Genomic DNA, 72089 nt, shown 5'->3' with positions numbered 1-72089 from the left:
TTGAACTCCAAAGGTATCCCTTTGGAGTTCAACGCATTCCAAATTAAAAACAAAGGTAAACTTGGGTAGGATAGTCATTTTTATTATATTGACTCTTCCTATAAAGGATAGGGCTAGACAAGACCATGATTTCAATAATTTTCTCATTTCCTTAGTTGTTAATAGCAAATTAGCCTGAGCAATTTCATCAATGTTATTTCGAATTTTGAATTCCTAGATATCGGATTTCCCTCTTGGAATCGTGATCAGAGGGAGGTAAATTACAAAACATAGTCTCTGTTTTTTGTTGGTTTATTTGGTACCCAGAAATCTGCCCAAAATTTGTCAACAATTCATTCATAATGATAGTTGACTCTACTATATTGTTAGAATAAACCATCAAATCGTCGGCAAATAGTGCCACTTTTATCTCCCAATTTTTGAAACTAAAGGGGATAAGCTCCTTGGAGATTCGAATCATATTTGCCAGGGGCTCTATGTATAAGTTGAAAAGTAATGGGGAAAGAGGACACCCCTGTCTTGTGCCCCTCTTAATTTGAACACTATTAGTTGTGGCACCATTTATCATTATTTTCCCAGTCGGGCAGAATAGATATTTCCTATCGCCTTAGAAAAATGTTGACCTAGATTATTATATGTAATGACTTGATGTAAATATGCCCAATTAACCCGGTCAAAGGCTTTGGCTGCATTGTAGGTAAATATTGCTAAAGGTACCTTTCATGCGTTGCTATATCTATAGCTCCTATCACTTGGTGTGTTAAGTCATGCAACTGTCTCCCTCTGATAAAACCCTTTTGGTCTTCATGTATTAATTTACTAGAGAGAGAACCAAGTCTTTAAGCCAATATCTGACTGTACACTTTGTAATCGGAGTTGAGAAGCGAGATTGGTCTATATGACTCGCAGTGGGTGGGATCTTTCCCTGGTTTTAAAATCAGGCTAATTGTGGCTTCGTTCCAAGATTGAGGAATTGGTAATTCCTCAAGGAAGATGGTATTAAATACATTTGTCAGTATAGGAGCTAGTAAGTCTTTCAATACAATATAGATTTCATTTGGTAGGGCGTCTCGGCCTGCCACTTTATTTCTTTTAAGATTATTCATTATATCTAGCTCCTCCTTTTGGGTAATCCGAACATTCAGGGTATTGCAGGAAACATTGTCAAGTTTAGGGGTTAATGACTTGTTCAGATAAGTTTCAATTAATGTTTGCCGAGGGACCAACTCCTCCCCATATAATGTCTGAAAAAAGGACTCAAAAGCCTCTTCTATGCCTAATTTATCCTCGGTCGGCTGCATGCTGTTTTCTTTATAAATAGCAGTTATCTTGCTCCTATTGGAATCAGTCTTAAGCTTCCACGCTAAGAGCCTCCCACAGTTCTCCCTCCATTCATAATTAGCTAAGGAACTAGCTTGCCATCTTTCTCTTATCCTTTCCTCTAGGAAAAGTGATAGTTCTTGTTTCTTTACTAGACTCTTATTTATTAACTTTTTTTGATCCTCCTCTGACATAGAGCAGTCTATTTTTATTTGCAGTTTTAGTAAGTCTTATTCCAGCCTCAAAATTTTAGAATTCTTGATTTTGTCCCTTGATTAGAGGCCCCTCTAATAACAGCTTTAAATGCTTCCCACACTATTATGTCTGAAACTTCTCCTCCACTATTTTCCTTAAAATAGTTTTTAGTTGTTGTTTCCAAACTACCGATAACTTTTTCATCTAATAGAAGAGATCGATCTAAAGTCCACCTCCTATCACTCCTAACTGGCCCACAGTTTATGCTTAACTGAACTGAGGAGTGATCAGATAAGTGTGCAGAGTTATGTCTCACTAAATTAACTCTGTTACTTATTGCTTTGTCAACCAAAAAGAAATCTATTCTGGAGGAATGTCCGTACTTATAGTTCTTGTAAGTGTATTTGTTAAGTTGATTACCTTTAGTTCTCCATATATCGACTAAATTCAAATCCTCCATAAGCGTGGACAAACATTGTCGCATCTTAGGCAGGTTCAGAATTTTGCTAGGGGGATATCTATCCGACTTGGGGTCTAATAAAATATTAAAGTCTCCTCCCAAAATAATAGGTAGGTGCAACATTATCATTTGGGCGTACAAGGAGGACAGGGGTTCGGGGTCATCCTTATTGGCGCCATAATAACCCACTATGGACAATGCATAATCTCGATGTTTAATATTGGCTATGGCCCATCTCCTTTTTGTATCTACACTTTGTGAAACCAAAGTGCAATATGGAGATTTTCTAATGATGATTGAGACACCCTTAATATTGCATGACTGGGTTGTGCAGACTATTTCCCCAATCCAGCTCTCGTTTTTTATAAACTCAAGCCATTCTTCCCTAAGAAGATGAGTTTCATGTAGTATAATTATATCTAGAGAAACATGTTTAAGATACTCAAAAATCTTTTGCCTCCGCCCCTTTGTTCTTAGGCCATTCACATTCCAAGTTAATATTTTTAAATCAGACATTGGACTACCATTCTACTGGATCAATTTTGGACCTGATTGCAATACAATTTACATATCGGACAATTATTTTTTTCCCCAATGCTCCCCACCAAAGAATAATTTAAATAAAGAAAAGAAAAAAAACCTGAAAAAGTGCCCACCCTGGAGAGGTGAATAAATTGAAGTATGATTGATTCTTGCATGACTGACGAGGTGTGTGAGTAACTCTGGATATGTGGCAGTGTGTGAATGTCTGTATAGGTGTATGAGTGCATATGAAAGTGTTGTATTGATGAGTGCATGTATGAGTGACGATTTGAGTGAATGAGTGGATGTGTGTGTAGACCTAGGAATAACTCAGTGTGTATTTAGTAACTGGTAGTGATGTGCCTATTGTTTCGAAAATGGTAGTCTGTATTTTAGAGTGGGTGTATCAAACGTTATATTCAGGTGTGAAGAGGTGCATCAGATTTTCATGTGGATGATGTCATCAGTGATGTCATAAGTGATGCCATTTGAGATGTCATCAGTGATGTCATCAGTGATGTCACTGACCATGTCATAAATGATGTAATATGTGACGTCATTAGCAGTGCATTGCGGGGGCGCGGGTTATAGTTACCCGAACTAACTATAACGCCGGAATTTCTATTGTTTTGTACGAGTGAAATGTCCAACTAACTATAACGTCAATGAAACCTATGTTTCTTTCTGTGAATTTCTAAGGTTTTTTAAATGCTAATTTATAACTATAACTTGCCTGAAACCTATGGTTTTTTCAGTGAATATATATATATATTTATATATATATCTTTTTGGTCATAAACCAAGTAATCACGCTCTCTCAGGATATTCCATAGATTTAGATTTTATTCCAGTTACGGGTTTCGGGGAATGCAGTACCCTTGCTCACACACTAGATACTGGTTAACACCACCATATTAGTAGTACAATAACACAGACAAAGGACCACCTGCATGGTCACATGTTAGGAATGCTGAGGTGGCATCCATTTTTGGAGTGGAGTAAATCACAGTGTTTGTATACAAAAATGCTTTAAAAAGTTCATATTATTAAGCGCATAGTATTAGAATGCATATCCATACAGTGAGTTCAGAATTTAGAAATACTTGATATACGAAACTTGAAATAATTAGATAATTGTCATTATTCAAGAACTCGAACACGTGTCAGAATGAATGTCTTATTGTACTATACTGAAATTACATATGTACATAGGGGGAGGAGTGATAACTATGCTCTAGTGGCATTTTGACAATGTGGTATCTTAGTTACTCCACAGTATGCAATGGATAACAGCAGCGCTATTTAGGAGAAAAACTGTATACAGTACATTGTTGTCATACTAGCTCACAGAGGAAACTTATATGTTAGCTAGGTCTACATTGACCATACATATAAAATTGAAATAGGCTGTAGGTTTGCATAAAATTGTTGTTTGCGGAAAGAGGTGTCTATATCCTATTAAAAAACATTTTAATGGCACCTTGCCTTTGCTCTACATACAAGGGTTATTCGTGGTAAAAACCGAATATACAGCTCTTTATAAACATTCCTCATGCCATAGTGGCTTTAACCTCAGTCTCTTACATGGTTTCCTACCTATGGAGAACCTTGAAATGTCCTCTGGCTACACTATGATGAAACACCCATCTAGGATTTGCTGCTAAAGATCCAGTGGATATTTGTCACAAATGTCCATGAAGAGACTATTAAGGGTGGTGTTGACAGTCCCCAACTTTGGAATCCCAGATTCCCCCTCACTTCTACATGTGCTATGTGCAAGATAGGAGTAAATCGGACTGTGCAAATACTGGTGGTCAATAAAAAAGTGAGAACTTATTCTTATCTTTCAATGTGCAGTGTGCCGTTTCCTCTTGGTGGTGAAGACAAGGGTAGGTTACCTCTACAGATTCATACAGGTGTCAGTAGGTCCCTTCCTTTCCTCCTGTGAAAAAGATAGAACAATTCAAAGGATTAAAATGAATACAAGTACAGACTAAATCACTACACACTAGGCAGAGATTAATGTAGTCTATTCCCATGATAGTCTACATATCTACTGTGCCTATGAAGAAATAATACTCTTCCTGTAAATGTATAATCAGTTCCTCATCTTGATTATGGCCCCATGGATTCCTTGTCTGTAAGTCAATTATATGCCATGATTCATGCTTTCTAAGGAGGAGGGTTCTGTTTCCTCCTCTCTTGTACGATTGAACTTGTTCAATGATGAAATATCTAAGTAGGGAACTATTTGAGAGATGGTATTCCTCAAAGTGGTGTGCTACCAGGTAGTTTTTGTCCTTGTTGTTTATGGCCCAGATGTGTTTGAGTATTCCTTTTTTTCACTGCAAAGGTCGTGATCCCTACATATCTCATCCTACAAGGACATCCCAGCACATAGATGACATGAGTGGTCCTACATGTAAAAAATTGGTAAATGCTTTTGGTTGTACTGGGTGTATTGTAGGTGTTTACCATATTACTGAATCTGCAGGCCTTACAGTGCCCACAAGCGAAAAATCCACGTAGGCTATGTTGAGGTCCTCTGTGTCTTGTGGTAATGTCCCTTTTGACTAGAACAGCCCTCAGACGCCTCCCTTTTCTGTAGGTTATCATGGGACGGTTGGGCAAGTCCTGTTGGACCACTGGATCACTTTTCAAGATGTTCCAATTGTCGTTCAGGATTTTGGCTATTTGTTTGGATTCCTTGTGATATGTAAGGATCACTCTTGTGCCATTTTCTGTCTCACTGGCTTTTGTTTTTTCCTGGAGAGTTTGATCTCTAGCGGTTTGTTTTACTTTTTTCACTGCTCTTTTAATAACCCAGTTGGGATAGCCCCGCTCCTTAAATCTCGTCCTCATGGTCTTTGTCTCTGACACAAATGCCTCAATGGTGCTACAGTTTTTTATGCTCTCAGCAGCTCCCCAAATGGGATACTCCATTAGAGTGCATCTGGGTGGCTTCTGAGAGAATGAAGAAGGCTGTTGCCAGCTGTACTTTTCGTGTTAAGTTTGTCTCCATCTGCCATTACTACTATATCTAGAAACTCAATTGTTTCCTTACTCATGTTGTATGTAAGTTTGATGTTACAGTCGTTCATATTCAGTTGTTCAATAAATTTAATGGCACTGAAGAGCTCATCTATGTAGCGGAGCCAGATAATTACTTGGCTCCACATAGGGAACAAGGTTTGTTCCCCACAGATCTCCTCTTCCCTTGCCTCCAGAAACAGATTGGCAAAGCTGGGGGCAAAGCAAGTACCCATTGCTGTACCAAGTATTTGTTTATATATTTCATCATTGAACATAAAAATATTGTTAGTGAGGCAGAATCTTATCAACTCAACTAACATATTTGTATGTTCAAGGTACTTGATTGGTCTTTGTTCAAGGAAGTGTTGGCAATATCTCACACCTATATTATCATAAATTATTGTATACAACGAATTTACATCCATGGTGATCATAATGAAATCTTTTTCCCACTCTATATTTTGTATTTTCCCTAGGAAGCCCTTAGTGTCCTTCACATGTGAAGGTAAGGTTGTAACAACATTTCTGAGAAAGTAGTCAACATATTTTCAAATGTTTTCAGTTATACTCCCAATGGAGGAAACAACAATAGGTATTTCGGGTGGTGCAGTTGTGTTGTTGTGAATTTTGGGAAGTAAATAAAAGATGGGTAATCTATGATAGTCACGTTTTAGGTAGCAAAATTCTTCCCAGTATAATATGCCATTCTCCTTCCAACCATCTAGTTTTTCCCACATAGCAGTGATAATTTGGTTGTATTCTTTGATGTCACTCTTGGAGAAGAAATGTCTGTCTTCAAGTTGTCTCAAGGCTTCCTGTATATAAAGGTCTTTATCCCATATCACTATGTTTTATCCCTTGTTGGAGGGACGGATCACAATAATCTCATCTTCGGATAGGGATTTGATTATTTCGTTTGTGACCTGAGATATATTTCAATGTGTAGATCTTTTGTTTTTCTGATGTTGGGTATCGATCAGGTCATGCATCATGGTGTCGTGGAATGTGTCGATGTTGTCATGGGAAAGGTTAGGGTAGAATTTAGATTTTGGTTTAAATCCTGTTGAGGTAGGTTGTTCAGTGACAATGGCTATACCTTCCAATGTTTCAGTCTCTTCCAGGCCTGTTTCTACCAACAATCTCTGTGAGGGAAGCCGAATCTCAGCATATCTAATGTTAAGTATGTCGTTCCCCTCTATGTTGGTCTCTGGGGTATAGTTCATGATACCAGGGTAGTTCCCCATGTTTTCTTGTTGGGGTTTGTGTAGCTTATGCCATTTTTTTAATTTCAATTTTCTGATACATTTAAATATATCAATTCTTGTCTCTGGGTAGTTAAAGTGATTGGTCGGACAAAAGGATAGAGCTAAGCAGAGCGTTCTTTTCTTGAGTTCTGTAAGAGGTCTACTAGACAAATTAACAATTGTTCTGCTTACCATGTCATTGTCCATCATTGTTTCTTGGAGGTGGTTCCCTTGTTTCCCAGTGGCATTTTTCCCCATCCGCTTTCGTCTTCGCTTGTTTTGTCCGCACCTCTTCCCCGGCCTCTACCCTTCTGTCCTTTGCCTCTTCCTCGTGTTCTCAGGGTTGGTGTTGTTCTTGGAGTTTGCCTCCCTGTTCTCAGCAGGCGATACTTGTCTAAAAACTTTGGGGAGGAAGAAGCAATACGTTAAACAAAAAATAATAATAAATAAATATATATATATATCTATATCTATATCTATATATATATATATATATATATATATATATATATATATATATATATATATATATATAAATATCATACATTAAATATCTTAAAAATTAATATACATTTTAATAAAATAAATTACATTTAATATACATTTTAACAAAATATAACAAATACACTTAATTAAAAAAAGATAAAATCAAATACATTATATATATATATATATATATTAAAGCTCCAAGTTGCCCGAAGGGTTGGGGGCACTCCAGGACCAACAATGCCCCATAGGCTCGGCAGCTCGCAAGTCGCAGCCTGACGCGTTTCACTATGCAGCTTTCTCAAAGGCTGTGTCAATCTGTCACTCAGCAATGCGCGCCTCATTAGAAATAGAAGATGCCGCCTTCTGATAGGCCACAGGTTCCCACAGGATTGTGGTATTCGTAGTGAAGCACTAATTAACCCATGATGGGTGCCAAGTTATGAAAGTCACTGATGCCTACCCTGAATGGGCCTTGAGAGCTGGAGAGTCATTATTCCGGCGTTGTTCCTTCCGACATGAGCTGGGAATATATACAACTCGTCGGCCCGCTTGGATTACAGCAGTGGTGCCTCCCACGCGGCAGGGCCTGCCGCGGTGTAAATTAAAGCTCCAAGCTGCCCGAAGGGTTGGGGGCACTCCAGGACCAACAATGCCCCATAGGCTCGGCAGCTCGCAAGTCGCAGCCTGACGCGTTTCGCTATGCAGCTTTCTCAAAGGCTGTGTCAATCTGTCACTCAGCAATGCGCGCCTCAATAGAAATAGAAGATGCCGCCTTCTGATAGGCCACAGGTTCCCACAGGATTGTGGTATTCGTAGTGAAGCACTAATTAACCCATGATGGGTGCCAAGTTATGAAAGTCACTGATGCCTACCCTGAATGGTCCTTGAGAGCTGGAGAGTCATTATTCCGGCGTTGTTCCTTCCGACATGAGCTGGGAATATATACAACTCGTCGGCCCGCTTGGATTACAGCAGTGGTGCCTCCCACGCGGCAGGGCCTGCCGCGGTGTAAATTAAAGCTCCAAGTTGCCCAAAGGGTTGGGGGCACTCCAGGACCAACAATGCCCCATAGGCTCGGCAGCTCGCAAGTCGCAGCCTGACGCGTTTCGCTATGCAGCTTTCTCAAAGGCTGTGTCAATCTGTCACTTAGCAATGCGCGCCTCATTAGAAATAGAAGATGCCGCCTTCTGATAGGCCACAGGTTCCCACAGGATTGTGGTATTCGTAGTGAAGCACGTTAGCTGCTCCCCATGTGGAAAAGCAATGCCGGCTGACGCAGGAGGTGGGGAGCCGGCTGGGACCGTAGGGGGATTGGGGACCCCCCCATGGTCCCCAACAAGGTGGCCAGGCCCCGGGGGATGGGGTCCCCGGGTCCAGTAGTGGACCGGGAGGGGGGCCACGCGGCCCCCCTCCTAAAAGTTTAAAAAATAATAAAATTAAAAACGGCCCTGGGGCCAAAAGGGGCCACAGGAGGGGATCAAGGCAGCCCCCCTCCAAAATACAAAAAAAAACAGGGCCATGCCCCGGGGGATGGGGTCCCCGGGGCAAATTATAGCCTCGGGAGGGGGTCCACGCGGCCCCCTTCCTGATTTTTGTTTTTTTTATAAAAAATAATTGGGGGCAGGCCCTGGGGGATGGGGTCCCCAGGGCCAATAAATTAGAAAAAGAAGGGGGGCTACACAGCCCTCCTTCTAAAAAAAACTGAAAAAACAAAAAGATCGGGATTGGGCCGAGGCCACGCCCCCTCCTTACACCACTTTGCAGAGTGGGATTGCAGAGGGGGAACTAGTTCCCCTTGAATACTGGGGGTCCCTGGGGGCCTACTAGCCCACCAGGTACCTCCAGTAAGCGCCACGGAGCTGCGTTGCAGAGTGTTGTAAAAAAGGGGCATAGCCTCTGAACACCTCTCTGCAACGCAGCTTCCTGGCGCATACTGGAGGTACCTGGTGGACAATTTGGCCACCAGGGGACCTCAGGATTCAAGGGGACTTAATCCCCCAACTTAAAACATGCCACGGGGTGCGTTTGCACAGTGGTGAAGGTAGGGGGCGGGGCCTGAGGTGATATGTGTGCAAACACGCCCTCTGGCGCGTTTTAAGTTGGTGAATTAATTCCTCTTCAATCCAGAGGTCCCCTAGGGGCCAACTAGCCCACCAGGTACCTCCTGGAAGCACCACCTAGCTGCATTGCAGAGTGTTGTAAAAAGGGGCGTGGCCTCTGAACACCGCTCTGCAACGCAGCTTCCTGACGCATACTGGAGGTACCTGGTGGGCTAGTTGGCCCCCTGGGGACCGCAGGATTGAAGAGGAATTAATTCCCCAACTTCGGGTGCCGGGCTTGGTAACGCCCCCTGACCACGCACGGAAGCGCGCCAGGAGGCGCTTAAAGACGGTGTCGGACCCTTCACTGGTGGGTCACTCGTGTCTGTTGGCGGCGTGTGGCTGGTGCTGACGCTGCCTCTCCCAGCTGCATTTCTCTTCGGGTGCCGGGCTTGGTAACGCCCCCTGACCACGCACGGAAGCGCGCCAGGAGGCGCTTAAAGACGGTGTCGGATCCTCCTCCCGCGAGGACGCGCGCGGGACTCGCCGGGCTGAGCCCGGGCAGAGGGCGGGCCGTCTGTGGCCGTCAGAGGCCAGAGGAGGCTGGGCTGGGCCACCCCCCTAAGGTGCTGCGACTCTGATACCGGGACTCAGTGTGAAGGTATTGTAACCTATACTAGCGGCAGGTCTGTGGCATCCTGTTGTATGTGGAGGACGGGAGGGGCTCCATCCTCCCTGTGTTATTGAGTGGCACCAACTGGTTTAGGCCACTGTGAACTGAGGGGAAAGTGAACGAAGTGGCAGGGGAAATAACTGTCTACCCTTATTAATCTGTAACAGTGTGGAATTAGAGAACCCCATGTCAAAAACCAAACCCTCCTCAACTAAATCAACCATGGACAATTATTTGGTAAAGATGGTTGATAAAATAAATAAAGAGCGGAGAAAATCATTGGGGCGGGGGGAGGTAATCGACCCTATTCTTGTAGATACCAACCCTATTTCCCACTTAACTGATATAGGCAATGTTAATGCCAACCATGAGCTTAGTGATCATGATCGGATTTATGATGCGGCAGATCTTAGTGTGCCTGCCTCTGCTGATGACACTAACATAGTTGACCCATCTCCTGAGGATTTAACATGTATTGGGGACTCTTTAACTGCTGTCCCAGCGGCTACCACATCACAAAGAACACTACGTTCTAGTCGGTCACATAACAAGGCATACAACAAGACCGTGCATTCTAGGAGGGGGGGGGGGAGAACATTAACATCTACTAAAAGAACTGATCCCTTGGCCGTAAACCCTACCCAAACCCCTCCCGCTGTGATGGATAGTAACCCGGTCGTTATTGAAAGTAGTCAGTTGGATCTTTTAATTAGCATGATCGATGCCAAGTTTGATTTACTAATCAAACCTTTAATGAATAAATTAGATATGGCAATTATCGAGATGGCTAGGCTGGGAGGTTTGTTAGAATCTCATCTCAAAGCAAGTACTGGAGCTGAAGCAATCACCAAAAGCCCAGTAAACAGCCGTGCTTCTCGACAGACCTCTGAGCCAGCTGACCTAGTGGCCAATCCCCCTAAGACGTCACAAAGCATGCAAGTTAATGAAAGTAGAGATTCCACTAATTTTCTGCCGATTCCGGATCAACTAGTATCGTCAAATCTCCCCGAACTTGGTGTAAAAAACTTAGGTACTTCAAGGCCTGATCTGCCCCCAGCCTGCGCCCCGTTTGTGGCGGTCCTTACTAATGTGCCACAAGTCAAAGAAACTGGCCGTAATTTTAGCGAAACACACGTTTCTTTGAAAAATAAAACTGTGGACTGGCTGCGTCGAGAATGCGGCTTTCCAGTAGCCTTGGCCAAGGATATCATAAGTACTAGAAGAGTTGATTGGATCGGGAGCTCGCGTAAGACCTGTGGGGGTGATTGTATTATAGTTAATTTTCGTAACCCGCACCTTGCTTCCACAGCTCTGTTAAGAGCGCAATCCTCTCTCTCATTGGAAAAAGGGATATCCCTTCGGCCTCTAGGATATTTTTACAGGCATCATAACATCCGTCCAAATACCGCACATACTGGGGTGAGGGAAAGAGATAAGTATGTTCTCCCTGGTCCTATCTTTACCACGGTAAATAGATATGAAGCATTGAGTGGATTGGATGGGAACGATTGACTGGGGATAGATTTGTCTGAGTCAACTATTGTGGCTAATATTACTGGAGACAAGGGAGAGACTGAAGCAACGAGGGTCCCAGACCCAGTGAATGTCAGTGGGACTGTTATTGCCGTTGGAAATTTTGCTCACCGTGAAGACGAGAACTGTGTCCCTCTGTTGAATGACCAGCCCTGCAGTCACATCCCTTCTGACCCCACGAGCCATCCTTCCCGCCCTAGATCTTGGAGCCAGAGTGCCTGTCTGATCGCTAGCTGGAACATTGCTGGACATTCCTCCAAGACCACTTGCCCAGGATGGGTTGAATTTATTAACAGTTTTAACATTTTATGTTTCCAGGAAACCTGGTGTGTTGATCCAATCAATTACAATGGTTTTGTCTCTTATAACCTACCAGCTGAGGCCTCAACATCGGGTAGAGCCAAGGGTGGCCTATTGGTTATGGTTGCTGTTGATATACCTGTCAAAGTAAAAAAACATGTGTTGGTTGGAACACATTCTCAGATCTTATGGCTTCAACAGGAGCATGACAGGAATATGCTTTTAATTAATTTTTATAATAATGTCTTTGACAATTCAAGGTACCAGGTTGTACTTGCTTTAGAATCCGCTATGGAAAATATAGTGACTAAGTCTGATATTGTTTTTGATATCATTTGGGTGGGAGACTTCAATACAATGGTGTGTCCTTTTGCCACCCAAAAGGTATGTGGTTTTACTGATTGTTGGGGGGATGGGGTTTCCCATTTCCCTCACAACGCATATGGTAACTCTCTGAACAAAATTTTAATGACATATGATATGGAAATACTGGCTAACCAGACTAATAACTTAGGGGAAATTGTCCCCACTTATACGGGAAGGAACGCCAATACAGTGATTGATTTTTTCTGTCTATCATCTGGAATTGCCCCAAGGTGTTCTACCCCTGTGGTTGTAGACAACCTGATTAGCGATCATAATTGTATCACGGCAGAGTTAACACTATGGAAGGAACGACCTGTGTTTGCCCCATGTACTATTACTAATATTGAGCCCCACCGCCCCAATGGCACTCGTATTAGATGGAAAGGCAATAAAGCGGACATTCAGTCTAACGCCATTGTGTCGAGGTGTCTCACAGAAATAGTCACTATTTTAGAACAGGAGGAGGGAAATGCCGAAACCCTGCATACTTTTATTAATCTTAACCGAATTATAAACAGCAACTTCACTGTACCGCATAAGGGTACGAAACACCAGCCCAAGGGATGGTTTGATCACGCCTGTACTATTGCACTAAAAAAACTTAAAACAGCATTGTCAGATAAGAAGAGAGATATGGGAACCATTAGGGAATTACGAGGGATTTATCAGATGGCTACCAAGTCCAGGAAAAATGAACTCAGACTAGAAGCCTGGGAAAAACTAGATTTGGCAGCCTCTACAGCGGATTCCTCTTTATTTTGGGCAACAGTAAACAGCCCTTTTTTAAAGGATGAAAAGCTCCCAGAATTAACAGCCAATGTTAGTTCAGAGAGCTGGGTTACCCATTTCTCACAGATCTTTGACTCGATTAGAACCGGAAATTCCTATGAGGACAGTTGGCCTGTTATACCCTTGAACATCACTATCGCCGAAGTGTGGGATAGTATTAAATCCAGCAAGGGTGGGAAGGCCCAGGGACCTGATGGGGTCCCTATTGACGTATACAAAACTGTACCTGAATTATGGGGCCCACTGCTGACAAAAGTTTTTAATACTGCTGTATGTTATGGGGTCCCACACACCTGGGAAGAATCCATTATCGTACCGATTTTCAAGAAAGGTGACAGGGGGGATGCAAAGAATTACCGCCCAATATCCCTCCTGGACTCCTCGGTGAAAGTCATGAGCCGGGTTCTCATGGTCAGGTTGGAAGAATGGGCCGAGTCCAATAATATCCTTGCGGACTCTCAATACGGTTTCAGGCCAGGCAGAGGAACATTGGAACAATGCCTTAACTTAGATTTAATCATAGGCAAATATACAAAGGCAAAAAAAGGATCGCTCTATCTCTGCTTTGCAGACTTGAGTAGTGCCTTTGACATGGTGGATCATAGTATCCTATGGTCCACGCTATTGGAATTGGGGGCCCCAGAGGCAATTGTCTACTTTTTAGCGAGACTTTATGCCAAACTAAACTCTAGTGTTCGCTACGGCCAGACCGGAGAGTGTACCCCCAAGTTTAGGGTTAGACGGGGAATCAGGCAAGGATGTGTGCTTGCCCCTTTGCTATTTATTCTTTTTATTAATAAGGTGGACTCAGTCTTAAAGGAAATTGTGGCTGACGCTCCAAAAATAAAAGATTTCAGCGTCCCCGTACTTCTTTATGCGGACGACGCTGTTATTTTGTCTAGGACCCCTATTGGCCTACAGCGTTTGATGGATAGGTTCCTGCTGTTTATCAATGACAGGAAACTGTTGATTAACAAAACTAAAACTTTTATAATGGAGTGCGGGGCGGTGTGTAAGAAACCACATGCTTATTTTTTAGAAGGCCATAAGGTGTCTACGGTGGAAACATTTAATTATCTTGGTATTACCTTTTCTAAATCAGGCAGCTGGACTAGTGAGATCAATAATGTCCAGGCTAGGATGGCGAAAAGTTCACATGGAGTGTTCAAATTCGCTACAAACATTGGAGATAAACGGATCAAAGATATGTTGACGATCTTTCAAATGAGATGTCTGTCCGTGGCCCTTTATGGAGCCGGAGTGTGGGGGCATACCAAGGCAGGGAACCTGCAAGTAGAGGAAAACCTCTTCTTAAAAAGGCTGTTGTGTTTACCTAAATCTGCCACAAATGATCTGGTTCATAGAGAACTAGGTATCTCCCACCTCTCAGATTTGTTAGCACTAAGGCCCTTAATGTTGTGGCGTTCTGTATGGTTAAAAGAAGAAACCTCCTTAAGTAGAGCAATTATCGGAGATTGTCTCTCCATTGACAGCCATATGAAAATTCCTTGGATTAAATATGTCATTAATTGCTACTCTGAGATTTATGGTATTAGCCTTATAAATGACTATAACGCCTCCTCCAGTCTGTCTAAAAATGTGATGAAACCAATTTTTATGAATTTTGTCCAAAAACAAAGGGAAAGAACTAGCAGAAATTTAAGTACATGTGTTTTTTATAACAGTTTTTGTGAAGATGAGGGTTTTCAGATATATCTGAGTTTAGTCACCCGGCCCTCCCATAGATATGTTATCACCAGATTAAGGTTTGGGACAGTTCATCATTTGGTGGCTTACCCATATATAAAAAAACAGCCGGTAGGCCCTTGCCCTTGCGATAACGTATCAGATCAAAGCACTATGCACTTTCTTTTATCATGTAACCTTTATGATAATTACCGTCGAGCCTACCTTAAACCCATCTTTTTAAAATATGGAGTGAGGAATAGGAAAGATGCTATGAAATTGCTTTTTAAACCCTATCCTGATGTATGCTTTTTTACCGCAACCTACCTCCTGTTAGCTATTAAAGTAAGGCCTGGTATGCTTTTTTAACTATTTATATTCTTAATTCATGTAACCTGTCTACATTTTAACCATGTAATGTTTGATGTATTTGATATGTATTTTGTTTTGCTTTTATGGACTTGTTTTAAGCTCCGAATAAAGCCTTATGAAACTGAACTGAATTCCCCAACTTAAAATGCACCACAGTGCGTGTTTGCACACGTCACCTCAGGCTCCACCCCCTTCCTTTACCATTGTACAAATATTCCTCTAAAATCAGCCGAGCTACGAATTCCGATTTACTCACCTGTTATCAGGAGAAAACCCAGGGCTGCACCTTTTAGACCAGCACTGACCCTGAAAAGTAATTCTAAGCGTACTTACCAGTAACTTGTATTTCTTTCCATAGGAATCCATTGTGTGGTTTTCAGCAGAAAAGTTTCTAACTGTCCATTTTTGAAAGGTACAAATATTCCTCTAAAATCAGCCGAACTACGAATTCCGATTTACTCACCTATTATCAGGAGAGAACCCAGTGCTGCATCTTTTAGACCAGCACTGAGCCTGAAAAGTAATTCCGAGCGTACTTACCAGTAACTTGTATTTCCTTCCATAGGAATCCATTGTGTGGTTTTCAGCAGAAAAGTTTCTAAGTGTTCATTTTTGAAACGTACAAATATTCCTCTAAAATAAGCCAAACTACGAATTACGATTTACTCACCTGTTATCAGGAGAGAACCCAGGGCTGCATCTTTTAGAAGAGCACTGACCCTGATAAGTAATTCTAAGCGTACTTACCAGTATCTTGTATTTCTTTCCAAAGGAATCCATTGTGTACGTTTTCAGCAGAAAAGTTTCTAAGTGTCCATTTTTGAAACGTACAAATATTCCTCTAAAATCAGCCGAACTACGAATTACGATTTACTCACCTGCTATCAGGAGAGAACCCAGTGCTGCATCTTTTAGCCCAGCAATGACCCTGAAAAATAATTCTAAGCGTACTTACCAGTAACTTGTATTTCCTTCCATAGGATTCCATTATGTGGTTTTCAGCAGAAAAGTTTCTAAGTCTCCATTTTTGAAGCGTACAAATATTCCTCTAAAATCAGCCGAACTACGAATTGCGATTTACTCATCTGTTATCAGGAGAGAACCCAGGTCTGCATCTTTTAGACCAGCACTGATCCTGAAAAATAATTCTAAGCGTACTTACCAGTAACTTGTATTTCCTTCTATAAGAATCCATTGTGTAGTTTTCAGCAGAAAAGTTTCTATGTCCATTTTTGAAATGTATAAATATTCCTCTAAAATCAGACGAACTACGAATTCCGATTTACTCACCTTTTCTCAGGAGAGAACCCAGTGCTGCACCTTTTAGACCAGCACTAACCCTGAAAAGTAATTCTAAGCGTACTTACCAGTAACTTGTAGTTCTTTCCATAGGAATCCATTGTGTGGTTTTCAGCAGAAAAGTTTCTAACTGTCCATTTTTGAAACATACAAATATTCCTCTAAAATCAGCCGAACTACGAATTCCGATTTACTCAACTGTTCTCAGGAGAGAACCCAGTGCTGCATCTTTTAGACCAGCACTGACCCTGAAAAGTAATTCTAAGCGTACTTACCAGTAACTTGTATTTCTTTCCATAGGAATCCATTTTGTGGTTTTCAGCAGAAAAGTTTCTAACTGTCCATTTTTGAAACGTACAAATATTCCTCTAAAATCAGCCAAACTACGAATTACGATTTACTCACCTGTTATCAGGAGAGAACCCAGTGCTGCATCTTTTAGACCAGCACTGACCCTGAAAAGTAATTCTAAGCGTACTTACTAGTAACTTGTATTTTCTTCCATAGGAATTCATTGTGTGGTTTTCAGCAGAAGAGTTTCTAAGTGTCCATTTTTGAAACGTACAAATATTCCTCTAAAATCAGCCAAACTACGAATTACGATTTACTCACCTGCTATCAGGAGAGAACCCAGGGCTGCATCTTTTAGCCCAGCACTGACCCTGGTAAGTAATTCTAAGCGTACTTACCAGTAACTTGTATTTCCTCCCATAGAAATCCATTTTGTGGTTTTCAGCAGAAAAGTTTCTAAGTGTCCATTTTTGAAATGTACAAATATTCCTCTAAAATCAGCCAAACTACGAATAACGATTTACTCACCTGTTATCAGGAGGGAACCCAGGGATGCATCTTTTAGACCAGCACTGACCCTGAAAAATAATTCTAAGCGTACTTACCAGTAACTTGTATTTCCTTCCATAGAAATCCATTGTGTGGTTTTCAGCAGAAAAGTTTCTGTTTCCATTTTTGAAACGTACAAATATTCCTCTAAAATCAGCCGAACTACGAATTCCCATTTACTCACCTGTTATCAGGAGAGAACCCAGGGCTGCATGTTTTAGCACAGCACTGACCCTGAAAAGTAATTGTAAGCATACTTAACAGTAACTTGTATTTCCTTCCATAAGAATCCATTGTCTTCTTTTAAGTAGAAAAGTTTCTGTCTATTTTCACAAACTAAAAATATTCCTAAAAACTCGTCTGTATGACTTAGACACATTCTTTCAACTGTTTACAGAAGATTCACCTGTGCTGGACCCAGGATACACCACTGAGTAAGAAAAAGTAACGATAACACTACTTACCTGCTGAGTGAATTTTCTGCCATAGGATAACATTGGTGATTCTATGTGAAAGATTTTTTAAGTGTCAACTTATAAAATACAATAATAATCCTTAAAAATCACTACTGTAACCAAAACGCTTTTGCTCAACTGTTTACAGGAGATGTCCAAGGACTGAATCTAGCATCCAGTCCTGTGGTTAGATAAGTAATCCATAAAGTAACTAATTGCATTTGACTAGAAATTCACATTGAGCTCAATGTTGCTTTGTGTTTGAAATTGTGTTGCCCATTGCAACAACTGTAACTACTTTACTTAAAAGTCTATTGCCTATTTGCAAAATATTTAAACTAAAGTAATTCATTCTGAGAAAGTATATTTTGTATTGTAATGTATAATGTAATTAAAAAAATAAAATATCTAAAAATAAACAGTTTAAACAATGTAGTAAATCAGTATCAAAAAAATCAGTATAACAATTAATACATTAAAAATTGTCATTTACAAAACCTTTGAAATTCACTGAAAAAAACATAGGTTTCAGGCCTGATATAGTTAGGAATGAGCATTTAAAAAACCTTTGAAACTCACTGAAAAAACCATAGGTTTCAGGCCTGATATAGTTAGGAATTAGCATTTAAAATCCTTAGAAATTCACTGAAAAAACAATAGGTTTTAGGGGTGTTATAGTTAGCTGGACATTTCACTCAAACAAAACCATTGAAATTCCTCGATATAGTTAGTTGTACTAACTGCATCTCGCGCGCCCGCAATCCACTGCTGATGATGTCACATATTACATCATTCATGACATGGTCAGTGACATCACTGATGACATCTCAAATGAAAAATTAAAAATTAAAAACGGCCCCGGGGCCAAAAGGGGCCACAGGAGGGGATCTAGGCAGCCCCCCTCCAAAATAAAAAAAAATACAGGGCCATGCCCCGGGGGATGGGGTCCCCGGGGCAAATTATAGCCTCGGGATGGGGGCCACGCGGCCCCCTTTCTGATTTTATTTTTTTTTATAAAAAATAATTGGGGGCAGGCCCTGGGGGATGGGGTCCCCAGGGCCAAAAAATTAGAAAAAGAAGGGGGGCTACACAGCCCCCCTTCTAAAAAAAACAGAAAAAAACAAAAAGATCGGTATTGGGCCGAGGCCACGCCCCCTCCTTACACCACTCTGCAAACACACCCCCTGGCGCATTTGCAGAGTGGGATTGCAGAGGGGGAACTAGTTCCCCTTGAATACTGGGGGTCCCTGGGGGCCAACTAGCCCACCAGGTACCTCCAGTAAGCGCCACGGAGCTGCGTTGCAGAGTGTTGTAAAAAAGGGGCATGGCCTCTGAACACCTCTCTGCAACGCAGCTTCCTGGCGCATACTGGAGGTACCTGGTGGACAATTTGGCCACCAGGGGACCTCAGGATTCAAGGGGACTTAATCCCCCAACTTAAAACATGCCACGGGGTGCGTTTGCACAGTGGTGAAGGTAGGGGGCGGGGCCTGAGGTGATATGTGTGCAAACACGCCCTCTGGCGCGTTTTAAGTTGGTGAATTAATTCCTCTTCAATCCAGAGGTCCCCTAGGGGCCAACTAGCCCACCAGGTACCTCCTGGAAGCACCACCGAGCTGCATTGCAGAGTGTTGTAAAAAGGGGCGTGGCCTCTGAACACCGCTCTGCAACGCAGCTTCCTGACGCATACTAGAGGTACCTGGTGGGCTAGTTGGCCCCCTGGGGACCGCAGGATTGAAGAGGAATTAATTCCCCAACTTAAAATGCGCCACAGTGCGTGTTTGCACATGTCACCTCAGGCTCCACCCCCTTCCTTTACCATTGTACAAATATTCCTCTAAAATCAGCCGAGCTACGAATTCCGATTTACTCACCTGTCATCAGGAGAAAACCCAGGGCTGCACCTTTTAGACCAGCACTGACCCTGAAAAGTAATTCTAAGCGTACTTACCAGTAACTTGTATTTCTTTCCATAGGAATCCATTGTTTGGTTTTCAGCAGAAAAGTTTCTAACTGTCCATTTTTGAAAGGTACAAATATTCCTCTAAAATCAGCCGAACTACGAATTCCGATTTACTCACCTGTTATCAGGAGAGAACCCAGTGCTGCATCTCTTAGACCAGCACTGAGCCTGAAAAGTAATTCCGTGCGTACTTACCAGTAACTTGTATTTCCTTCCATAGGAATCCATTGTGTGGTTTTCAGCAGAAAAGTTTCTAAGTGTCCATTTTTGAAACGTACAAATATTCCTCTAAAATAAGCCAAACGACGAATTACGATTTACTCACCTGTTATCAGGATAGAACCCAGTGCTGCATCTTTTAGACCAGCACTGACCCTGAAAAGTAATTCTAAGCGTACTTACTAGTAACTTGTATTTTCTTCCATAGGAATTCATTGTGTGGTTTTCAGCAGAAGAGTTTCTAAGTGTCCATTTTTGAAACGTACAAATATTCCTCTAAAATCAGCCGAACTACGAATTATGATTTACTCACCTGCTATCAGGAGAGAACCCAGTGCTGCATCTTTTAGCCCAGCAATGACCCTGAAAAATAATTCTAAGCGTACTTACCAGTAACTTGTATTTCCTTCCATAGGATTCCATTATGTGGTTTTCAGCAGAAATGTTTCTAAGTCTCCATTTTTGAAGCGTGCAAATATTCCTCTAAAATCAGCCGAACTACGAATTGCGATTTACTCATCTGTTATCAGGAGAGAACCCAGTGCTGCATCTTTTAGCCCAGCACTGAGCCTGAAAAGTAATTCCGAGCGTACTTACCAGTAACTTGTATTTCCTTCCATAGGAATCCATTGTGTGGTTTTCAGCAGAAAAGTTTCTAAGTGTCCATTTTTGAAACGTACAAATATTCCTCTAAAATAAGCCAAACTACGAATTACGATTTACTCACCTGTTATCAGGAGAGAACCCAGGGCTGCATCTTTTAGAAGAGCACTGACCCTGATAAGTAATTCTAAGCGTACTTACCAGTATCTTGTATTTCTTTCCAAAGGAATCCATTGTGTACGTTTTCAGCAGATAAGTTTCTAAGTGTCCATTTTTGAAACGTACAAATATTCCTCTAAAATCAGCCGAATTATGAATTACGATTTACTCACCTGCTATCAGGAGAGAACCCAGTGCTGCATCTTTTAGCCCAGCAATGACCCTGAAAAATAATTCTAAGCGTACTTACCAGTAACTTGTATTTCCTTCCATAGGATTCCATTATGTGGTTTTCAGCCGAAAAGTTTCTAAGTCTCCATTTTTGAAGCGTACAAATATTCCTCTAAAATCAGCCGAACTACGAATTGCGATTTACTCATCTGTTATCAGGAGAGAACCCAGGTCTGCATCTTTTAGACCAGCACTGACCCTGAAAAATAATTCTAAGCGTACTTACCAGTAACTTGTATTTCCTTCTATAAGAATCCATTGTGTGGTTTTCAGCAGAAAAGTTTCTATGTCCATTTTTGAAATGTACAAATATTCCTCTAAAATCAGCCGAACTACGAATTCCGATTTACTCACCTGTTCTCATGAGAGAACCCAGTGCTGCATCTTTTAGACCAGCACAAACCCTGAAAAGTAATTCTAAGCGTACTTACCAGTAACTTGTATTTCTTTCCATAGGAATCCATTGTGTGGTTTTCAGCAGATAAGTTTCTAACTGTCCATTTTTGAAACGTACAAATATTCCTCTAAAATCAGCCAAACTACGAATTACGATTTACTCACCTGTTATCAGGATAGAACCCAGTGCTGCATCTTTTAGACCAGCACTGACCCTGAAAAGTAATTCTAAGCGTACTTACTAGTAACTTGTATTTTCTTCCATAGGAATTCATTGTGTGGTTTTCAGCAGAAGAGTTTCTAAGTGTCCATTTTTGAAACGTACAAATATTCCTCTAAAATCAGCCAAACTACGAATTACGATATACTCACCTGTTATCAGGAGAAAACCCAGGGCTGCATCTTTTAGAAGAGCACTGACCCTGAAAAGTAATTCTAAGTGTACTTACCAGTAACTTGTATTTCCTTCCCTAGCAATCCATTGTGTGGTTTTCAGCAGAAAAGTTTCTAAGTGTCCATTTTTGAAACGTACAAATATTCCTCTAAAATCAGCTGAACTACAAATTACGATTTACTCACCTGCTATCAGGAGAGAACCCAGGGCTGCATCTTTTAGCCCAGCACTGACCCTGGTAAGTAATTCTAAGCGTACTTACCAGTAACTTGAATTTCCTTCCATAGAAATCCATTGTGTGGTTTTCAGCAGAAAAGTTTCTAAGTGTCCATTTTTGAAATGTACAAATATTCCTCTAAAATCAGCCAAACTACGAATTACGATTTACTCACCTGTTATCAGGAGGGAACCCAGGGATGCATCTTTTAGACCAGCACTGACCCTGAAAAATAATTCTAAGCGTACTTACCAGTAACTTGTATTTCCTTCCATAGAAATCCATTGTGTGGTTTTCAGCAGAAAAGTTTCTGTGTCCATTTTTGAAACGTACAAATATTCCTCTAAAATCAGCCGAACTACGAATTCCGATTTACTCACCTGTTATCAGGAGAGAACCCAGGGCTGCATGTTTTAGCACAGCACTGACCCTGAAAAGTAATTGTAAGCATACTTAACAGTAACTTGTATTTCCTTCCATAGGAATCCATTGTCTTCTTTTAAGTGGAAAAGTTTCTGTCTATTTTCACAAACTAAAAATATTCCTAAAAACTCGTCAGTATGACTTAGACACATTCTTTCAACTGTTTACAGAAGATTCACCTGTGCTGGACCCAGGATCCACCACTGAGTAAGAAAAAGTAACGATAACACTACTTACCTGCTGAGTGAATTTTCTGCCATAGGATAACATTGGTGATTCTATGTGAAAGATTTTTTAAGTGTCAACTTTTAAAATACAATAATAATCCTTAAAAATCACTACTGTAACCAAAACGCTTTTACTCAACTGTTTACAGGAGATGTCCAAGGACTGAATCTAGCATCCAGTCCTGTGGTTAGATAAGTAATCCATAAAGTAACTAATTGCATTTGACTAGAAATTGACATTGAGCTCAATGTTGCTTTGTGTTTGAAATTGTGTTGCCCATTGCAACAACTGTAACTACTTTACTTAAAAGTCTATTGCCTATTTGCAAAATATTTAAACTAAAGTAATTCATTCTGAGAAAGTATATTTTGTATTGTGATGTATAATGTAATTAAAAAAATAAAATATCTAAAAATAAACAGTTTAAACAATGTAGTAAATCAGTATAAAAAAATCAGTATAACAATGAATACATTAAAAATTGTCATTTACAAAACCTTTGAAATTCACTGAAAAAAACATAGGTTTCAGGCCTGATATAGTTAGGAATTAGCATTTAAAAAACCTTTGAAACTCACTGAAAAAACAATAGGTTTTAGGAGTGTTATAGTTAGCTGGACATTTCACTCAAACAAAACCATTGAAATTCCTCCGATATAGTTAGTTGTACTAACTGCATCTCGCGCGCCCGCAATCCACTGCTGATGTCACATATTACATCATTCATGACATGGTCAGTGACATCACTGATGACATCTCAAATGACATCAATGATGACATCACTGATGACATCATCCACATGACAATCAGATACACCTCATCATACACTAGTATAACCTTTCATCACTCACTGTAAAATAGAGAGTGCCAGATTTAAAACCATTGACACACCAATACAAGTTTCTAAACACCCACTCAGTGATTCCTAGATCTATACACACATCTGATCACTTACCTATAGATTCACTCATACATGCTGTCAATGATCAATAGAACACTATCAAATATTCTTATACACCTATATCGACATTACACACCAGCACACATCCTAATCACTTATGAAGTCATCCTAATCACTTATGCAAACAATGGATCATACTTAGTTTTACTTAGCTATACACCTATGAAAACACCACTTCATCTATTCATATAGATAATAGCTCATACTTTGTGTGTTTTAAAATGACTAGAGTTATGTATATTTATTTATATACAACAACTGACACATACACTGGCTTTTAGTTTTCTAGTTTGTTGGACATGTACCATTGAGAAATATATTTGCTCATCGCCACACCCATAAAGATATTCACTCACCCAAACAACTGTTATTACATGTAGTTTTAACTTCATATACCTACTGAATCAACTATTCACACATCTTTGGGCAGTCACACACCCCCCACTGAACCACATACACATTCACTCTCTCATACAAATACTCATTTAACTAATCAATAAATAATATAGACTTTCAGGTAGCTAGTAACCAACTAGTGCAGCAGTTTACACAACAACTGACAAAGTGATACAGATATTCACACAGTTTAGTCACTATCCAATATATTTAGTGAGACACTATAAATTAGTCAAGTAAACAGTCAATCACACTGCTACTAAATCCTCCATCCAGATATTTATATTTATATATCCACTCATTCTTCAATGTAAATTGCTATATATATAATACATATTTAAATAACGAACCAAACCACATTCTCTGGATGATGTCATCAGTGATGTCATCAGTGATGTCATTTGAGATGTCATCAGTGATGTCACTGACCATGTCATGAATAATGTAATATGTGACATCATCAGCAGTGGATTGCGGGCGCTCGAGATGTAGTTAGTTTAACTAACTATATCGGAAGAATTTCAATGGTGTTGTTCGAGTGAAATGTCCAGCTAACTATAACACCCCTAAAACCTATTGTTTTTTCAGTGAATATATATATATATATTATCGACTGGCGGTCGCCAGTAGATAGTTATAGTTAGGACCGAGTTTCCATAGGAAATCTGAAAATTCTATTTTGAATAACTTTGGCGCCGGTTGACGAATCCTCGTGAAATTTTCAAAACTAATGGGGTGCTCCGCTCAGCTTCTACCCTGAAAGTCTCGGGGTGATTTGTCAAGCGGGGGCTGAGATAAAAGGGGGTCCCAAAACGCGTTTTCCCCATGCATTTTCCCATAGGACCTTTAGTCGAAGGTACAGCCCGAACGGCTGAACAGAATTACTTGAAATTTGGCAAAGAGGTAGTCCTCAGGTCAGGCATGTGCCTTTTGCATATATGGTGTCAATCTGTTCAGTAGTTCCTGAGAAAATTGCAGTTAAAAGTACATACATATCTATGAGCGCGCAACGTGCGCGCACCGTGCGTGCACGGTGCAGGCACCATAACGTGTGCGAGCATAATTCTGATTGGTGGTTACATGTCAGTCAACATTCGAATCGGTCGAAATCACCATTGAAATTCCTCCGTTATAGTTAGCTCAGATAACTATAACTCGCGCAACCGCCACTCTATCACAAGGATGATGTCATGATGTCATGAGTGATGCCACTGACCATGTCATGAGTGATGTAATATGTGACGTCATGAGCAGTGGATTGCGGGCGCGTGAGTTTTAGTTATCTGAACTAACTATAACGGGGGAATTTCGATGGTTTTTTACGAGTGAAATGTCCAGCTCACTCTAACATGTGTGAAACCTATGGTTTTTTAAGTGAATATATATATATATATTTTATACCAAAGGACCACCGTTTAAAGACGCACTCCAAAGCAGCGTGTTTACGGCACCAGACACTTTTATTCGATCATTTTGATGAAGCCTTACGCGTTTTGGAGCATTCCCGCTCCTTGGTCACAGGCAGTTCGGCATGGAGTAACAAATTAGTCAAAGGGGGCGTTACTCAGCACATCGCTTTATCATGTCTTCCATTAGGCAGCAGGTGTGGCAATTTGCATAGCCTGCTGGTACTTGTAGTGTAGTACATTTTCTATAGTAGATTACATGCCCCCTTAGATTACCTTTAATACCTTAGTAGGCTTTGGTAGTCCATGCAAATATCGATTTTATTCTGAGTCCTCCAGTGGGCTTACGTTTAAAAGAAACGCCGTATTTACGGTATCATCCATTCATCACTTTCACCAGTATATATACTTTAAAATAATTAATACATTATTATTTTTAATTTATTTCAAGTTTAAAATTCTGTAAAAATTATATATATATCAAACTTTTCTCTAGCTGACGGGAGCCACCATCCCTACAGGGCGGCTTCACAAAGCGGGCGTGGAGCAACCCGCATTTGGCACACCAAGGAAAAGAATAGAACTGCAAAGCCAAACTGTGTCTCTCACTGGCTTTATTTGCTGTTCAGAAGTGGCAGGACATCAAACCCTACGTGTTTTGGCCGTTATTTGTGGCCTTGTACACAGGTGAGGTGCATCACAATCAATTAGCTCACACACTTTTGAACACCCTAATCACGTGGCCAGGTAACAATACTACCAGTCCCATAGTGCACCTTGATTGTTGCTGCACACTGCGGTAGTTGTAAACTGTAGCTAAGTAGGGTCTTGAAACCGCAAATGGAGCAATACCATTTCTCAGTTATTTTGTACTGTGATGTTATTATAATACAACTGCATAGCGTCCTTATTACACAGTACAGTATTATAAGTGCACTCCGTGGTACGAGGAAATGTTACGTAATGGAAGTGCCACAGTTACCTTCGGTAACAGAGAATGGTGAATGTGCTGGGCATTGGGTCCAGGGGCCCACTGGAGGCCTTGAACAATAATTAATCATTTTTGACAAGCACAACACACCCACAGGAGGGTATAAAATTCATCGAGGCACTGCAAATACTGCCAGTAGGTAGTTATAGTTAGGACCTATTATCCATAGGAAATCCGCAACATTCTATTTGGAATAACTTTGGCACCGGCTGAAGAATCTTCGCAAAATTTTCAAAACCCGTGGACCGCTCCGGTCCATTCCTATCCTGATAGTCTCGGGGTGATTCGTCAAATGGGGGTGAGAAAAAAGGGGTGTCCCAAAACGTGTTTTCCCCATGCAATTTTCCATACGGACCGTTAGTCGCAGCTACAGCCCGAATTGATGAACAGACTGAAACCAAATTTGGCAGAAAGGTAGACCTTGGTTCAGATTTGTGCCTGTTGCTTAAATGGTGTAAATCCGCTCAGTAGTTTTTTAGATATTAAAGGAAAAAAAGATAGAAATATCTGAGCGGAGCCTAACCACACATCTCATCGTGAGATCTGATTGGTTGTCAACACTTCATCCAAGAAGTGTTGGCAATCATCTTGGGACCAATATACATGATAGAAGGTTTTAAGACTTTAGTTACATTATAAATCATTTGTTGATGGTACCATACTCATTTTAGGAATTGTGGTGTGTTCTAAGGTGATTTTACCATGTGAAAAAGCCTTCTGCTGGTATATCATGAATCATGTTTGAGAGAAAAATATTTTCTCATGCTTTTCCCACAGAGGTTTGGAAGGTGAGCTATAAGCTAAACTGAGAGCACGTTTTCTGTAAATTCACATTATCTTTCTCAGTCATGTGAGAATGAAGTCTGACATTCTCAGTAAAACATGTACATCCAACAAGGGCAAAGACTGTCAGTTGATTCCTTTGTGTTCTACTGCAGCTTCCCAGAGTGTTATAAAGAACAACTAGAGCGCTAACAGTCCTACTTATGACAAACGTGTGGCACACCTGAAGCCATCTTGATTGGAATAAAGTGGTAACTCTTAAAACATTTAATTTAAAAAGGAACAGAATGAGGGGGTTCATTTTGCCAAAGAAAGTATGATTAGTGCTGCAGAAAGAAAAATTAGGGCACATTTTGAGTGACTTCTCAAATCTTCTTCTATTTTATTAAAAAATTCTGACATGCAGACTGAAACATGCACTTTCAACACCAGCAGCAGAATTCCCTGGTGAGCAGTAGCTTTACTACAGTGATCTAATGAGCAACTAGAGTGCTAACATTCTGAATTTGTGGCAAATGTGTGACACATCTGAATGCCTTCTTGATGGAATCAAAGTAAAAAACTGAAAGTATTTCCTACTGAGGAGACTGTAGTAAATGAGGAAATTAGGAAACTTCATATAACAAATAAGTCTCCCAAGATGGCCACCAGAGACAAAAGAGCCCAAATGTAGCAAAAATATCACCCAGATGTAGCCCAAGTATAGCCCAATGACAGAATGTCCCAGAGTGTTCTAAAGAACAACTAGAGCGCTAACAGTCTTACTTATGACAAAAGTATGGCACATCTGAATCCATCTTTATTGGAATAAAGTGGTAACACTTAAAATATTTAATTTGCAAAGGAACACAATGAGGAGGTTCATTTTGACATAGAAATTATGATTAGTGCTGTAGAAAGAAAAATTAGGGCACATTTTGACTTCTCAAATCCTCTTCTATTTCATTAAAAAATTCTGACATGCAGACTGAAACATGCACTTTGAATACCAGCAGCAGACTTCCCTGGTGAGCAGAAGCTTTACTACAGCGATCTAATGAGCAACTAGAGTGCTAACAATCAGAATTTATGGTAAATGTGTGACACATCTGAATGCTTTCTTGATGGAACCAAAGTAAACAAGCATTAAAAATGCAATAGGTCTCGCCCTCGTTTAAGTTAAAGGAATACTGTTTGTAATTAGGTGGCTTTTCAGCTTTGCTTTGATTAGTGTTTTTCAAACTTTCATGTACATAACATTCACATATGTATGCATATATGTATATGTATATGTATGCATGCATTTATGTTTGTATTTATATAGATATGCAGATTATAGATATGTTTATATATGTATGTATATATATATAGCAAAACCAAAGGGAATGATGGACGGAGTGTTGAACATATGGCCATGTCTGAACTGGGGTGGCAGAGTGGGCTAAAGAACGGTGATGGATTAAACCCAGATCAGTTGACTGGGGGTGAGTGTTTGCAATGTTCAACACTCCGTCCATCATTTCCTTTGGGTTTTGCTTTGTTCGCCATAAGTTGGCAGGGTATGCTCAGACGTGAGTCCCTTGCTCACTTTGCCACTGGATTCAAGCAAGCCTGGCTGAAGACGGCTGAAATGCCAGAAACCGTTCCTAGGAAGCTTGTTTCTGGTCCAGGGAAGACATGGCTTGGCAGTTCGGGCTGGACTGTTCCCGTGAGGCACAGGGTCAGACTGATTTGCATATGGCCATGTCTGAACTGGGGTGGCAGAGTGGGCTAAAGAACGGTGATGGATTAAACCCAGATCAGTTGACTGGGGGTGAGTGATTGCAATGTTCAACACTCCGTCCATCATTTCCTTTGGTTTTTGCTTTGTTCGCCATAAGTTGGCAGGGTATGCTCAGACGTGAGTCCCTTGCTCACTTTGCCACTGGATTCAAGCAAGCCTGGCTGAAGACGGCTGAAATGCCAGAAACCGGTCCTAGGAAGCTTGTTTCTGGTCCAGGGAAGACATGGCTTGGCAGTTCGGGCTGAACTGTTCCCATGAGGCACAGGGTCAGACTGATTTGCATATGGCCATGTCTGAACTGGGGTGGCAGAGTGGGCTAAAGAACGGTGATGGATTAAACCCAGATCAGTTGACTGTGGGTGAGTGATTGCAATGTTCAACACTCCGTCCATCATTTCCTTTGGTTTTTGCTTTGTTCGCCATAAGTTGGCAGGGTATGCTCAGACGGGAGTCCCTTGCTCACTTTGCCACTGGATTCAAGCAAGCCTGGCTGAAGATGGCTGAAATGCCAGAAACCGGTCCTAGGAAGCTTGTTCCTGGTCCAGGGAAGACATGGCTTGGCAGTTCGGGCTGGACTGTTCCCATGAGGCACAGGGTCAGACTGATTTGCATATGGCCATGTCTGAACTGGGGTGGCAGAGTGGGCTAAAGAACGGTGATGGATTAAACCCAGTTCAGTTGACTGGGGGTGAGTGTTTGCAATGTTGAACACTCCGTCCATCATTTCCTTTGGTTTTAGCTTTGTTCGCCATAAGTTGGCAGGGTATGCTCAGACGTGAGTCCCTTGCTCACTTTGCCACTGGATTCAAGCAAGCCTGGCTGAAGACGGCTGAAATGCCAGAAACCGGTCCTAGGAAGCTTGTTTCTGGTCCAGGGAAGACATGGCTTGGCAGTTCGGGCTGGACTGTTCCCATGAGGCACAGGGTCAGACTGATTTGCATATGGCCATGTCTGAACTGGGGTGGCAGAGTGGGCTAAAGAACGGTGATGGATTAAACCCAGATCAGTTGACTGAGGGGTGAGTGTTTGCAATGTTCAACACTCCGTCCATCATTTCCTTTGGTTTTTGCTTTGTTCGCCATAAGTTGGCAGGTTATGCTCAGACGTGAGTCCCTTGCTCACTTTGCCACTGGATTCAAGCAAGCCTGGCTGAAGACGGCTGAAATGCCAGAAACCGGTCCTAGGAAGCTTGTTTCTGGTCCAGGGAAGACATGGCTTGGCAGTTCGGGCTGGACTGTTCCCATGAGGCACAGGGTCAGACTGATTTGCATATGGCCATGTCTGAACTGGGGTGGCAGAGTGGGCTAAAGAACGGTGATGGATTAAACACAGATCAGTTGACTGGGGGTGAGTGTTTGCAATGTTCAACACCCCGTCCATCATTTCCTTTGGTTTTTGCTTTGTATATATATATTTACACATACATATATATAAATGCATATGCAGATATATGCATATATATGTGCATATGTGTGCGTGTAGAGAGAGGTAGAGAGAGGTAGAGAGAGGTAGAGGTGTAGAGGTAGAGGTGTAGAGGTAGAGGTGTAGAGGTAGAGAGGCAGAGGTAGAGAGGTAGAGGTAGAGGTAGAGAGGTAGAGAGTAGTAGAGATAGAGGTAGAGAGTAGAGGATGAGTAATAGAGAGTAGAGAGTATAGAGTGAGTAGTAAAGAGTAGTAGAGAGTAGTAGAGAGAGTAGCAGAGAGTGAGTAGTAGAGAGTAGTAGAGTGAGTAGAGTGAGTAGTAGAGAGTGAGTAGTAGAGAGTGAGTAGTAGAGAGTAGTAGAGAGTGAGTAGTAGAGAGTAGTAGAGAGTGGGTAGTAGAGAGTGAGTAGCAGAGAGAGAGTGTAGTAGAGAGTAGTAGAGAGTGAGTAGTAGAGTGAGTAGTAGAGTGAGTAGTAGAGAGTAGTAGAGAGTAATAGAGAGTGAGTAGTAGAGAGTAGTAGAGAGTGAGTAGTAGAGTGAGTACTAGAGAGTAGTAGAGAGTAAGTAGTAGAGAGTGAGTAGTAGATAGTGAGTAGTAGAGAGTAGTAGAGAGTGAGTAGTAGAGAGAGAGAGTAGTAGAGTGAGTAGTAGAGAGTAGTAGAGAGTGAGTAGTAGAGAGAGTAGTAGAGTGTGAGTAGTAGAGAGTAAGTAGTAGAGCGTGAGTAGTAGAGAGAGTAGTAGAGAGTAGTAGAGTAGTAGAGAGTGAGTAGTAGAGAGTAGTAGAGAGCGATTAGTAGAGAGTGAGTAGTGGAGAGTGAGTAGTAGAGAGCAGTAGAGAGCGAGTAGTAGAGAGTGAGTAGTAGAGAGTGAGTAGTAGAGAGTGAATAGTAGAGAGTGAGTAGTAGAGAGAGAGTAGGAGAGGGTGAGTAGTAGAGAGTAGTAGAGTGAGTAGTAGAGAGGGAATAGTAGAGAGAGAGTAGTAGAGGGAGAGTAGTAGAGAGTGAGTAGTAGAGTAGTAGAGAGTAAGTGGTAGAGAGTAGTAGAGAGTAGTAGAGTGAATAGTAGAGAGTAGTTGAGAGTGAGCAGTAGAGAGTGAGTAGTCGAAAGTAGTAGTAGAGAGTAGTAGAGAGTGAGTAGTAGAGAGTGAGTAGTAGAGTAGTAGCAAGTGAGTAGTAGACAGTGAGTACTTCAATTTAAAAGGAACACAATGAGGGAGGTCATTTTGCCATAGAAATTATGATTAGTGCAGCAGAAAGAAAAATTAGGGGACATTTTGACTTCTCAAATCCTATTCTATTTCATTAAAAAATTCTGACATGCAGACTGAAACATGCACTTTGAATACCAGCAGCAGACTTCCTTGGTGAGCAGTAGCTTTACTACAGTGATCTAATGAGCAACTAGAGTGCTAACATTCAGAATTTATGGCAAATGTGTGACACATCTGAATGCCTTCTTGATGGAACCAAAGTAAACAAGCATTGAAAATGCAATAGGTCTCGCCCTCGTTTAAATTAAAGCAATTCTGTTTGTAATTAGGTGGCTTTTTAGCTTTGCTTGTATTAGTGTTTTTCAAACTTTCATGTACATATCATGCATATGTATGCATGTATGTATATGTATATGTATGCATGCCTTTAAATTTGTATTTATATAGATATGCAGATTATATATATGTTTATATATATATATATGTATATATATACACATAAATATATATAAATTCATATGCATATATATGCATATATATATATGTTTATATGTGTGCGTGTAGAGAGAGGTAGAGAGGTAGAGGTGTAGAGGTAGATGTGTAGAGGTAAAGAGGTAGAGGTAGAGAGGTAGAGGTAGAGAGGTAGAGGTGTAGAGGTAGAGGTGTAGAGAGGTAGAGAGTAGTAGAGAGAGAGGTAGAGAGAGGTAGAGATGTATAGAGTAGAGAGTGAGTAGTAGAGAGTAGTAGAGAGTAGTAGAGAGAGTAGCAGCGAGTGAGTAGTAGAGAGCAGTAGAGTGTGTAGTAGAGAGTGAGTAGTAGAGAGTGAGTAGTAGAGAGTAGTAGAGAGTAGTAGAGAGTGAGTAGTAGAGAGTGAGTAGTAGAGTGAGTAGTAGAGAGTGAGTAGTAGAGAGTAGTAGAGAGAGAGTAGTAGAGAGTGAGTAGTAGAGAGTAGTAGAGAGTGAGTAGTAGAGATTTGTAGAAAGTGAGTTGTAGAGAGTGAGTAGTAGAGAGAGAGTAGTAGAGAGTGTGTAGTAGAGAGTAGTAGAGAGTGAGTAGTAGAGAGTGAGTAGTAGAGAGAGAGTAATAGAGAGTAGTAGAGTAGTAGAGAGTAGTGGAGTAGTAGAGAGTGAGTAGTAGAGAGTAGTAGAGAGTAGTAGAGAGTGAGTAGTAGAGAGAGTAGTAGAGAGTAGTAGAGAGTGAGTAGTAGATTGAGTAGTAGAGAGTAGTAGAGAGCGAGTAGTAGTGAGCAAGTAGTAGAGAGTGTGTAATAGAGAGTGAGTAGTAAAGAGTAGTAGAGAGTGAGTAGTAGAGAGAGTAGTAGAGAGTGAGAAGTAGAGAGAGTAGTAGAGAGTAGTAGAGTAGTAGAGAGTGAGTAGTAGAGTGAGTAGTAGAGAGTAGTTGAGAGTGAGTAGTAGAGAGTAGTAGAGAGTGAGTAGTAGAGAGTGAGTAGTAGAGAGTAGTAGAGTAGTAGAGAGTGAGTAGTAGAGAATAGGAGAGAGTGAGTAGTAGAGAGTGAGTAGAAGAGAAAGAGTAGTAGAGAGTAGTAGAGAGTGAGTAGTAGAGTAGTAGAGAGTAGTCAGTCAGTGTCAGTCTGAGTCAGTCAGTGTCAGTCAGTGTCAGTCAGTCAGTGTCAGTCTTAAAATTCCTGGGTTTGACCTAATAGTATGTTCTCACCAGACCTCTATGATAAGTTATCGAAACGTGGGGTAGGGTCATGCCTAAGAACCAGCCAAGATACTGGGGGGAGATGGGCAATTGCGGAGCTCCTGATTAACGGCTCATCCCTGACGGTTTGCACGGTGTATAGTTCAAATCTGGATGACCCTGCTGTACTCTTAGATTATTTAAACGTAGAATTGGCCTTATGGCCCCAGCCTATTTGTCTCTGTGGGGACTTTAATATTAATTTAGCAGCCAATGTTAACATAGTGGGAGGGCAGACTTACCTGGGCCAAAAGCCTAGAGTTTATAGAGCTTTGCAAGCCCTTGTGCAAGAACATTTCATGATTGATTTATGGTTTCGTCATTGTAGGGATATAGATGGCTCTACATATTTCTCTGCTCCCCATGTGAAAATGGTCTGTTTGGATTATTTCTTTGTGTCAGATCAACTGGCAGATACTACATCAATTGCTATTTCTCCCAGAATTATTTCGGACCACAATCTTTTGATTATTAATTGTACTGTAATAGGTGCTGTAAGAATCCCCAGACCTTGGACCTTTGAGAGAAAACTGTTACTTGAACCAACTTATTTAGACCATTTGAGACCTTGGGTAATTGAATTTCTGAACATTAATAGAGGCTCAGCCCCTAGTAATATAGTTTAGGACTCACTTAAGGCCGCAGTCCACGGTGAGGCCAAAAGTTTCTCATTCTTTAGTCAGAAGCAAATCCAGGAACAAATTAAGGCTCGGATTGATGAATTACGTTGTGCAGAGGTCCAGCTTACAAGCACAATGAGGGATGGTGGTGATATACTTCCTATTCAGTTGCAGGTTGCACGAATCAAAGCCTCCCTGCTTGAGTTCTTTGGCCAGGATCTTCCGGCTAAATACCTGCAGTACCGCTCGATGATGTTCGAGTATGGTGAAAAATCCGGCCGGGTCCTTGCTAAGCGGCTTCAGCAGCGAGGTTTAGCTAACCGTATTACTAGGATTCAGGACCCTCTGGGGGTTATTCGTGATACCCCTGATGGGGTTTTGACAGTTTTCTCTGAATTTTATCGCTCTTTATATATTGAGGAAGTCACCGCTCACTCTGTAGATTTTGAATTTAGTGCTTATATTGATGAACTTAATACATTAAAAATTTCGGATCATCAAAATGCGGTTGTTGCCGCACCCGTTGTGTGGGATGAAGTAGAAATAGCATTAAACGTATTGGCCAGCGGCAAGGCAGCAGGTCCTGATTCTATCCCTTTGGGAATTTTACAGCACATTCCGGTCAGAGATTCAGGAGGACCTTTTAATGACCCTCAGAGACGCCCAGCTTGGCAGGATTCCAGACACCTGGCGTCTCACAACTATCATTTTGTTTAAAGAAAAAGGCAAACTTGAGCTGGATCCCGCCTCGTTTTGTCTGATCTCATTGATCAATACGGACAGCAAAATCCTGGCGGCTAGACTAGCATCGGTGATATCCCCATTAGTTTCCATCCGGCAACACGGATTCTTACCCGGAAGGGACACGGCGGACCATGTCCGCCGTGTTATAGCTCTTCTGGACTTGGCCCAAGCCACGCGATCTCCCCTTGTAGCAATCCTGTTGGACGCCGAAAAGGCGTTCGACAGGGTTGCTTGGGGTTTTTGTGGAAGGTTCTCCATTGGAAGGGGTTTTGTCCAAATTTCATACATGCTTTACAATCACTTTATATCGCCCCTCAAGCAACTTTGTCAATTTCAGGGTTGTTCTCAAGGCCGTTTGATATTAACAGGGGCACTAGACAGGGCTGCCCCTGTTATTTGCTCTCTATATCGATCCTTTCATAAATAAAATAGAGCTTTCTTGTAATATTTTGCCTGTTAAGATCAATGCGGTCGACTTCAAAGCTATGGCATACGCCGATGATATTATTGTCTTAACCAGCAATGTGTCATCTTCATTTTTGGCTATCAAGAACCTGGCGGAACATTTTGGCCGACTTTCAGGGTACAAACTTAATGTTCAGAAAACCCAGGTTATCCAATCGTCCGCTATGGGTGTGTCGGAGGCACCAGTCGTGCAAAGTGCAATGTATTTGGGGGTTAAAATCACGGCTGCATTAGAGCAGCTACCTAAAATGAATATTTTACCTATTATAGATATTGTTAAACTTTACTCTACATCTTTCTTTATTTGGTAGGAGGAATGTATTAAAGATGTTGATTTTGCCAACATTTTTGTACATTTTTAGGACTATCCCCCTGGAATTTGCTCGATCTAGTCTTATTAGTGTAGAAAGATGTTGTAATAGGTTTTTGTGGAATTATCGTCTTCCCCGTAGGGCTGCTAAATGGATGCATTTACCATTGGACAGGGGTGGGTGGTCAGTCCCTTATTTGTTGCTGTATAATTGGGTCGCTTTACTGCAACATCTGGCTTTCCCACTTTTTGGCTTGCGAGCCTCACTCCCACCATCATGTAGTCCCTCTATCTTTGAGATCGGCTTAGAAGAAGAGGCTAAGGGGTCTCTTTTGTCGGTCTTAGAACCCAGTTACTAGAAAAAAAACTCAGTTTAAGGTCATTTCAGCTATGCATTCAGTCTGGAGGAAGGTGCATCGGAAATGGTTAATCCCCAATATTAACTTCTATACACCCTTGGCTGCCGCTAGGATATTACCCTCCATTTTTCAAGACTCTGTTACAATTAGGTGGAGATCCCATGGTATTTTTACATTGGGGGACTTAGTTTATGAGGGCAATATGGCCTCGTTTGCAGGTTTAAAAGTTAAGTATGGATTGGATTCACATGAATTCTTCAAGTATTTGCAGATAGGCAGCTATGTAGACCATCTTCTCCACAATACCCCTACCGCGCTTACTAAAAATACACTCATGGATCTGATTTTAAGGAAGGCTCGAACATCAAAATGTATTATTGGGTCTTCCCGATGATCTCTCCTCTCAGAATGCGAAATTAGAAGTTAGGCTAGGTAAGGTTGGTATAGATATTATTCAGGCATTGGACCTTTCTAATGCTGTGTTAATCTCCGGGAGCTTACGTTCCCAAAGCTATATGGCTTTGTTCGATTTGTACTTTACTCCCGCTAAAATATCTAAATGGGGAGGCAGTGGTGTTCAGGGCTGTCCAAGATGTGGCCTGCCGGCAGCCAATGATGTTCACATGTTTTTTTTTCTTGTGTTAAATTACACGTATTTCTTCAAGATGTCCAATCTTTTATTAATAGCTCCCTTAACATTCAGGTGGTACTTTCTTCTGAGTTAGTAATAACGGGGTGTGGAACTGACTTATGCTTTGACAGAACATCTTACAAGTCTGCTTTTCTCTGCATTGCAATGTCTCTAATTCGATTGTGTATAACTTCTGAATGGATTAACCCGGTACCTCCTACCTTCATGAATTGGAGAGCAAGAATTCTTGCTCTCCACAACTTGGAATCAGCTGTGCTCTTAAGAGGGGGTAAGAGGAGGCGTGAGAAGGGGTTGAAAATATGGGCGCCCTTTATGCATTGGTTGAATAATTAACTTTTTTTTTGTATTCTCCCCCTCTCATGGTATCTTCCGATATGTGTGATTTACCTGACCTTGTGTTCTTGCTAATTTCACTATGATTCTCATTTTAAACTACATAATGTATTTACTTTCTGTATTGATTGCCATGATTAATTACCTGTCATTTTGTTTTCTATTATGTTATCAAGCTGACTAATAAAAAATAAAAAAAGAGAGTGAGTAGTAGAGAGTGAGTAGTGGAGAGTGAGTAGAAGAGAGTAGTAGAGAGCGAGTAGTATTGAGTGAGTAGTAGAAAGTGAGTAGTAGAGAGTGAGTAGTACAGAGTAGTAGAGAGCAGTAGAGTGAGTAGTAGAGAGTGAGTAGTAGAGAGAGAGAGTAGTAGAGAGTGAGTAGTAGAGTAGTAGAAAGTGAGTGGTAGAGAGAAGTTGAGAGTAGTAGAGTGAGTAGTACAGAGTAGTAGAGAGTGAGTAGTAGAAAAGTAGAGAGTAGTAGAGTAGTAGAGAGTGAGTAGTAGAGAGAGTAGTAGAGAGTAGTAGAGTAGTAGAGAGTGAGTAGTAGAGAGTAAGTAGTAGAGAGTAGTAGAGAGTGAGTCGTAGAGAGTGAGTAGTGGAGAGTGAGTAGTAGAGAGTAGTAGAGAGCAAGTAGTAGAGAGCGGGTAGTAGAGAGTGAGTAGCAGAGAGTGACTAGTAGAGAGTGAGTAGTAGAGAGTAGTAGAGTGAGTAGTAGAGAGTGAGTAGTAGAGAGAGAGTAGTAGAGAGTAGTAGACAGTGAGTAGTAGAGTAGTAGAGAGTGGTAGAGAATTGTAGAGAGTAGTAGAGTCAGTAGTAGAGAGTGAGTAGTAGAGAGTGAGTAGTAGTAGAGAGTAGTAGAGGGTAGTAGAGAGTGAGTAGTAGAGAGTAGTAGAGAGTGAGTAGTAAATGTAAATGTAAATGTAAATGTAAATGTAAATGTATGTGTCTTGTAAAGCGCACTGCTGCCCTGAGGCGTCGTGGCGCTGTAGACCGCTGGGGAACCCGTCCTGGCTATCCCTGTGAGATGGTCCCTCCTGGGTATCTCCAAGGTGAAACCAGGCATCCCCGGCGAATGTGGGGGGCCGTTGTGGAGACGAGGCAAGCTAATGCCCAGAGTTGCCGAGTGTGTTCCTGGTTAGAGTAGGTACCGAGACGAGAATTATCGAGTCCGTTTTGACCCTGGTCCACGACCCTGCCGCGTCGGGAATTGAACCCTGGTCCCTGGCCGATTCTCTGCTTGCGGATCTGCCGCCTCTAACCAGTGAGCCACACCTCTCCACAGTCAGTCAGTGTCAGTGTCAGTGTCAGTCAGTCAGTGTCAGTCAGTCAGTAGAGAGTGAGTAGAAGAGCGAGAGTAGTAGATAGTGAGTAGTAGAGAGTCAGTAGTAGAGAGTAGTAGAGAGTGAGTAGTAAAGAATAGTAGAGAGTGAGTAGAAGAGAGAGAGTAGTAGAGAGTAGTAGAGAGTGAGTAGTAGAGTAGTAGAGAGTAGTCAGTCAGTGTCAGTCTGAGTCAGTGAGTGTCAGTCAGTGTCAGTCAGTCAGTGTCAGTCAGCCAGTGTCAGTGTCAGTCAGTGTCAGTGTCAGTGTCAGTCAGTCAGTGTCAGTCAGTCAGTCAGTGTCAGTCAATCAGTGTCAGTCAGTGTCAGTCAATCAGTGTCAGTCAGTTTCAGTCAGTGTCAGTCAATCAGTGTCAGTCAGTGTCAGTCAGTCAGTGTCAGTCAATCAGTGTCAGTCAGTGTCAGGCAGTCAGTATCAGTCAATCAGTGTCAGTCAGTGTCAGTCAGTGTCAGTGTCAGTCAATCAGTGTCAGTCAGTGCCAATCAGTCAGTGTCAGTCAGTCAGTGTCAGTAAGTCAGTGTCAGCTAGAGCAGCTCTGCTGACCTGGTTCTCTGGCTCTAAAGCAGCTCTGCTAATCTGGTTCTCTCCCTCTAAAGCAGCTCTGATGACCTGGTTTCTCTGGCTCTACAGCAGGTCTGCTCACCTGGTTCTCTGGCTCTAGAGCTGCTCTGCTGACCTATTTCTTAGGCTACAGAGCAGCTCTGTTGATCTGGTTCTCTGGCTCTACAACATCTCTGCTGACCTTGTTCTCTGGCTCTAAAGCAGCTCTGCTGACCCGGTTCTATGACTCTAAAGCAGTTCCGCTGACATGGTTCTCTGGCTCTAGAGCAGCTCTGCTGACCTGGTTCTCTCCCTCTAGAGCAGCTCTGCTGACCTGGTTCTCTCCCTCTAAAGCAGCTCTACTGACCTGGTTTCTATGGCTCTACCGCAGTTCTGCTGACCTGGTTCTCTGGCTCTAGAGCAGCTCTGCTGACCTGGTTCTATGACTCTAACGCAGCTCCGCTGACTTGGTTCTTTGGCTCTAGAGCAGCTCCGCTGACTTGGTTCTTTGGCTCTAGAGCAGCTCTGCTGACCTGGTTCTCTGGCTCTAAAGCAGCTCTGCTGACCTGGTTCCCTGGCTCTAAAGCAGCTCTGCTGGCCTGGTTCTCTGTATCTAAAGCAGCTCTACTGACCTGGTTTCTATGGTTCTACCGCAGTTCTGCTGACCTGGTTCTCTGGCTCTAGAGCAGCTCTGCTGACCTGGTTATATGACTCTAACGCAGCTCCGCTGACTTGGTTCTTTGGCTCTAGAGCAGCTCCGCTGACTTGGTTCTTTGGCTCTAGAGCAGCTCTGCTGACCTGGTTCTCTCCCTCTAAAGCAGCTCTGCTGACCTGGTTTCTCTGGCTCTACAGCAGCTCTGCCAACCTGGTTCTCTGGCTCTAGAGAGTCAGTGTCAGTGTCAGTCAGTCAGTGTCAGTCAATCAGTATCAGTCAGTGTCAGTCAGACAGTCAGTGTCAGTCAGTCAGTGTCAGTCAATCAGTGTCAGTCAGTGTCAGTGTCAGTTCAGTGTCAATCAGTCAGTGTCAGTCAGTCAGTGTCAGTCAGTCAGTGTCAGCTAGAGCAGCTCTGCTAACCTGGTTCTCTGGCTCTAAAGCAGCTCTGCTGACCTGGTTCTCTGGCTCTAAAGCAGCTCTGCTGACCTGGTTCTCTCCCTCTAAAGCAGCTCTGCTGGCCTGGTTCTCTGTATCTAAAGCAGCTCTGCTGACGTGGTTCTCTCCCTCTAAAGCAGCTCTGCTGACCTGGTTTCTCTGGCTCTACAGCTGCTCTGCTGACCTTGTTCTTAGGCTACAGAGCAGCTCTGCTGATCTGGTTCTCTGTCTCTAAAACAGCTCTGCTGACCTGGTTCTCTGGCTCTAAAGCCGCTCTGATGACTCGGTTCAATGGCTCTAAAGCAGTTCTGCTGACATGGTTCTCTGGCTCTAGAGCAACTCTGCTATCCTGGTTCTCTCCCTCTAAAGCAGCTCTACTGACCTGGTTTTTCTGGCTCTACAGCAGCTCTGCTGACCTGGTTCTCTGGCTCTAGAGCAGCTCTGCTGATCTAGTTCTTAGGCTCTAGAGCATCTCTGCTGACCTGGTTCTCTGGCTCTACAACAGCTCTCATGACCTAGTTCTCTGGCTCTAAGGCAGCTCTGCTGACCCGGTTCTATGGCTCTAAAGCAGTTCTGCTGACCTGGTTCTCTGGCTTTAGAGCATCTCTGCTGACCTGGTCCCTTGGCTCTGAAGCAGCTCTGCTGACCTGGTTCTCGCCCTCTAAAGCAGCTCTGCTGACCTGGTTCTCTCGCTCTAAAGCAGCTCTACTGACCTGGTTTCTCTGGCTCTACAGCAGCTCTGCTGACCTGGTTCTTAGATAATCTCTTGCCCTAATATGTATATTAAAGACACATGCATATCATTTTGGAACATAACATTTTTTTGCGGGAGTCGCACCCCAGCATGTATATCATGTCACACGGGACCCGCCACTGTGCAAGCATCTCGTACCGTAATGCGCATGTGTCGCAAATGCGCGGGAGCAGGAGTCGTGAACTGGTCGTATACCAATCGTGCACATCACGTAATATTAAATGTATATGATGTAACTGAAAAACACGCAGCCATCGCACACCATACGCGGATCCTTCACAACTTTTCTAAAATGGCGGCTAGCATCCGCGCACCCACTGTGAGGTGTACGCTTTGACCATGTCATGAGTGATGTAATATGTAACATCATCAGCAGGGCATTGCGGGCGCGCTAGTTATAGTTAGCTGAACTAACTATAATGGGGGAATTTCAATGGTTTTGTATGAGTGAAAAGTCCAGCTAACTAAAATGCCCCTGAAACCTATGGTTTTTCAGTGAATTTCTAAGGTTTTTTAAATGCTAATTCCTAACTATAACGTGCCTGAAACCTATGTTTTTTCAGTGAATGCTAATTTCTAACTATGCCTACAGAGATAGGACATGTGAAGAAAGAAGAAAAAATGCACAGAAAGAAAAAAAAGAAATGCAGAAAGAAGCAACAGAAGTCCTTAAAGACGAAGAAAAGTGCAGGAAGAAGGATAACGTAAAGAAAGAACAAACAGAAGAGCAGAAAGAAGCCTTGTTGTAAAATCATCCTGTACCCTCAACTTTTTCAGACAGATACTGGTGGTAACTGAGACTAACCAGTCCTAGAGCCAGTGCTATGTTAAAAGACACTTAGAATACAGTGAAAACACCTACATACACTAGGGAACCCTATGCGTTGGGGTCCCCATGTGATTAGCATGACCTCCTCTGTAAGCCCCTAGTATATATTAGGGCAGGGGGATTAAAACTACCTCTTAAAATGTGCCCCAGGGCGTGTTTGCACACGTCACCTCAGGCCCCGTCCCATCCCCTCCCCACTGTGTAAACACGCCCTGTGGCCGTTTTAAGTTGTACCATACTTGCAAACATTTTTAACTTGGTATGAGGGAGATTTTGAAAAAAAACTGGGGTATTGATTTTCCCCTTTGAGTTACATTGCAAAAGAGGAGATTGTAGGCAGGAGACAGAACAAATAAAGCCCATTTGAGCTTAAAAACATTGGACGTTTACTGGCTGAATCGGTTCTGTTGGCATGTATGGTTGTACTACCACTGCCTCTTCCTTCTGCCCACAATGGTCTATTATAATGCCACAGCCTCTCTTGCCAGTCCTGTATTGTTGGTTTGTTGCCCCTGCCCCCCCTTTCCACTGCCCTCCATAGTCTTTTGTTCTGCCACGGCCCTTCCTGCCTGCCCAGTGTGGTCAAATTGTTGCCTCTGCACCCTCCTACCTGCCTTCAATTTTCAGAGTCTGTGCCCCCGGCCTCTGCCTCTCAACAGTATCCTAATGAACAACTAGATTGCTAACATTCTATATTTATTACAAAAGTGTGGAACGCCTGACGTCATCTTGATGTAATCAAAACTATAATAACTAGAGCATTTCCTTTAGAAATTACATATATGAGAGGGTCTTATTTGCATCAAAATTATGGTTGTCAAATAGCGACAAAGCACTTTTAAATTTTTTGTTATCTTTATGTTTTTTATCCAGTTGACCACTTGATTAAATATTGCCCTTAGGGGAGAGTATGTGGTGTTACTTCCAGAGCTGCAGACTTTGCAACTGGGGAACTAGGTTGGAGTATCTGCTTCAGCTCGACATTCTGTGATTCTGGTCAAATCACTTAATCTCCCCATGTCTACAACCAAAATGAATTTGTTCTTGTGTGATGTAACCAATGCTCATGTAAAGCACTCCAATACCTGACAAGTCTGCATTATATAAAACTGCAAAAACACAAAAAATAAGTGTTTTGCACACTTCTGTCATTGGGCTATACTTGGGCTACATCTGGGTGATATTTGGGCTACATTTGGGCTCTTTTGTTTCTGGTGGCCATCCTGGGAGATTTCTTTTGTTATGAAGTTTCCTAATTTTCTCATTTACTGCAGTCTCCTCAGTAGGAAATGCTGTCAGTTTTTTACTTTGATTCGATCAAGAAGGTATTCAGATATGTCACAAATTTGCCATAAATTCTGAATGTTAGCACTCTAGTTGCTCATTAGATCACGGTAGTAAAGCTACTGTTCACCACGGAAGTCTGCTGCTGGTATTGAAAGTGCATGTTTCAGTCTGCATGTCAGAATTTTTTAATGAAATAGAAGAGGATTTGAGAAGTCACTCAAAATGTGCCCTAATTTTTCTCTCTTCAGCACTAATCATAATTTCTATGGCAAAATGAACCCCCTCGATGTGTTCCTTTTTAAATTAAATGTTTTAAGTGTTATCAGTTTATTCCAATCAAGATGGCTTCAGGTGTGCCATACTTTTGTCATCAGTAAAACAGTAAGCGCTCTAGTTGTTCGTAAGAACACTCTGGGACATTCTGAAATTGGGCTATACTTGGGCTACATCTGGGTGATATTTGGGCTACATTTGGGCTCTTTTGCCTCTGGTGGCCATCTTGGGAGAGCTATTTGTTATGAAGTTTCCTAATTTCCTCATTTACTGCAGTCTCCTCAGTAGGAAATACTTTCAGTTTTTTACTTTGGTTCCATCAAGAAGGCATTCAGATGTGTCACACATTTGCCATAAATTCTGATTGGTAGCACTCTAGTTCCTCATTAGATCACGGTAGTAAAGCTACTGCTCACCAGAGAAGTCTGCTGCTGGTATTCAAAGTGCATGTTTCAGTCTGCATGTCAGAATTGTTTAATGAAATAGAAGAGGATTTGAGAAGTCAAAATGTGCCCTAATTTTTCTTTCTGCAGCACGTATCATAATTTCTATGGCAAAATGAACTCCCTCATGTTGTTCCTTTGCAAATTAAATGTTTTAAGTGTTACCACTTTATTCCAATCAAGATGGCTTCAGGTGTGCCATACTTTTGTCATAAGTAAGACTGTTAGCGCTCTAGTTGTTCTTTAAAACACTCTGGAACATTCTGTAATTGGGCTATACTTGGGCTACATCTGGGTGATATTTGTGCTACATTTGGGCTCTTTTGTCTCTGGTGACCATCTTGGGAGACTTATTTGTTATGAAGTTTCCTAATTTCCTCATTTACTACAGTCTCCTCAGTAGGAATACTTTCAGTTTTTTACTTTGATTCAATCACGAAGGCATTCAGATGTGTCAAACATTTTCCATAAATTCTGAATGTTAGCACTCTAGTTGCTCATTGGATCACTGTAGTAAAGCTACTGCTCACCAGGGAAGTCTGCTGCTGGTATTGAAAGTATTCAGTCTGCATGTCAGAATTATTTAATGAAATAGAAGAGGATTTGAGAAGTCACTCAAAATGTGCCCTAATTTTTCTCTCTTCAGCACTAATCATAATTTCTATGGCAAAATGAAACCCCTCGATGTGTTCCTTTTTAAATTAAATGTTTTAAGTGTTATCAGTTTATTCCAATCAAGATGGCTTCAGGTGTGCCATTCTTTTGTCATCAGTAAAACAGTAAGCGCTCTAGTTGTTCTTAAGAACACTCTGGGACATTCTGAAATTGGGCTATACTTGGGCTACATCTGGGTGATATTTGGGCTACATTTGGGCTCTTTTGTCTCTGGTGGCCATCTTGGGAGAGCTATTTGTTATGAAGTTTCCTAATTTCCTCATTTACTGCAGTCTCCTCAGTAGGAAATACTTTCAGTTTTTTACTTTGGTTCCATCAAGAAGGCATTCAGATGTGCCACACATTTGCCATGAATTCTGATTGGTAGCACTCTAGTTCCTCATTAGATCACGGTAGTAAAGCTACTGCTCACCAGAGAAGTCTGCTGCTGGTATTCAAAGTGCATGTTTCAGTCTGCATGTCAGAATTGTTTAATGAAATAGAAGAGGATTTGAGAAGTCAAAATGTGCCCTAATTTTTCTTTCTGCAGCACTTATCATAATTTCTATGGCAAAATGAACTCCCTCATTTTGTTCCTTTGCAAATTAAATGTTTTAAGTGTTACCACTTTATTCCAATCAAGATGGCTTCAGGTGTGCCATACTTTTGTCATAAGTATGACTGTTAGCGCTCTAGTTGTTCTTTTAAACACTCTGGAACATTCTGTAATTGGGCTATACTTGGGCTACATCTGGGTGATATTTGTGCTACATTTGGGCTCTTTTGTCTCTGGTGGCCATCTTGGGAGACTTATTTGTTATGAAGTTTCCTAATTGCCTCATTTACTACAGTCTCCTCAGTAGGAATACTTTCAGTTTTTTACTTTGATTCAATCATGAAGGCATTCAGATGTGTCAAACATTTTCCATAAATTCTGAATGTTAGCACTCTAGTTGCTCATTGGATCACTGTAGTAAAGCTACTGCTCACCAGGGAAGTCTGCTGCTGGTATTGAAAGTATTCAGTCTGCATGTCAGAATTATTTAATGAAATAGAAGAGGATTTGAGAAGTCACTCAAAATGTGTCCTAATTTTTCTTTCTGCAGCACTAATCATACTTTCTATGGCAAAATGAACCCCCTAATTTTGTTCCTTTTCAAATTAAATGTTTTAAGAGTTACCACTTTATTCCAATCAAGATGGCTTCAGGTGTGCCATACATTTATCATAAGTAGGACTGTTAGCGCTCTAGTTGTTCTTTGGAACACTCTGTGAAGCTGCAGTAGAACACAAAGGAATCAATTGACAGTGTCTGCCCTTGTTGGATGTACATGTTTTACTGAGAATGTCAGACTTCATTCTCACATGACTGAGAAAGATAATGTGAATTTACAGAACATATGCTCTCAGTTTAGCTTATAGATCACCTTCCAAACCTCTGTGGGAAAAGCATGAGAAATATTTTTCTCTCAATCATGATTCATGATATCCCAGCAGAAGGCTTTTTCACATGGTAAAATCACCTTAGAACATACCACAATTCCTAAAATGAGTATGGTACCATCAACACATGATTTATTATGTCACTAAAGTCTTAAAACCTTCTATTAACTGCAATGCTTTTTAATGAGGTGCTATCATGTCTATGTCCCAAGATGGCTGCCAACACTTCTTGGATGTAGGGCTGACATCCATTCAGATCTCACAATGAGATGTGTGGTTAGGCTCCGCCCAGATATATCTGTGATTTTATTTTTGATTTTCTCAGGAACTACTGAACGGTTTACACCATTTAAGCAAAAGGCATAACTCTGAACCAAGGTCTACCTTTCTGCCAAATTTGGTGTTATTCCGTTCAGCAGTTTGGGCTGTAGCTGTGGCTAAAGGTCCTATCGGAAATTGCATTTGGAAAACACGTTTTGGGACACCCCTTTTTTCTCAGCCCCCGCTACACAAATTACCCCGAGACTTTCAGGATAGGAGCGGACCGGAGCTGCCCAAAAGTTTTGAAAAATGTTGCGACGATTCGTCAACGGCCGCCAAAGTTACTCCAAATAGAATGTTGCAGATTTCCTCTGGAAAATAGGTCCTAACTATAACTACCTACTGGCGACCTCCAGTAGGTAATACATATGGGTATATATATATATATATATATATATCAATAATTTAACTTTTAAAATAATGTTATAATTAATTAAAACATTAAACTATTAAAAAATATTTAAACTTAAATTTCCCAATACAGTCTGTGCAATAGTAGAGAAAGTGTTGGATAGCAGAAAGGTAACAATTATTATTCCGACCGCAAAATGTACAACAGTAGGGAAAGTTTTGGATAGCGAACGGGTAAAAATTACCATTCCCACTCCAGTGAGTGCAACAGTAGGAAAAGTGTTGGATAGCATAAGGGTAAAAATGACTATTCCCACACCAGTGAGTGCAGCAGTAGAGAAAGTGTGGGATAGCAGAAAGGTAAAAATCATTATTCCCACTGCAATAAGTACAACAGAAGAGAAAGTGTTGGATAGCGAAGGGGTAAAAATTACTATTCCCACTCCAGTGAATGCAACAGTAGGGTAAGTGTTGGAGAGTGGAGGGATTACATTTACTATTTCAACTCCAGTCAGTGCAACAGTAGCAAAATTGTTAGGTAGCGGAAGGGTAAAAATTACTATTCCCACTCCATTGAGTGTAACAGTAGGGAAAGTGTTGGATAGCGGAAGGGTAAAAATTTGTATTCCCAATCCAGTGAGTGCAACAATAGGGTAAGTGTTGGATAGTGGAGGGATTAAATTTACTATTCCAACTGTAGTGAGTGGAAAGTAGGGAAAGTATTGGACATCGTGAGGGTAAAAATTACTATTCCCACACCAGTGAGTGCAACAGTAGGGAAAGTGTTGGATAGCGTAAGGGTAAAAATTACTATTCCCACTCCAGTGAGTGCAACAGTAGCGAAAGTGTTGGATAGCAGAGGGGTACAAATTACTATTCCAACTCCACTGAGTGCAACAGTAGGAAAAGTGTTGGACAGCGGAGGGAGAAAAATTACTAGTCCCATCCAGTGAGCGCAACAGTAGGGAAAATGTTGGATAGCGCAGAGGTAAAAATTACTATTCACACTCCAGAGAGTACAACAGTAGGGAAAGTGTTGGATAGCATAGGGGAAAATTTAATATTCACAGTCCAAAAATAAAAACTAAATAAATATTTAAAAATCAAAAAATAACAATTATAGAAATAATAAAATGAATAACATTAAAAATAAATAAAAAATAAAAAAACAATGCATTTCATAACATAATATAATATTAATTACACATACCAAATACCTACAAATATTATATAAAATAAAACATTAAATACATTTTTTATAAAAAGAATATTTTAAACTAGAAAATTATTACAAAAAAACATTATTTCTTAAAATAATGTATTTATCTTATTTCCTACCCCATAAAACCACACAAATAACAAAACACTTCTACATTTAAAAAATATATATACTTCCATAATTAACAAAATTAATTATCAATTAAAAAAAGATAGTAATAAAAAACAAAAAACAAAATGAACAACCCACACTTTAACCCTATAATCCACACAACACACGCCTAAATGATGCTGTAAAATAATACATTTCACAATTAAAACTTATTTTAAAATTGAAAACACTTAGTAATAAATAACTAACTATGCAGTAAGTAAAATGTATTTAATACCCACCCATTTCCACTTTAAAAATAAAAACATCACACAAAAAATAAACAACTACCCAAAATAAATATAAAATATTTAAAATTAAATACAGCTATATATTAATTAATTAAACACAAATTACTTGCCACCCCTTACCGCATTAAATCCCAAAACACACACCTAAAAGGAATTACACAATTACCATAATTAATTACCAATTCATATTTAATATTAATAAATAACCAATTATTAATTCATCAATAAAAAAATTACTTCCCACCCTTTACACCTATAAACACAACAACTCACACCTAAAATTCATTACACAATGACCATAATTAATAATCACTTAATTATCAATGATAACTGATAAACAAATATTAATGTATTAATAAGAAATTAATTTACACATTTAACACTATAACATCTCAATCAAATAAATATGAATTAATAAAAAATAATCATTAAATTAATATATTTAAATTTCTTCCCTCCCTATTCCCCTATAATCCTAGAACCTGCTACAGAACTAAAAACCACCAAATTCAAATTCAAAAAAATTCATACCTACTAAAAATGTAACACATATATTAAAAAATATAAACAATTCTTATACAAAAAAATAAAAAATAATTTAATGTAATTACATTATTTCCCATCCTATTCCCCTATAAACCCACAACACACTACAAAACTAACAAACACAAAATTCAAATACAAAACAAATTACTACATAAAATGTAACACATATATTAAAATATATAAACAATTCTTATACTAAAAAATACATCACATATATTTAAAATACATACTAAAATACATAACATTACTTAAAATATTGATATTGTAAACAACTATATTTTTGCAAACGATTTTAAACACTTCTCTATTTTTAAACTCAATATTACTTACCTTAAGTCGATATTCTTGACCACGATATTCTTGCTGTCCACATTTTTCAATCACGATATTTCTGACTCGATATTTGTGCAACTCCATATTTAAAACTCGATATTCTGTCTGCACACCGTCTGAGGGATATAGCCAGTTTCGAATGAGTTGTTGAGAATGTCCATGAGAATGGACAAGAAAGAGTTGCTACTTTGACATTAAATATCAGGAGGGGCAGGGCCCGAAGGAGATCCTGATTTGATTGACTTAAGGGTGGATTCCATGGTTTCACGGCTCAGTGAGGGGAAAGCCAACAGAGTGGGACTTGACCACTGCCTTGCCGGAGTGTTGATGTGAAGTGTGATAGATGATGGTAGGAAGTTCAACATTTATTTAACTTTGTTAATACAAATGTTAACAAACATCTTGCAATCGGGCAATAAGAATGACCCCAAGCCAAAAGATGGGGTAAAAGGCCGCTTTATTGGACAGGTGGGCCTAATCCTCCTCCCCAAACCCCTATCTACATCTCCTGCCTACCCCTTGCCTCCAACCTCGCTCCCTTGCTTCCCTCTGTTCGAAGCTATTCCTAATGCCCCCAACCCTTCCTGCCTGTCTTGCTCTCCTCCAACTCTGCCACCAGGAAAAACCCTAACACAGGAGTTTTTCCTGCCCCCCCCCCCCAGTGAAAAAACGACCAACCTTGCTAACTGGACGCTTGTCATCAGTTAAAAGAAAAACATACCACCAATGTCGCCAAACAGGTGAAACTTTATTCATTCCATAAAATGTGCTGTATACCTGCACCTGAAAGAACCCAATCTTGCTTTGCAACATTTGAAAAAACACCCAAAACAAGTAAATACCAAGATCTTACCACTTCACATCTTAAAACGAGAAAGAAAAGAAAAAAGGCAGGAAGGAGGGGGAGAGTGTGGTTGCCCTTGCTTGGAAACATGAGACAAAATCTGCTTAAAATTGTTGATACAACAGTTAAGCTGTCGCTAAAACAGCATATACCTAACACCATTTTTGAATCTGAAGAATCTTAGAAACCATCTTTTTATATTTAAAATATACATTTTGTTGCCAATAAAAGATAAGTGAACACCGTTGTGTCGAAAAAAATGATAGTCATCTTTTGTAATTGACTCGTGAATCAACCAATACATTTCAGCACTATGACAAAACTGATGTAGATCTCTATTCACTTTCCTTCGTTCTCTCTCGACAGCTGTAAATCTTTCTGCACCTCTCCAAATTCTTCGTGGCTTTAATGCCGTTAAAACAAACTGTGTGTTGGGCCATGTCTTTGATAAAATTTCAAGATCTGTTTTCATTTCAATAATTAAACCCAGACCTGATAATTGCACTCAAGGTGAATCAGCACCACTGCAGGTTTACTTTTACAAGAGAGCTCGCTCATTAGAGGCAGTAGCTGACCCCACTTCATGGCGCTTTTCCCAAACCATGAAACTAGGACATCCTCTGAACGAAACCCCAAATTCCTGCCAAAATGTCTTTTTTCCGCTTGTTTAGCAGCCCATTTAATGAAAGAATGTCCAAGAATCCAAACTTGTCGTTGAGACAATGGCCAACTTGCCAACAAACCTGAAAAGAAAAAACAATTAAGTAATTAGTATTGTGATGTAGGAACATCGCATTCCAATTCTCTAATATAATGTAAACAACAATCGGAGGACCAGCGTCCTAGCTTCTTAACGTCACTGAGGGAAAATCCCCACCTGGCGGCTTCTAAAGCCGCGCCTATGCGGAAAGAATGCGTACCAAAATGGAGAGGGTTTTTCCCCACCTTCTTTAAAGATTTCCGCCGGGTGGCCAGAAATTGGGAAGCTTGGAGCCGGGACCCGTCCTGATGCCTAAAAACGAAATCTGAGGTTGCACCACCCACTAACAAAAAATCTAACCATGCTTGATTAGGGCACAAAGGACCATTTATGGTTTGTAAAGTCACCCTCGATCCTTTACTTGTTTGATCTGTTTTTGAACGTTCCAAGAAAATACATTTAGATGAGTGAAACAGAGAAACATTCCGAACTTTGAGGTCCTCATTGTGAGCAGTGCCCAGCAATTCTGAAATCCTAAATGCCCCAAAAAAGAGCCAAATCATACACAATTTAAACAAACAACATTCAAATTGGGAAAAACAAACCTCACATAAAATGCATGTAACATTATACAGTAATTTTAAAGATATGGGCTCTCTTTTGTGCTGACCCCTCTTTTTCGTTTTCGCCCAGCCCAGCAGTATTCTCCTGCCCATCTCTCTGGCTGAAGGCTCATAGCCCTAGAAAAACTTCCCATAAAATGACACCCCAGCTAGTTTTCCGGCTTTTGTTGTGGAAGATATACTCCTCTGTATATTGCCCATAATGAAGTTAATTATATTGTCTCTACGCTGACGTAAACCTGCCCCAGTAGGAACTCTATACTTAGCACCTGAATCTAAAAATTCCAGTCAAGCTCTTCTGTAGGCCAATTTGGTGCTGTTTGCTAACGAGCTCTCGATGAGACAGTGAGCAGTCAAATCGCCAAATCCCAAACTTCTTCGGGAACTGGAGTCTTCTGAAAATCTGCTCCGGGCTCCAAACCATGGAATATCTCCCACTGAATACGAGATAGGGCATCTGCGATGTTTTTTGCCACTTCCGCAATATGTTTAGCTTTGAAAATTATGTTAAATTGTAAGCATCCTAGCATAAAGGTTTGTAACAGCTTAAGTAACTGCTTATCTCTGAATTTTTGCCCGTTTACTAGGTCCACTACAGTTTTATTATCCACGTTAAACACCACTGATCTGTTAGCCAACTTTGGACCCCAGATAGCCAATGCAACTATAAGTGTAAAGAATTCCAGAAAAGCTATGCTTCTCTTTTCAGTGATCCACGTGTGTGGCCAATGCTCCGCACACCACTTTCCCTCCCAAAATAAACCAAAACCATTAGCACCAGAAGCATCAGAAAATAACTGTATTTGCCAGACAAAATCCTCATCTAACGACCAGATCGTGACACCGTTAAAATCTTTCAGAAAGCGTAACCATACTTCAAAATCAGCCCTTATGTTGGCAGTTATTCTGATCCTATGGTGTGGAAGCTGAATGCCTGCCATGGAAAAACCCAGACGCCTGCAAAATGCTCTGCCTGCATGTATAACCCTGCAAACGAAATTTAAATGACCAAGTAAACATTGCACTTCAACCAAAGTCAAGTTGTCCGCTTTTAGTGTAGTCCAATAGTCTGGTCATTTCTAGTACTTTTTTCCCCGGAAGTCTGGCTTCCATCTTATGTGTATCGATTTCAATGCAGAGATATGTCAAACAGCAGCTAGGACCCTCTGTTTTGTCTGCCGCTAGTGGAACACCCATCTCCTATGCAAATGCTTCAAAATCTCTTAACGCCTTTCCACATTGCTGAGAACCTGCAGCTCCCACAAATAAAAAATCATCCAAATAGTGCGTTACGCCACTATGTCCTGTTTTAAAGGAGAAACATCACTGTAAAAATGAGCTAAAGGATTCAAAAAGCCTGCAGGATATCGCACAACCCATTGGGAGAGCCTTATCCACAAAAATGTTTTCTTCAAAATGAATGCCCAGCAGTGAGAAATCAGAGGGGTGAACTGGTAATAACCGGAAAGCCGACTTAATGTCACATTTCGCTAGCTCAGAATCCTCCCCTGTAAGTCTTATCATCCCCAAAGCCGTATCTACAGAAGTAAACTTTACCATGGAGTCCTCCTTTGCTATAAAATCGTTAATGGATGCACCATGAGGCCATGAGAGATGTTGTATCATCCTAAATTCCCCTTCAGCTTTTTTGGGGACTACGACTAGTGGTGAAACAATGAGATTGTCTAATGGCCATGTGTCAAAGGGGCCTGCCATTCTACCTTCTGTTACTTCTGTCAACAACTTCCTCCTTACAATGTGCGGAAAATCATCTGCAGACCTTACATTTTTTGCAAATCTGCAACATCTAGGTCCTTGATATCCCAGTTTGAACCCTTCTCTGAAACCTCATTCAAGTAGTGATGCTTCATGTGTGTCATTTTAAAAAATTGCATAAAATATCTATGTTAATTGGCGTAGAAGCCCTTGTTACCAGATTGAAAAACTGCACCCCTTCCTCTGACTGGCAAACCGCCCCCCCATGAGATTGTTCCCCAAAACACTGTGTGATGGCATGCTTCCCTCCGCACCTGGAGCACTCGTGCTTGTATTTACAGGGGTGTTTTGCACAGAATCCCTTATTAAAATTCCAGCAGGTGCCAGAGATGAAGGTTTGCGGTCTGCTCCAAACCCCCCCCCCCTGGGTGGGCCTGTTCTGAAAGGGCCGACTGGGAGCTGCTAAACCACTCGCGGTATGCATGGATGGAGGAGGCCTTTGAGGGTACAGCCATTGAACTCAGAGTTCATTATCCACTTCACCCCATGGTTTATCGGGGATGAGAACTAATCTGGCCCGAAACTCCTCATCATAGTGCAACCAGGCAACCCGCCAAACTCAATAGCCGCTTTCCTGATAGTGTCCAAATATTTTAAAATTGCCACTGACCTACCGGGAAACTTTTCGCAGTATACACTCGCGAAAATAAGAAAAGCTGATGTCCAGGTGTCTATATTAGTTGGCACCCTTGGTCTCCTTGCCAACTCCCACGCTTCTTCCTTGGACCCTTCCTTTGCCTGAATTTCCCTATGAAGGAGTTTAAACACGTCAACAAAATCTCCCTTCCATATTTTCTCTTTCGTAAGTTTGGACAAATGAGCACCCAATGGCATCGACAAGCCCATATAAGGTAAACGTTTCAACCCTGATGTCTGTAATGTGTCACTTTCTACTTTTGTACCCTTATCTGGACTTACCGCCACATCAGACATGCTTACTGAAACTTAAGCGTCTTTAACCACCTGGCTAGATGCTTCCTTCGATGTGACCTTGGAATATCCGCACTCTGTGCCTACGCTCTTATTCTTTTCTTCATCCCCTTAGTGTTAGGTTTGGTATGGATCCCGCTCGGAGCGCCTTCACTGGACTTGTCCTGCGAAAAATAAGTTCTGGAGATATCTTTAGTAAACCCCCCCTTGTCCCGAAAAGAAATGGGAAAATTGTGCACCAGGTCATCCTCATCCTCAAGTTCCCCTTCTTCTAAAGAGGCATTACCGTCTTCAACTGAAATTTTTCTTAACACCCCAACCTCGCCTACTCTACCACCCCTAGTACTGCTGCTAGGAAGCATCCAACTGCGTGGGGAATTTCGCTTGAAAATCTCCATCCTCATTACTTCGTACGCTGCAGGACGCAAGAGGCCTGGCCGAGTTGACCCTACTGCCCGATTTTGCGATTGGCATCATCTCGCCCACGGAGGGTTGCAAGCTGCTTGAACTTGCAGCTATGTGCGGTCTGCTTCCTTCTAGCTTAGATAATCTAGCTCCATTCATAATTTCTTTCGGCATCCAGACCCACTGCCCCTCTTCCTCTATCGCCATTGCACTGGGTGCCTGACCACCAACTCTCTTGTCTGTAGGGATAATAAAACAATCCTCGCCAACTCCAGCATCAGCCCGCCTTAATATAAGCTGTTCGTCATTTTTATTCTGCTGTGTAAAAGAAATCTGGGTGTCTAAAACACAGGACATATTTGCTGGCTGCACCATAATATCTCCCCCTGCACTAGAGATAATAGGTGACAAACACCTCTCCTTTGATAACTCTGAAGACAACCCTGAATTCGTAAAATGCTGTTTGTTAAAAATAAAAATATCCTGTTTTTGCTACATAAATGGTTGTTTTCCAATTTTAGCACTTTGTAAACCCTCTGAAAGGCCACCAGGTGGAATATTTTCTTCATTTACAACTCCCTGTGTGACTTGGGGAAAAGCTATGTCCTTTTTTCCCTTGTTACCCTGCAACGGGGAAGGAATAGGAGCTGCGCGCATGCGCGGCCTGCCCCTCCCTCTTTTCATAGTTACGGGAGCTGTCTGCGATGTAAGAGCCTGAGGCGGCCGCGCACCTTGCACAAGCGAAGCGTCGGCCCGCATACTGCCCGCACCGAGTGAAGGCGCTGGGGAGCCCTCACTCGAAAAGCAAGCCGCCACTGCCGCCGACACTCCTCCTGCAGCCCTGCACGACCTACGCTCCAAGCCCACCCAAGCCTGCGTTAATACACCAGGTACGATAAGGTCTTTCCTCCCGGCCTCGCATAAAACACGCAGCGCTTCACAGACAGAAGCAGCTGCTTCCATATTCATTAATTAACCACAATATAACGAGTAATAGGCAATTGAAAAGCAGCCAAAATCACAAACCCCCTACCTCACGCACTTAGGAGCCAGTGCGCAACGGTTATTTCGCGCTCCTGGAGCTCGCGCCGCTGGCGTTAGCCAATTAGAAAGCGCGCCACCTGTCCAGGGCATACCAATTGCCCGATGTTGCCCGGGGGTGGACAATCTGCGATTGCCACCCACAGGAGCCCTCATTTTGTTTTGAAGGCGGGGGACCTATGGAGTATAAAGCTAGAGACAAGATGTTGTTAACTACCTTGAATAATTCATTGGAGGAATTGGGGGCAGTCTCTATTTTCTCCTCGAGGTAGGCAATTCTGGCCTGCCTAATGGCTTCTTTTTTTATAGCTATTCCATTGCCGTTTTTGCTGTTGTCATTGTATGCCTTCCTCCATATCTTAAAATTAATTAGTGAATTTATCTCGATCTGGGGACTTGTATATGTACCTGGAAGAATACTTAACTTGATAAGACTGGTCAGCAGATTGACCTAAGCTGAAGTGGATCGATGTTTGCAAGGTTGATTCCTCAGATCCATCTCTTAAGTAAAGTTTACCCAGATATGACCAGCAGTCCTCATGGTACAGAGGCCACAGAAACCACCCACTCACAACTCTTCTGAAATAAACAGGTCACTTAGACCTACCATTGTCTCACTCATAAAAGATAGGCACAACTACCATAAAGGCATTTTGCAGGCTCTTTCACCAAACATGTATCATCTTACTCTGCAATCATAGGAATGCACCTACTCAACAACTATTAAAAGAATAGACATGGTGAAACACATCTCCAAAGAATGTGAATGCAGGGATATCTCACGGTTTGTAACAGTAAGCATGGAACATTTTCACAGCACCATTTTATTTATACGCTGAAAGCATCTCATGCCCGCACATCTTTTATGTTGCACTCATAGATCAGGCTTATTTAACGAGATGAATGAATAAAGAAAGGTTTTTTTAAGGTAGCAAGATTGCTAAATGAATTAAGTGGTGAGACCTTTGTGTGATCTCCAGGTCATCATGTGGTTTATAGCTGACATGCTTTTGATAGTGATGTTTTTTGTATCAGTTCATTCAGGAAACTTGACTCTAGTTACATGGCTTAGAAATGGCCAATCCGCAGATTGGTATTACAACCAAATTAACTAATTTATTGTCACACACTGAACCGAAATACTGGGTTTTCTCCTGCAAGGAATTTGAAGAAATATAATGACAAACAGCGAATTTTGGTTAGAAACAATATTTAAAACTGTAAAGTTTAAATTCATTGTATATTAGTATTTAGAAGACCTTCACTAAGGAATGTGTGCAGAAACAAGTGTAAATTGCATATTTCTAGGAATGCTAGGCAAGAAATTCAGACAAAATTTTGTAGTTCTTAAATACTGTCTTTGTCAATTTATTTATTTTTTAGTTATATATAAGGCGAACAAGACCCAATGGGCATCAGAAAGCTTTACATATGGATAGTGACATAAATAAGACCATTTGCATTGTGTGACATGTCGTAGTTTTGTAAGGCTTCATTTTAAAAGTAGGAGGGTATTAAGTTGAAAATGAGAGCGGCCATTTATAACTCAGATTCTGCAGAGCAGACCAGGTTAATGACCAAACTGTTCCACAACAAAGCTATTCTGGAGGAAATGAGGTCATCTAAACACAGAGTCTCCTCCTGAAATGCAGAGAAATATGTATTCAAGTGCATCAGTACTATTTCAAGAGAGCCATCACCTATGTGGTGGGCCACCTTTGGCCACCAGGACATGGTGAGTTTTGCCAACCCGCTGGTATCCCGGACATATAGTCATGGGTGAACTGTTTCTGTTTAGCTGGAGTGGCAGCAAAAATAGTGTAAACTGTCATGTCTTACAGCTACACAAACTTCTGTAAAATATGGTGGAGCACTTCACTTGGGAACAATCTAAATAGAATAATACTCAACTTGTAACTGACTGAATAAGCAATGAGGCTGAAAAAAACACTGACTTAAGCTATGAGAATATGCTAAAGCATATAAATATGCATGTTACTAGGAACTAAAAGGCAGAATTGAGCTGTGTAAATTGTAAAAGTGGCAACAGTTCCGTAGCTAGGAGTAACTATCCCTAAAAAGTATAGAAACATTGGGTGAAAAGCATAGTTGAGGAGAGGGGAGTGACAGTGTGTGTGTAGCATCTAGTTTTGCATATGTAATTAGGAAGATTGTCTAGGTCTGCTTTTCTAGAGAGAACTATCTGATGCGGAAACTGGTGTGCACCCACCTAGCTTGGCCACTCCTGGATGAGTCCTGCACCATCTATAGCATCTGGTTTAGTGAGCTGGACCAGTTTTGCCTTGCAATGTGGCATGGTGGACTCTATACTGTTTAGGTACCAGGAACCAAAATAGCAAGACAGAATAAGAGCCTAATGGGGTGAGTGGCAAAAATATTGATTTCCAAATATTGTGCGAAATTAATATCATGTCAAAATGGTGGTTACTACAAAAATTTCGAGTGACAAAATGTAGAAGGGATGGTTTTATGTATATAAAATTGTTTTAAAAAGGATTGCTGTATATAATACCATTTAATTTAATATACTGTTATGTTTTCCCAAGGGGCCGATTCCGATCCGGGTTGGAAGGGCACCGAACGCGATTCGGACGGAAAACTACGCGCCGTACGCGTGTTTTCCGCCAGACTCGTACAGCTGTACGAGCGAGCAAGTACGATGCGAGCTGCATGAAATTCACCGACCGACTCGTTTCCGGGTCCGAACTGCTCCGTACGTCTCGTTCGTAAGCTAACCGTGGCGTGCAATGGATGCGATTCACGACTGAGCCAGTACGTTGCACGCGTCGGTCAGCCTGTACAAGCCGGAGTGTCCGGCTCGCAAATCGTCCAGGTGGTTGCGTTTGGGGGTCTGCATTGGACCCCCTGTCACCCACAGCCCTACAACTCGGACACAGGGGGAGACCTATGGGTCTCCCCAACACAGGCATGTATGGTGCGGATGGCACCAACGCATAGTCACTGTAGGGGACGCACTTGTCCGCAACATACCCATTCAGTCAATGGGAGCCCATGTACGTGTCGTACGACCGGCACCCATTGACTTCTATGGGAGTCCAACCAAACTGAGTCCGACAGTCAGACTGCAGGACTCCGGCTCGGTTGGAAAACACTTCGGATCCGGCTCGGTTGGAGTCCTTTCCGACCCGGAACAGAATCGGCCCCACAGTGTCTTGAAACTAAGTTCCGATGTAATGATTATTTAGGAAAAATAACTAGCTTTGTATTTTTTACAGATGAGACTGTGAGAAGTATTGTTTATTTGCTATTAACCCCTTGGCTGCGGCAGGAATTCCGCCGCAGCGCTGGGAGGGGTTTGGGGGCAGCGCAGTGGCGCTGTGCTCATGACGGAGCCACTCCGTCATGAGCCACGGTTGAGCTGTGCTCATGACGGAGTGGTTCCGTCATGACTCCGCCCACTGCGCTAATCGCTCGCACAGGCGGGGAATCAGCGCAGCATGGGAGGAGCGGCGGCCAGCGGCCGCAGCATGACGGAACCACTCCGTCATGAGCACACGGCACCCGTGGCTCATGACGGAGTGGCTCCATCATGAGCGCTGAAGGGGTTAATGTGCAGCTTGTTTGAGCCTCCACTGGTTCAGTTTTCAGATCATTTGTTTCTAAAATTCCCAGTGCACATGTATTCACATGCAGCTCGTGTTTCATTACAGTGAGTCAGATGGTATTGTTTTATGTATGACCATATGTTGTGTGAAGGCCCTAGATTTGAGCCAGGAATCTAAACAAAGGCCCCACAGGCGAGGCTCTGCTCTTCAGATCCTCCCAGCTAAATCTGATTCAAAGTTTGGAACATACTCCTTTTCTCTGATGATGGTAGGAGAACCACAATAGCAGCTGCAATTGACTCTTGGCTCTGATGTCTGGATGGCCTGTTGGTAAGACCCGCGGTCCTTTGAAGATCATAGCTGTTGGCTCTAGGCCCAGCACCCAAAACACAGTCAGAAAATAACTTTGACATCAAGTAAATTAGTGTTAGGAATTAAACTGTTTCAGACTCTGTCATTTGGCTGCAAACTCCAGGAAAACCTTCAATCCCATTTTATTAACTCTAATGATGTTTTAAATTAATTTCTTTAAATCCACATGTGGACTGTTTTTGCTTGAAAACTCTCACCTGCATCGAAAATAACCTTGTTTTCCGAATTCTTCAGGGGGACCTCACATTGTGAGGACTGAAGAGCACCAAACCTGCTTTGGTCTTTTCTGCAAACAGGAAATAAGTGAATGTTGTCTTGCCTCAAGAAGCACCGATACCCCTTATTTACACCATTATTTCCCCCAGCACCACTCCCTCCTATCACAGCAGTTCAATAACCTTTGGGGCACTCTTCAGCGAGCCTCAATCAAGTGTATGTGAGTTCCTGGAATGGCTTGGGATGTCAATTGCTGCCTTTTTCCTCTACAATGAAGGGTGCAGTAGACAATAAAGGGTCAGGGTACAGACACTATAAAAACCAGCAGCATGCACAGCTTGACACAGATTTCGCTCCAGCCTTGGTAACTTCCTTCATCGCAGCTGATGGGGGGGGGGGGGGGCTTCTTTTTCAAATCCATGCTGCTTCAACCAGGACTCTCACTGGTGTAATTTAAGGCCATAGAACCCACTTCTGGCTCCAGTTTAAGTGACTTGTTGTTTATATGGTCTACAAACATCTTAGGAACCTTTTTATATCCGGGGCAGACCACCACCCATCAGCCAACCATATCCACAGCTTCTCTCTAAAAATGTCTCTCTAAATGACGCATTGATCCTGTAATATCATTAGATGTTATTTGTAAGCTCGAAATGCTATTTGAAACTTTTAGTTGTAATTCATCCAACAACTTTTTTATTGCCCTTTTTTGTGATATTTTACTATTTGCATACAGCTGAGGTTTCTTTCACCAGTGTAGGGGCCGGTACTGCTTTCCATATGGAAAAGCACAGTTACCTGCCCAATAAGTGAGGAATGGTCCATGAAATTCCTGTTTTAAAACTAGAATAAACTATAGTTAAAGAATAACAAGAAAACTATTTCCCATCATGCTTCAGAAGCTGCCCTTCACAAAAATGTGACTACGCAGATTCATTACAATTGTTTTGTATAGTAAAACCAAGGATTGTATTTAATTTTTAATTAGAAGGTTGGTTCTACTTCTCACAAACCACGGTGTGCACTGCAGTCATAGAGAGCACGTGTTCATCTTACAGATCGACCACGTCATAGCCGGGTGACAGCTTCACTCTTTGGGTTTCGCAGGGCAAACATTGACTTAGACTGGTGCCCATCTTACACTTGTGACGTTGCGGTTTAATGAGGTTGTTCTGCTCGCTGGCTGGAATGAGCCTGATTGACTTGTTCACTGCACAATAAAAGTTAAAGAGGAGAACGGAATCAACTTGCATGCAAGAAGGACGTAGTAGTGTTTGATTAGAAAACAGTAAATAGTAACCATATAAGCTAACGTGTGAATCTGTTTTCACAGGTCATAAATGTTTAATGTTTATTACCAATAAAAGCCAAATGAGCATTTGGTGAGCCAGTTTAACAAAAACACGTTAAATACTTCTAGATAGTGTTTGTTAAAGTCAAATACACCACTTTAATTAGGAGGAAGAAGATACTTTAATGATTAATGTTTGTGTCTATTAAGCTAATAGAGTGGGCTGATTACAAAACAAAATGATGGTCCACCGCCAAGTGACGGTGCACCTTCGAAATCCATGGACACATCAATCAGAGAAGGGGGCACCCCGCTCGCATCTGCAGCAGAGGAGAATGAACAACCACGCCACTTAAAATGAATCATAAGGCACATCTCTCTGCATTGTTCAAGCATATAGTTGGCTGCATTGCTATTAGATTTTTCTGAATTATATTTTTTTTATTTGAGTGTCAAATACTACTTTGCCTTCTAAAAGTAACCATTCACTCCCAGCATATTGTTGTCATATATTGCCTCCACCATGCACACTTCCCTCCTCCAAAGTGAATCGCATGACATATGGTTTTAGCTGAGTGTGTCAGTGGCGCATGAAACGCATGTCAATCATTAGGGAGAACCAATAACATAACATAACAATCATAGAAAAGGATGTCATTTCCTTGTCATATTTACTCCATTTGATGCAAACCTTGTAACTGCCCATCTGTGAAAGTGGCCTTGCTGCCTTTTTGGATATGTTCATACTTTGTGAAATGCGAAGCACATTTTGAGTTAGACATATGAATTGTGTTGTTTTGGATTTATTTGTTTACTAAGTAGTCAAGGACCGGACTCTCATTTATTTCTAAGCAACCAGGTCATCTTAGATGTGCAAATTCTTAGTCCCTGTTTACATATTCAAAAATGGTGTAACTTTCACCTTAGAAATGACATTTGCGAATTCCTTCTCATCTTCCTCAAAGGTCCACACCTGTGTGTGTTATCCACAGCCTGGCAACTCTCCATGTGAGGCTATAGAGTTGGGATATACACTGATATGTTTGTGTGAGTCTGCGTGTCTATGTGTGGCTCAGTGTATGTGGGATTTGGGATACCATTTGGAAAAGATTTTAAATATAGGTGTATTGTTAATGTGATTAGCGTTAGAATTGTAATCCTGTTTGCTTCACCAGCCCTGCTCTTCATTTCTCCCCCTACAATTTGTTTGTTTCCTGTGGTGTAGTAAATGGAATTGGTTGTGGTAAATGTTCACAGTGACCTAATTTTGTTTCCATATGCTTGGTATTATATATGTATTAAAGAGTAGCTTTTGAAAGTAACTGAAAAGAGTATTTTTGTGTATGTATGTCCTTTGCATAGAAGTCCAATTCATGCCATCATCCCTTCCACCGCCCACCTACCATTCTATTCGTTTTGAGTGGCCTGGTAACTGGAGTAATTATACTCTGAGCCTTGAGTGTTGTGTTTTCAGTGACAGTTCCATGTCTGATTAGACTTTTTCCTTGAATAGATGCAAGGTCTGTCATTAGTCCTGTCTCATGTTTGGACCCACATACTGTGTATTGGAATTCTAGGTTTGTCATGGAGGTTTCGATTGGTGTGAGTGAACCAGAGTGGGATACTTCAGTTTAGAAGCTGTGTTGGGGGCTACTATGTTGTTTCTTCTCTATGACAGATTTTCACCTTTGGTGATGGAGAATTGTGCAAACAACAATCATGGGCCCAAGAGCATTCAAGTTATCTTCTGATGGCATTACACTGTATCAGAGGCTATCTGAACATGTATTTTTCTAGTTGCATTGGGCATTGCAGAGATTTCACTGGTGCACCAGCAAAACCCCCCAAAAAATCGACATTGCCCAAGTGGACCACTTGAACATTGCCCACGGTGTGGGCCAGGAATATCAGGGTTGACCCTGTAAGGATAACATTAGGCAGGCCTTGCAGACTACAGGCACACAGCATACTTGTTGGGCCTGTCCCTATCTGCAAGGTACTACTCGTGGGCTTGCAACAATTATTGTGCTGACCACTCGTAGCACCTTAAAATATATCCTAGGCCTGCCACTACAGCCAGAATGTAGTTTTAAACTGCCTTGTTGACTTGGTAATAAAACTGCCTCGCCAAGCCATAAACGACCCCTTTATCACATACAAATCTTCCATAAGGTAGGCTCTATGTAGCCCATAGGGAAGGGTGCCTCGTAAATGAAAGGTTGGACAGGCACTGTTTAGTCTTATATGGCCTGATAGTAAAAAACTCCTGTATTTGTTTTTCACCACAGTGAGCCCCACCCCTCCTATAGGATAACATTCGAGATTCCTTATTACATTTAATACTTATTACCTCTACATTGTCACTTCAGCCAGTTTGGAGCCAGGGTAGGGAAGTTAGGCAATTCCATGCACTTTCTAGAAGCTTTTCCCACCTATCTAGAAGCTTCTGCCACCTTCCAGAAGGAGAGCACCAGGGCATAAGAATAGGACTTCAGGCACCAACCGTTCAGTTCACTCCTGGCCCTGCACAAGCACTCTCGGAGGACTGCCTTCTGCTGCGACCTGCTGTGCACTCTGTAAGACTGTGTTGCTATACCTAGAAGGATTGATTTACTGCCTGGAGCTTGCCTTGTGTCCTCAAAGGCAAGCCCTGCTGTAGAGCCCTGCATCTTCACCTGAACCCAGGACTACCAGAATGACCCCAAGGGCTAGTTTGCTGGCCTCCTGTTCAGAGCCCCATGTACACAAAAGGCTCCCCCCATCTTGAACCCAAATCTGGACCCAGCCGGAGTGAGTCCTGAGCCTCCAAGTAGTTTTCATCAGTCCTATACCCTTTGTTGTGGTGCTAAAGGTGCCCAAAAGGCTAAATCTCCAAAAATGTTTGGCCAAAAACTGCTTGGAGAACCAGGAGGAGACCAGGACCAAATTTCTCTCCTATCCACCTGAGGTGCATTGCTGGTCGGATTGACTTAGCGGCTTCTCCTACTACATTCTTCTACGCAGCAGTCCTTCACCAAAGGGGTATCCAGGCCCCTGGAATTGCCTTTGGCTACAGCCCGCTACCTCATCCCGCTGGTGATTTTCAACTTGAATAAAAACAGCTAAGTCCAAACGTTGAAAGCGTCACAGCTGCTTTGACCCAAGGCTCCCCAAAGACAATGTTCCCCCCTTCGGACTCCTCCTGCACCCTTGCCCTGCTGAATATTACCTTCTCCGAATATTTTTCTCCCCAAAAAATTCTACGTCCAAAGATAAGCACTGACCGGACCCACTCCATTTCTTGTATAGGAAAGAGCGGTCCATCTTGGTCAGCCATAGTTTTCGACTTTGACCCAGTCTCAAGCGACTAGATGTCCGCAGTTATCGCTTTGATCTCATAAGTGTTGGTTTTTACTAAAATAATAGAAATGTGTAACTTTTACTAGTGATTGGATTTTTGTAATTTTGATGTAAACTATTTTATTACATTTTATTATGTTTTTGTAAGTTTGTGTAGGATTTTACTTGTGTTGTATTTTCACTTTATTAATGTTTGTGTACTGCATATATACTTTACACTCTGCCTCTCAGTAAAGCCTGACTGCTTTTTGGGCAAAGCTATCCAGGGTTAAGGGCTATCTAATTTAGTGACTTTTTGTGGTTCACCACTCAATGGCAGTGGCAGCAGCATGGAAGAAACCGTGGGCCCCTCTCTCTTTCTCAATAGCGCTCCCAGCTGTGGTGGGCACTTGCCCTCAGACTCATGAATGACATTATGATGGATTCTCAAAGAGGGTTGGTTTATATTTGGTGTCTGTGAGGTTCATATCAGAAGGTTTGCCACTCCTTGCCTGTGGTCCTAGATTGCGGGCTCTTCATCTTTTCCAGACGTAGCAAACTTAGATCTTGCTGTTGACCCTCCGGGGGCCTTGGGCCATAAAGCTTTTGCATCTCCCCGCATTTATGGATTTCCCACTCCCCCATACCCAGGAAGCGGGGGGCCCACGCCACCCCCCTCAATAGACCTTCATTCGCTTTGCACTCTCCTCAGTACACTGTAGACATGTGCAACATGTACCATCGGGTTGTTTAGTTGTTTTCTATTTTGTTTATTTTGTTGGCTCTTGTTCATATTGTAATGGTGCATTGAGGGACACATAGAGTGTTTGATATATGTAACTAGATAGTGTGGGAAGAGTTACCTGTATATACCAATAATTATCCTGAGAACTTGTGGGAAAGATGTCTCTTGTCTTTAGCTATCTGAAGATCTTGGCTTGGCTTTGTTGAGCCTCATTAGTTGTTAATCTTTGAAAATGCAATAAAATGATTCTGACAAAAATCACCTCTCTAAAGAATATAGTACATCCCAAAAAACATTGACAAATATTCAAGCCTGGCTATCAATCACCCACCTAAAACAGGATTCCTTCTCATCTGGCCCCCACTCAACACGCCCCCAATACAAAACTGGCTATGCATACCGAACGTATTTTAACTGTATAAAAACTCTCAGAATCTACCTCAACAAACACATAAACGTGATCACCCACATCAGCTCCACCACCAAAGGAGCACTATAACAACTCAGGTTTCTTAGGAAAAATCAAGCCAATCATTCCATCACCTAACTTCCAAAATGCGATAAAAGCCCTTGCAATCTCAAAACAAGAGTACAGTAATGCGGTGCTTACTGGCACACCCAAATCTCAATTAGCACCACTAAGGGCTACATTCAACACTGTTGCAAGATTAGCAAATGGAAGAAGTCACTATGATCACATCACTTCCTCTCTGGTCTAAAGTGGCTACCACTAAAGCTATGTTGCATCCTACTGATAGCCTGTATCGCACCTAAAGCACTATACTACAGCGCCCCAAAATACCTGGCAATGAATCTCACCTTATCATGGAAGCTACAAACTGAAAAGCTTGACATCTCTACTCCTTGAATCCTCACAGATGTGAAAAAAACACTTTGTCATGGCCCTTCAGTGGTAGAGCATCCAGGATATGGAACTCCCTACCTCCTGAGATCCACACAGATCCCTCCTCTCAAACTTTCAAAAAGAATGTGGAAGCTCTACTTTTTGAAAAATGCTTAGTGTACTGATCGAGCTGATAATACAATGGCCGGCTTCATGCCTAATGGGCCATACTACTTATTATCCTAGCAATGTAAACTGCATTGATTCATATAATCTGATTATAGCTTTACCTGTAAATCCCTGCCTGCACTATTCCCATTTTTTCATATTGTAAGGCTCTGCCTAATCAGACATACTACCCTTAGCCTACTGTTGTAGTCTGTATAGCCAACCTATGCAACCATAGCATTACTTATAAATTTCAGTTTACACTGTCTACTAACTGTATACATTGTAAAATACTGTAATCAACATGATCAAATTGTAACAAAACTGCTTAGTAACATACATGCATAAGCCATAACTCATCTGCTTAAAGTGCTATTAACTATATGTGCACTGTTATTCTATATTCCGCAGGCTTATCTTACTCTGTACAGAACTCTCATACTCTGGGATCATGTTTGTGCTTTATAAAACTCCCAAATAAATAAATAAACAAATTGCTATGAATAACTTTATTCGGCAAGAAAACAAAATTCCTTAAAAGTACATTATAACACAGTAAAACAATATACATAGTTTAACAATAAAATTCCAATGCATCTTTCAAAATTGACATATAAAAGCCAGATAATTAGTTCATTTAAAATTAAATGTATGAAATCAATTAACCATTGACAGTTTGACTAGGACAACTTGATCAAGCAGATGCCTTTTATACTTTATAAGTCATCAATAACACCAACAAAAAAAGCAAAGTCACCTATACACAAGAAGCTAGATGTGAAAGTTTCAACCATAAATTATTTTGCAAGCAGTAAACATATCTGGTGACTAGATGTGGGAGTTACATGAAAACTCTGTGGAGTTCCGCAAGCAGGCAGAATCAGCACCAACAGCCACAGACCTCTCCACAACCCCCATATCCCCAGACACCACACTAACAGCCACAGACTCCTCCACAACATCCAACACATCAACAACACTCCCACCCAAAAAGCCAAATGTTCACAGTCATCCGCACAACAGACACCAACATAATACAGTACACACAGCAGACCCAACTCACAAATCCACTTCCTTTTCTCCCAATCCGAACTCAATCCCAAACACCCTACCTGTTTTTCCTGTGAATCTCTCGTGTTTGCCCTTGCCCTTAACCCTCTGAAACCTGCCCCCCTCCCAAAGTCCCAAACACCCCTCTCAAAAGCAAACCCATCCCTTCCACTTCCCATTCCACCACTTAAACCAGCCTTCCCCTGCCCAAAAAAGAAAAAATTATCTTGTAACCTAAACCCAGCCCCAAAGACCCCAAACCCAAAATGCCCCCCTTCCAAGGACAAACCCACCCCTCCCGAAACCTCTGCTCATGCCTTCCCAAATGCAATCTTCGAGGTGGTGCCTGCTAAGCCCAATGGATGCCCCTTTGTGAGGATGTTCCTTGGCTGTGTCAGTGAGGGCAATGGGCTATGAATGGACTGGCCATTGGCCTTTGATTCTTTTTTGTTTTGGTTTCAAATGCATTCTTTAAAAACTATCCCAGTTTGGAAGGCATTAGTCCTGCCATTAGTTTCCTATTTGTTTGATAGTTAGTGATGTAAGAGTGAAGTTATGTTTGTTTGATCCTTGATTGCTGATCCATTTGAAGCGGTTAGTTTGATGTGCCCTTGGAGCCAGTAATGGAGTTAACCAGGACAAGGGGAAAAGTTGGATGGATGTCTTTGTGGGTTGACAACTTGATGAAGCAGGCATCACATTGGGTGGCATGTTATGTGGTAAGTATTTCAGCTTGGCCTGGTCCCTGTCAACATCATTTAGTTTGCGCTTCTCCCTGTGATGTAGATTGAATATGTGTTTGATGTGTTGAAGTTTGTGTATCCACACATGGAGGGTGTCAGCTTGTCATACCATTGTGGAGTTCTGCATGGACATGTGTTAATTTTGCAGTGAGTACCTTATGCTATTGGATATATTTCAGTTTCCAGGTCCAGAGCACATAAGGTATGTCAGTCATGTGCAAAATGTACTGTGCCCCAGTGCCCTAGCTTTTCACTGTTCCCCCTGATAGAGGCATAGCTATCCTGCAGAGATGTTTCCATCATTCCTTTAGAATGGTTCTCACACTGATTCCATGTAATCCCATTGACTGACATTGCCCTTTCATGTGGGTGATGTATGAGAGTCCAATCTAGAGCTGTAGCAAAGAAGGTGTGATTGTCTTTATTGACACATCCATACAGATGTATCTTTGGCATCAAACAGGACTTGGGATGTGTGCAATGTGAATGTTTATCATTCACAATAGCATCTTGATTATAACTGAAGTGGCAGGGAGTCGTGGTATTTGTAGTCACTTCCGTGTCACTTTAGCAACATTTGAGTAATGGTAACCTGCATGACAAGTGAACTTCAGTATTGACATGGGACACAAATGAGAAGGAGCAATAGGAGAGAAGCATCTTGGTTAGAGTTGGAGTGACAAGTCCGCATGGTAGTTATAGCCACTTCAATGTCACTTTAGCAACACTTGTGCAATTGTAACCTGCATGACAAGTGAACTTCAGTAGAGACAATTGCAGACAAGTGAGAAAGGACAACAAAGGTGTGACAGAGATTAATAAATGTGATATTTTTGAGGAGGTATGTATAATTTGTAAGCCTGTGCAGTACCACTGTCTGGACTATGAGTGCGTCCTACAGAAGTATTTTTGATGATTAATAAGAAACAATCCCAAACAGGGTCCCCATATATGTGTAAATTACCCATGCCCCATTATACACCAGAGAACACCAGAGAAAAGTGCACTGAGCACACGCCCACTGGGGGCCGGTATGGAAATAAATGAAGCCGGAAATGAATGTATGCGAGTTTCAATTGTGTTGTGTGCAAAAGCCCATGAAGAAGAGGGCTGTGGCCTTGAAACACGGCAGCAGAAGTAATTTTAAGATGGTACAGGAATGCAAGTTGTATCCTAATGCCAGATGGTAGAACGCTGTTGAGTGACCTCTCATAGCTGCAGGGCATTTGTTAGACAATATATATTATCTACTGGCGGTCGCTAGTAGATAGTTATAGTTAGGACCGTGTTTCCATAGGAAATCCGCAACATTCTATTTGGAATAACTTTGGCGCCGGTTGACGAATCCTCGTGAATTTTTCAAAATAGGTGGGGCGCTACGCTCCGCTCCTACCCTGAAAGTCTCGGGGGGATTCGTCAAGCGGGGGCTGAGAAAAAAGGGGGGTCCCAAAACGCGTTTTCCCCATGCATTTTCCCATAGGACCTTTAGTCCGAGCTACAGCCCGAACGGCTGAACAGAATTACTTGAAATTGGGCAGAGAGGTAGTCCTCAGGTCAGGGATGTGCCTTTTGCAGGTCTGGTGTAAATTTGTTCAGTAGGTCCTGAGAAAATAGCATTTAAATCAACATATATATCTGTAAGCGCGCTCCGTGCGCTTACGGTAAGCTTACCGTACGCGTACGGTGCCGTGCGCGAGCTCAATTCTGATTGGTGGTTACATGACTGTAAACATTCAAATCGGTCAAAATCAGAAAGTGTCGGCCGCCATTTTCTGTCTCTCGCTCTGAAAAACAAAGGTGGATAACGTGAAAAGGGGGCAACGAAGAGAGTTGCAGACCCCCTAGCGTTTGTCAGGGGGTCCACGAAGGACCAAAAAGTACAAAAAATAAATGTAATAATTTTAAAAAAATATCACGGAGTGCGCGTACGGTAAGCTTACCGTACGCGTACGGTAAAAAAAAATAAAAAGAATTAAGAATCACATTTAATATATAAATGGAAGGACCCCCAAGGGAGAAAAAAACAATTGATATTTTGTAAAAAATGGCGAGGCGTGCACGGCACGAAATGCGCAACGTGGGCGCTCGGTGCGCGAAGCGCACCGAGTGCCCACAGTGCGCACACGGTGTGAGAAAAATCCTAATCTTAAGACTTTCGGTATTCACAGAAGGCATTTAGGAGTCCTAAAGTTAGGACTCCTAACTTCTGTGAATACCGAAGTGAGTAAGTGTCTTCTGTGAACACCAAAATGAGTAAGTGCCTTCTGTGAATACCAAAATGGTAAGTTTAGGATTTTGTCTTAAGTTAGTTCTGTGAATCGGGCCCGTTATGTATATCAATAACAGTGCAAATTTTATGTTCTGTATCATTGAGTCCTCTGGTATGGCCAATAAAGTGCTAGTGTGATAGTATATGTGCAGAAAAGTGCAATTAATTTGCAGATAAAATATCATAATTTAAACTGCATATTGCTGATTCACAACTGGACATACCTCGTAAGAAATGAAAGACACCAGCAAAATGGTGCGCGTACAGTATAGCAGGATCTAGAGCCCTAAATCGCTGCTATGTAGCTCCTTGTTCAGTTAATGGAATCACGGTTTTAGATATATATATCTTGCACATACAGTTAGAGAAAGCAGAACATATTACAAAGAAAAAGAAGAGAGGCATAGTTCACTAAAGACTTGGGTATGTTTAGTTTAATTTGAGTAAGGATAATAAAGAAGAAAAGTTATGACTATGTTAAAAAGGTAATGTGTTAAATTGTTTAAAAATCATTCTTTTGAATGTCCACTTTAAATAACATAATCTTGCAAGAAGAGAAGATAGCAAGAGGTGTGAAAATACAGAAGAGGAACCAGAGAAAGAAGTGTGGCTGTCTCCTCTCTGTCCCATCCCCGTTTCCCCATGAAGATTCCACAGGGATTCACATGCTTCAATTTTAATATGGTTGGCTGGGAAACTGTAGTGGGGTAATTGGGAACTGACTTTGTTTGGCTCCTCTGCATTATTTGCAAGATCCTTCCTGACAGGTGACCACCAGTAGGTAATATATATATGCGAATTTGCAGCAAAAATGGAAGAAAACAACAAGTGCGGTGTCCTGTGCTTATTTTTAATTAAGCCCCTGGTTGGGCCAGGTCCTATGGGCATGCCTCCTTCATTAAATTAAAGGAGAGGATGCACAGGGCCCCCCTCCATGCTGACCATGTCATGAGTGACATAATGTGTGAGGTCATAAGCAGTGCATTGCAGGGGCGTAAGTTATAGTTAGCTTAGCTAACTTTAAGTGCTGAATTTCCCTGGTTTTGTACGAGTGAAATCTGAGCCTAACTATAATGTTTCTGTAACCTTTAATGTTTTCAATGAAAAAATATGTATACATGTATATATATATATATATATATATTTCTTTTCCTTAAATACTGAGCAATCAGTAGCTCTAAACATTTGATCAAACTATTCAGTTAAATTTACTTTTATTGTGTAATCCATATTTTATTTATGTAACGCATTCGGTTTAAGCTATGTAAGTGGAAAGTTGGTCTGTCTACTTTCTCTTTCTATTTTTCTCCCTCTCTCTCTACATATATGTGTATATACAATCAAATCACTCTTTCTACAATGCTATACAGAGCACGGAATGTTGTTTAAATGTCCTACACCTAAACATATATTAGATACTGAAGCATGATAAACTATGTGCTAGATTATTGCCCTTACGAGTTGTGCTATTAAATTCTACATGACTATATTTTATTTACTGTCTTGTGGAAAATGTTGAAATTCTTGCGAACTGTGGGATCTCATTTCCCTGCACAGCAGGTATGCATGTGCATTAGGATGGAAAGTTCATCCACACTCTGTGCTAATGCATTTCATCCCTGCTCTTAAGGGACCGCAGTTAGAGGTGAGAGCGTACTTCAGTCTTCCATGCCCATTAAAATGTTGGCCTCTACCAAGGCTGTCACTAAGGTTGCCAATTAGAGACAATTTTAAAAGTGGCTTTGAGTAAGCTGGGTTTATTTACTGGGAAGTAAAATTCCACTGCCACCACATTTTGCCAGGTCATAAACACTTCTTCAGAAAATAAAAAAACATGGGACTCTAATGGCATTGGATAAATTAATACATTTGATAAGAATGTATGATAAAACTAATCCAATTATTGATGTTTCTGATGTTTTAAGTACACCGATGTGATGTAACTCCCTCAGGGTTATGAAAACTGCCATATCTGCATTTTGTCACAGTATTAATTCACAGATAAGAAGCTTACTATAATGACACCATTGCTGCAAGTAGTGGCTTCCGACGTTTACCTAAAATATGTGAAACAAACAATCAACATGTGGCCATCCTGCTCCAGAAGAGGGATGATGGTCCAGATTTGCTTAGGAAGGCTGTTTTCGGGCTTTGCTGTGACGTGGGGGATGGAGCAGACTCCCCTTATAGAAATAGGAGTCGCTATTAGGAAGAGGCATTACGAGTGCATCCCTTCCTAATAGCGCGTCCTCCAGGTATGTATGACTCTTTTGCAACCGCATTTGCGGCCGCAACACCGTTGCAGGTTTCCACCCTTCCAGAATGGTAGTAAAGCACTCGCAAATGGGAAGGAGTCCCAACGGGACCCCTTCCCCTTTGGGAATGCAGGGGAAAATATTTTTAAAGGGCAGCAAGTGGTCCCATCCCTGTGAGGCTGTCCATTCCCAATAGGGTCGCAAATTGCGAGAGGCTCATGTATATTGATGAGCCTCGCATTTGCGACCCCATTGGGAATCACTAACAGTGTCTGTGACACTGTTGTACATTGGATTTAGTGCCTCGCGAGGCGCTAAATACATCTGGTCCCAAAGCTGCAATTTAATTGCAAAATAATGTTTCTTTTCAAAGTAAATATTGGTGCTGCTGGTAAGTGTTTTGCAGACCTCAGCTGCCGGGAGATCATAATACAGATATTTAGGAAAAGGCTATTGGTCCGACCAAAAAGATATCTAAAATTGTAATAATGTAGTAATGAGTTTCCAAAACAGCTTTTGATCCAGA

Source organism: Triturus cristatus, chromosome 5_2 (genome assembly GCF_964204655.1).
Source record: "Triturus cristatus chromosome 5_2, aTriCri1.1, whole genome shotgun sequence".
In the NCBI taxonomy this organism is placed as follows: domain Eukaryota; kingdom Metazoa; phylum Chordata; class Amphibia; order Caudata; family Salamandridae; genus Triturus; species Triturus cristatus.
Note: the sequence above shows the minus strand (reverse complement) of the source record.